A 72,089-nucleotide genomic window follows, 5' to 3' on the forward strand; every position below is an offset into this window, starting at 1 on the left:
ACATGAATAAAACCTTATATGGTTACACACCCAATGAAAATGGTTCGTTGGATCTCGATCGTAGTGATACACATATTCATAATATTGAAACCAAAAGATGCAAAGTTAATAATGATAGTGCAACTTATTTGTGGCACTAACATTTAGGTCATATTGGTGTAAAGCGCATGAAGAAAAACCATGCTGATGGGCTTTTGGAATCACTTGATTATGAATCAGTTGATGCTTGCGAACCATGCCTCATGGGCAAGATGACTAAGACTCCGTTCTCCAGAACAATGGAGCAAGCAACATATTTGTTGGAAATCATACATACTGATGTATGTGGTCCGATGAATATTGAGGCTCGCGGCAGGTATCATTATTTTCTGATCTTCATAGATGATTTGAGAAGATATGAGTATATCTACTTGATGAAACACAAGTCTGAAACATTTGAAAAGTTCAAAGAATTTCAGAGTGAAGTGGAGAATCATCATAACAAAATAAAAGTTTCTACGATATGATCGCAGAAGTAAAATATTTGAGTTACGAGTTTGGCCTTCAGTTAAAACAATGTGAAATAGTTTCACTACTCACGCCACCTGGAACACCACAGTGTAATGGTGTGTCCGAACGTCGTAACCGTGCTTTATTAGATATGGTGTGATCTATGACGTCTCTTACTGATTTACCGCTATTGTTTTAGGGTTATGCATTAGAGACAGCTACATTCACGTTAAATAGGGCACCATCTAAATCCGTTGAGATGACACCGTATGAACTATGGTTTGGCAAGAAACATAAGCTGTCGTTTCTTAAAGTTTGAGGTTGCAATGCTTATGTGAAAAAGTTTCAACCTGATAAGCTCAAACCCAAATCGGAGAAGTGCGTCTTCATAGGATACCTAAAAGAAAATGTTGGGTACACCTTCTATCACAGATCCGAAGGCAAGATATTCATTGCTGAGAATGGATCCTTTCTAGAGAAGGAGTTTTCTCGAAAGAAGTGACTGGGAGGAAAGCAGAACTTGATGAGGTAACTGTACCTGCTCCCTTATTGGAAAGTAGTTCATCACAGAAATCTGTTCCTGTGACTACTACACCAATTAGTGAGGAAGCTAATGATGATGATCATGTAACTTCAGATCAAGTTACTACCGAACCTCGTAGGTAAACCAGAGTGAGATCCGCACTAGAGTGGTACGGTAATCCTGTTCTAGAGGTCATTTTACTTGACCATGACAAACCTACGAACTATGAGGAAGCGATCATGAGCCCAGATTCCGCGAAATGGCTTGAGGCCATGAAATCTGAGACGAGATCCATGTATGAGAGCAAAGTATGGACTTTGATTGACTTGCCCAATGACCGGCGAGCCATTGAGATTAAATGGATCTTCAAGAGGAAGACGGACGCTGATAGTAGTGTTACTATCTACAAAGCTAGAATTGTCGCAAAAAGGTTTTCGACAAGTTCAGGGTGTTGACTATGATGAGAGTTTCTCACTCATATCTATGCCTAAGTCTGTCCAAATCATGTTAGCAATTGCCGCATTTTATGAAATCTGGCAAATGGATAAACAAAACTGCATTCCTTAATGGATTTATTAAAGAAGAGTTGTATATGATGCAACCAAAAGGTTTTGTCAATCCTAAAGGTACTAACAAAATATGCAAGCTCCAGCGATCCATCTATGGACTGGTGCAAGCATCTCAGAGTTGGAATATATGCTTTGATAAGTTGATCAAAGCATATAGTTTTATACAGACTTGCGGTGAAGCATGTATTTACAAGAAAGTGAGTGGGAGCACTACAACATTTCTGATAAGTATATGTGTATGACATATTGTTGATCGGAGATAATGTAGATTTATTCTGCAAAGCATAAAGGAATGTTTGAAAGGAGTTTTTCAAAGAAAGACCTCGGTGAAGCTGCTTACATATTGAGCATCAAGATCTATAGAGATAGATCAAGATGCTTGATAAGTTTTTCAATGAGTACATACCTTGACAAGATTTTGAAGTAGTTCAAAATGGAACAGTCAAAGAAGGAGTTCTTACCTATGTTACAAAGGTGTGAAGTTGAGTAAGACTCAAAACCCGACCACGACAGAAGATAGAGAGAGAATGAAAGTCATTCCCTATGCCTCAGACATAGGTTCTATAAAGTATGCCATGCTGTGTATCAGACCTATTGTATACCCTGCCCTGAGTTTGGCAAGGGAGTGCAATAGTGATCTAGGAGTAGATCACTGGACATTGGTCAAAATTATCCTTAGTGGAATAAGGATATGTTTCTCGATTATGGAGGTGACAAAAGGTTCGTCGTAAAGAGTTACGTCGATGCAAGTTTTGACACTAATCCAGATGACTCTAAGTCTCAATTTAGATACATATTGAAAGTGGGAGCAATTAGCTAGAGCAGCTCCGTGCAGAGCATTGTTGACATAGAAATTTGCAAAATACATACGGATCTGAATGTAGCAGACCCGTTGACTAAACTTCCCTCACAAGCAAAACATGATCACACCTTAGTACTCTTTGGGTATTAATCACATAGCGATGTGAACTAGATTATTGACTCTAGTAAACCCTTTGGGTGTTGGTCACATGACGATGTGAACTATGGGTGTTAATCACATGGTGATGTGAACTATTGATGTTAAATCACATGGCGATGTGAACTAGATTATTGACTCTAGTGCAAGTGGGAGACTGAAGGAAATATGCCCTAGAGGCAATAATAAAGTTATTATTTATTTCTTTATATCATGATAAATGTTTATTATTCATGCTATAATTGTATTAACCGGAAACATAATACATGTGTGAATACATAGACAAACAGTATGTCACTAGTATGCCTCTACTTGACTAGCTCGTTGAATCAAAGATGGTTAAGTTTCCTAGCCATAGACATGAGTTGTCATTTGATTAATGAGATCACATCATTAGAGAATGATGTGATTGACTTGACCCATTCTGTTAGCATAGCACTTGATCGTTTAGTTTGTTGCTATTGCTTTCTTCATGACTTATACATGTTCCTATGACTATGAGATTATGCAACTCCTGTTTACCGGAGGAACACTTTGTGTGCTACCAAACGTCACAATGTAATTGGGTGATTGTAAATGTGCTCTACAGGTGTCTCCGAAGGTACTTGTTGGGTTGGCATATTTCGAGATTAGGATTTGTCACTCTGATTGTCGGAGAGGTATCTCTGGGCCCACTCGTTAATGCACATCACTATAAGCCTTGCAAGCATTGCAACTAATGAGTTAGTTGCGGGATGATGTGTTACGGAACGAGTAAAGAGACTTGCGGTAACGAGATTGAACTAGGTATTGAGATACCGACGATCGAATCTCGGGCAAGTAACATACCGATGACAAAGGGAACAACGTATGTTGTTATGCGGTCTGACCGATAAAAATCTTCGTAGAATATGTAGGAGCCAATATGAGCATCCAGGTTCCGCTATTGGTTATTGACCGGAGACGTGTCTCGGTCATGTCTACATAGTTCTCGAACCCGTAGGGTCCGCACGCTTAACGCTACGATGACAGTTATATTATGAGTTTATATGTTTTGATGTACCGAAGGAGTTCGGAGTCCCGGATGAGATCGGGGACATTACGAGGAGTCGCGAAATGGCCGAAACGTAAAGATCGATATATTGGACGACTATATTCGGACTTCGGAAAGGTTCCAAGTGATTCGGGTATTTTTCGGAGTACCGGAGAGTTACGGGAATTCGTCGGGGAGTATATGGGCCTTATTGGGCCATACGGGAATAGAGGAGATAGGCCAAAAGGAAGGAGGCCTGCGCCCCCCCTCTGGTCCGAATTGGACAAGGGGTGCAACCCCCTTTTCCTTCTCCCTCTCCTCCTCTTTCCTTCTCTCCTACTCCAACAAGGAAAGGAGGAGTCCTTCTCCCGGTGGGAGTAGGACTCCCCCCTTGGTGCGCCCTCCTCCTAGGTCGGCCGCCTCCCCCCTTGCTTCTTTATATACGGGGGCAGGGGGGCACCCCAAAGACACACAAGTTGATCAAGTTGATCGTCTCTTAGCCGTGTGCGGTGCCCCCTCCATCATAGTCCACCTCGATAATATTGTAGCGGTGCTTAGGCAAAGCCCTGCGTCGGTAGATCATCAACATCGTCACCACGCCGTCGTGCTGATGAAACTCTCCCTCAACACTCGGCTGGATCGGAGTTCGAGGGACGTCATCGGGCTGAACGTGTGCTGAACTCGGAGGTGCCGTACGTTCGGTACTTGATCGGTCAGATCGTGAAGACGTACGACTACATCAACCGCGTTGTGCTAACGCTTCCGCTTTCGGTCTACGAGGGTATGTGGACAACACTCTCCCCTCTCGTTGCTATGCATCACCATGATCTTGCGTGTGCGTAGGATTTTTTTTGAAATTACTACGTTCCCCAACAGTGATGCCTATATACATGATCATGCCTATATATTCTCATAATTATTCGTTTTTATATCAATTGCTCAAAAGTAATTTGTTCACCCACCATAATACTTATGCTATCTTGAGAGAAGCCACTAGTGAAACCTATGGCCCCCAGGTCTATTCTCCATCATATTTATCTTCCGTCAACAAGCTATTTCTATTACCTTTTACTTTGCAATCTTTACTTTCAATCTATATCATAAAAATACCAAAAATATTTATCTTATCATTATTATCTCTATCAGATCTCACTCTCGTAAGTGACCGTGAACGGATTGACAACCCCTTTATCGCGTTGGTTGTGAGGTTCTTATTTGTTTGTGTAGGTATGAGGGACTTGTGTGTGGCCTCCTACTAGATTGATACCTTGGTTCTCAAAAACTGAGGGAAATATTTACGCTACTTTGCTGCATCACCCTTTCCTCTTCAAGGGAAAACCAACGCAATGCTCAAGAGGTAGCAACATGTTTCATTCATAATAGGCTGAATCAGGGCTTTTCTCATCTCAACCAGTTCATCATATATCGTCATTATTGCCTTTCACTTGCACGACCGAATGGTGTGGATAATAATAATAGTGCACGTGCATTGGACTAAGCTGGAATCTGCAAGCATTCAATTCAAGGGAGAAGACAAGGCAATATCGGCTCTTTGTTAGATCAACAATAATGCATATGAGAGCCACTCAACATTTTCATTATGGTCTTATCCTCTCGACCCCCAAAGAAAAAGAAAAGAAACAAAACTATTTACACGGGAAAGCTCCCAACAAGCAAAAGAAGAACGAGAAATCTTTTTGGGTTTTCTTTTTAATTACTACTACTACAAGCATGGAAAATAAACTAGCTAAAAGCTAAAACTATTTTTTTGGTTTTTCTTAAGGTTTTTCAAACACACAAGAAGAAAGCTTAAAAAGAAAATAAACTAGCATGGATGATACAATGAAAAAGTATGAGCACCGACAACTGGCATGAGTGTGTGAACATGAATGTAATGTCAGTGAGAAATACATACTCCCCCAAGCTTAGGCTTTTGGCCTAAGTTGGTCTAGGGCCACGGCTCAAAGCTGCCCTCTCCGGTGTACTGAGGAGGGTCCTCGGGTTGCCACTGGTTGGCGATCTCCTCCGGATCCGACTGATAAACAGACTGGCAGTGAGGATCAGATAGTGGCTTCGGCTCTGGAGCTAATGTCAGGCTCTGGTATGCCTAAACGGCCTCTGGCAAAACAAGGTACGTGCCTGAAAATATGTTGAACAAAGAGGGAGCAGGCAAGGTAATAGTCTCAAAGTGATTCTTATTAAATATCAATCTATAGTTAAGCATATTCTTCTAATTCTTAACAATAAAATCATGTGCCATCATGCTCTTATAATCTAGAAAAATATGAGGTAGCAACTTTTCCTCTTTCTCATAATGCCTAATAGGTATGTTAAAGTGTGCAGCAAGGCGCGAGGCGAAGACGCCTCCCAAGACAGGACCCTTTGTATGGTTTAGATTTAACCGTTTAGCAACAGTAGCGCCTAAACTGAAAGTGGTATCACGAAACAAAGCATGGTGCAAAATAACAATATCATGGGCACTAAGATTTTCACAATTCCCGCGACCAATTAAGCATCTACTAGCAAATATTGCAAAGTAACGTAGAACAGGAAAATGTATGCTAGTGATTCTTGCATCAGAAACTTTCCTCGTTTCCTCTACAACAATTGTATCAATAAATCCCTCCACATCATTACGATGTGGTTCCTCTATGCTGCCCTCAAAGGGTATCCTACAAACCCTGCAAAAATCATAAAGCGACATCTCCTTATACTCATCATATAAATAAAATTCCACCGAAGGTGGTGATCTCCTAGCATGGAAATGAAAATTTTGCACAAAAATATTGGTGAGTATGAGATACTGTTCACGCTGGTCGTGGAGGAAGTCGGTGAGGCCTGCATTCTCAGCCAAAATAATAAAAAAGTTCATAAATACCGGCTTCTCTCAAGAACTCATCACAAGGCCATTCACATGGCCGAACCTCCGCAGTACGAGGGAGATTATACTTGGGCTTCTTATTTTCTTCACTTTGCTTATCCTTAGAGCTTCGGCTCGATGATCCCCTCAAGATTCTCTTCATCTTTTTCTGAAAATTTCTGAAAATTTTAGTAACTTCAAAATAAAAGTGAACCAAACTCAACAAAATTGATAACAACTACTCCTACAAGTGTCTAGAGGCTATATCATGTATTAAAACTACTTTTGACCACATAAATTTGACATGAAAGCTCAAGAACAGGGTCACCTAAGCAGCAAAAATTTGCAATAAATAAAGCACTAGAACAAAAACTAATTGGACCATTGGAGGAGCACATATCGAAGAACAATCCCCCAAAGCAGTTTTGTGGATGGAGCTTTGAGCAAGGAGATCGAAAGTGGCAGCAAGATGAGCTAGAACTCGGGTTTGAGCTGGTGGATGATTTTTTCTGGAGGAAGACGAAGTGTGTGGGTGCAAGAATAAGCGGAGGGGACCCACATGGGGTCCACGAGGCAGGGAGCGTGCCTAGGGGGTGGGCGCGCCCTCCACCCTCGTGGGCACACGGTGGGTCCCCCTGATGTGTTCTCGGTGCCAATAATTCTTAAATATTTTGGAAAAAATCATATTTCATTTTCAGGGCATTTGGAGAACTTTTATTTTCGGGGTATTTTTTATTGCAAGGATAATTCATAAAACAGACAGAAAATACTATTTTTTCTTTATTAAAACTAAATAACAGAAAGTAAAAGGAGGGTGCAGAAAGTTGCGCTTTCTAACTTCATCCATCTCATGCTCATCAAAAGGAATCCACTAACAAGGTTGATCAAGTCTTGTTAACAAACTCATTCCGAATCGCAATGAAACCGGAGAAATTTCGAATAACACTAGGTCACCTCAACGGGGATATGCACATCCCCAAAAATAAGAATATCATATTTCTTCTTGATAGTATGAAGAGGAAATTCAAAACCTCCAATAATAATCATTGAAAATTTTCCAATGGAATTGATACTATGGACTTGAGGTTGTTTCCTCGGAAAGTGTACCGTATGCTCATTACCATTAACATGAAAAGTGACATTGCCTTTGTTGCAATCAATAACAGCCCCTGAAGTATTCAAAAAGGGTCTACCAAGGATAATCGACATACTATCATCCTCGAGAATATCAAGAATAACAAAGTCCGTTAAAATAGTAACATTTGCAACCACAATAGGCACATCCTCACAAATACCGACAGGTATAGCTATTGATTTATCAGCCATTTGCAAAGATATTTCAGTAGGTGTCAACTTATTCAAATCAAGTCTATGATATAAAGAGAGAGGCATAGCACTAACACCGGCTCCATGATCACATAAAGCAGTTTTAACATAGTTTCTCTTGATGGAGCATGGTATAGTTGGTACTCCTGGATCTCCAAGTTTCTTTGGTATTCCACCCTTAAAAGTGTAATTAGCAAGCATGGTGGAAATTTCAGCTTCCGGTATCTTTCTTTTATTAGTAACAATATCCTTCATGTACTTAGCATAAGGGTTCATTTTAAGCATATCAGTCAAACGCATACGCAAAAAGATAGGTCTAATCATTTCAGCAAAGCGCTCAAAATCCTCATCATCCTTTCTCTTGGATGGTTTAGGAGGAAAATGCATGGGTTTCTGAACCCATGGTTCTCTTTCTTTACCGTGCTTCCTAGCAATGAAGTCTCTCTTATCATAACATTGATTCTTTGATTGTGGGTTATCAAGATCAACATCAGGTTCAATCTCTACATCATTATCATTGCTAGGTTGAGCATCAATATGAACATCATCATTAACATTATCACTAGGTTCATATTCATTACCAGATTGTGTTTCAGCATCCGAAATAGAAATATCATTGGGATTCTCAGGTGTGTCAACAACAGGTTCACTAGAAGCATGCAAAGTTCTATCATTTTTCTTCTTCTTCCTTTTTGAAGGACTAGGTGCATCAACATTAGTTCTCTAAGAATCTTGCTCAATTCTCTTAGGGTGGCCCTCGAGATACAAAGGTTCTTGAGTCATTTTACCCCCTCTAGTCATAACTCTAACATCATTATCATTTTTCTTCTTGTTTAATTCATTGAGCAAATCATTCTGAGCCTTAAGCACTTTTTCTACTTGAGTGGTAACCATAGAAGCATGTTTACTAATAAGTTTAAGTTCACCTTTAACTCTAGACATATAATCACTCAAGTGTTCAATCATATAAGCATTACGTTTCAATTGTCTACCAACATAAGCATTGAAGTCTTCTTGCTTAACAATAAAATTATCAAACTCATCCAAGCATTGGCTAGCAAACTTAGTAGATGGGATTTCATATTTATCAAATCTATAGAGAGAATTTACCTTTACTACCTGTGTCGGGTTATCAAGACCATGTATTTCTTCAATAGGTGGTAAATTCTTAACATCTTCAGCTTTAATACATTTTTCTTTCATAGGTTTCTTTGCCTCTTGCATATCTTCAGGACCGAGAAATAGAATACCCCTTTTCTTCGGAGTTGGCTTAGGAGTTGGTTCAGGAAGTGTCCAATCATTTTCATTACTCAACATATTATTAAATAGCAATTCAAGTTGATCAACAGTTCTTTCCCTGAAAACACAACCAGCACAACTATCCAGGTGGTCTCTGGAAGCATCAGTTAGTCCATTATAAAAGATATCAAGTATTTCATTTTTCTTGAGAGGATGATCAGGCAAAGCATTAAGTAATCGGAGAAGCCTCCCCCAAGCTTGTGGGAGACTCTCTTCTTCAATTTGCACAAAATTATATATTTCCCTTAAGGCAGCTTGTTTCTTATGAGCGGGGAAATATTTAGCAGAGAAGTAATAAATCATATCCTGGGGACTACGCACACAATGAGGATCAAGAGAATTAAACCATGTTTTAGCATCACCCTTTAATGAGAATGGAAACAACTTAAGGATAAAGTAATAGTGAGTTTTCTCATCATGAGTAAATAGGGTGGCTATATCATTTAATTTAGTAAGATGTGCCACAACAGTTTCAGATTCATAGCCATAAAAAGGATCAGATTCAACCAAAGTAATTAACTCGGGATCGACAGAGAAATCATAATCCTTATCAGTAATAAAGTTACGTGAAGTAGCAAAAGCAGGGTCATATATCATACTAGCATTCAAGGATTTTTCTTTAAGCTTAGCTAATAATTTCTTAAGATCATATCTATCATTGCAAGCTAAGAAGTCTCTAGCAGTTTCTTCATCTATAACATAACCCTCAGGCACAACAGACAATTCATATCTAGGGGGAGAATCTTCATCATCACTTTCATCAATATTATCAGTTTCAATAATTTCATTCTCTCTAACCCTAGCAAGTTGTTCATCAAGAAATTCACCTAGTGGCACAATATTATCAAGCATAGAAGTAGTTTCATCATAAGTATCATGCAAAGTAGAAGTGGCATCATCAATAACATACGACATATCAGAATGAATAGTAGGTGTAGGTGTCGCAAGTTTACTCAAAATAGAAGGTGAATCAAGTGCAGAGCTAGATGGCAGTTCCTTACCTCCCCTCGTAGTTGAGGAAATTTTTTTGGTTCTTTTATCATTCAAGTTCTTCATAGTGATTAGCAGATATAAATCCCAAGTGACTCAAAGAATAGAGCTATGCTCCCCGGCAACGGCGCCAGAAAATAGTCTTGATAACCCACAAGTATAGGGGATCACAACAATTTTCGAGGGTAGAGTATTCAACCGAAATTTATTGATTCGACACAAGGGGAGCTAGAGAATATTCTCAAGTATTAGCAGCTGAGTTGTCAATTCAACCACACCTGGAAAACTTAATATCTACAGCAAAGTATTTAGTAGCAAAGTAGTATGATAGTAGCGGTAACGGTAGCAAAAGTAATAGTTTTGGTTTTATAGAGATTGTAATAGTAGCAACGGAAAAGTAAATAAGCAAAGATCAATATGTGAAAATCTCGTAGGCAATGGATCAGTGATGGATAATGATGTTGGATGCGATTCCTCATGCAATAGTTATAACATAGGGTGACACGGAACTAGCTCCAGTTCATCAATGTAATGTAGGCATGTATTCCGAATATAGTCATACATGCTAATGGAAAAGAACTTGCATGACATCTTTTGTCCTACCCTCCCGTGGCAACGGGGTCCTATTGGAAACTAAGGGATATTAAGGCCTCCTTTTAATAGAGTACATGACCAAAGCATTAACACTTAGTAAATACATGAACTCCTCAAACTACGGTCATCACCGGTAAGTATCCCGATTATTGTCACTTCGGGGTTAACGGATCATAACACATAATAGGTGACTATAGACTTGCAAGATAGGATCAAGAACTCTCATATATTCATGAAAACATAATAGGTTCAGATCTGAAATCATGGCACTCGGGCCCTAGTGACAAGCATTAAGCATAGCAAAGTCATAGCAACATCAATCTCAGAACATAATGGATACTAGGGATCAAACCCTAACAAAACTAACTCGATTACATGATAAAGCTCATCCAACCCATCACCGTCCAGCAAGCCAATGATGGAATTACTCACACACGGCGGTGAGCATCAAGAAATTGGTGATGGAGGAAGGTTGATGATGACGATGCCGACGGATTCCGTCTCCGGAGCCCCGAACGGACTCTAGATCAGCCCTCTCGAGAGAGATTAGGGCTTGGCGGCGGCTCCGTATCGTAAAACGCGATGAATCCTTCTCTTTTATTTTTTCTCCCCGAACACGAATATATAGAGTTGGAGTTGAGGTCGGAGGAGGACCAGGGGGCCCACGAGGCAGGGGCGCGCGCCTAGGGGGTAGGCGCGCCCCCACCCTCGTGGACAGGGTGTGGGCCCCTGGCCTTGATTCTTTTGCCAGTATTTTTATATATTCCAAAAATAATCTCCGTTGATTTTCAGGTCATTCTGAGAACTTTTATTTCTGCACAAAAATAACACCATGGCAATTCTGCTGAAAACAACGTCAGTCTGGGTTAGTTCCATTCAAATCATGCAAGTTAGAGTCCAAAACAAGGGCAAAAGTGTTTGGAAAAGTAGATACGTTGGAGACGTATCAGCGGCTTTAGTGCAGTAGACTGCTATTCAAAGAGAGATGAAGCTATGATCGTCGAAACCAAAAACTTACAACACGAATGTTGTGAGGAACTGCGAGATTAGGCTGCTGGTCAAAGGAAGTTTCAAATGATTGATCGTGCACCACGAATCTGATAAAATTCATCCAGAATAGCTCCAAACAGGAACGCAAGATTAAGAACTTATGACCGACGAAACTACGAACCGATCGCCTGAATGGAACCATAGCATCGAGGTGCATATTTTTCGTGTAGAGCTTACCTCGAACCGAAGCACCGTTGTGTAGATCAGAGGGAGGAGATTAGATAGGAGTGATACGTCTCCAACGTATCTATAATTTTTGATTGCTCCATGCTATATTATCTACTATTTTGGACTATATTGGGCTTTATTTTCCACTTTTATATTATTTTTGGGACTAACCTATTAACCGGAGTCCCAGCCCAAAATTGTTGTTTTTTGCCTATTTCAGTGTTTTGGATAAACAGAATATCAAACGGAGTCCAAACAGAATAAAATCTTCGGGAACGTGATTTTCTCACCGAACGTGATCCAGGAGACTTGGACCCTACTCCAGGGAGTCAAAGAGGAGGTCACGAGGGTGGGGGCGCCCCCCCTAGGGCACGCCCCCTGCCTCGTGGGCCCCTCGGTGCTCCACCGACGTACTCCTTCCTCCTATATATACCTACGTACCCCCAAACGATCAGAACAAGAGCCAAAAACCTAATTCCACCGCCGCAACTCTCTGTATCCATGAGATCCCATCTTGGGGCCTGTTCCAGAGCTCCGCCGGAAGAGGGCCGTCATCATGGAGGGCTTCTACATTATCCTAGCCCCTCCGATGAAGTGTGAGTAGTTTACCTCAGACCTTCGGATCCATAGTTAGTAGCTAGATGGCTTCTTCTCTCTTTTTGGATCTCAATACAAAGTTCTCCCCCTCTCTTGTGGAGATCTATTCGATGTAATCTTCTTTTTGCGGTGTGTTTGTTGAGACCGATGAATTGTGGGTTTATGATCAAGTCTATCTATGAATAATATTTGAATCTTCTCTGAATTCTTTTATGTATGATTGGTTATCTTTGCAAGTCTCTTTGAATTATCCATTTGGTTTGGCCAACTAGATTGGTAGTTCTTGCCATGGGAGAAGTGCTTAGCTTTGGGTTCGATCTTGCGGTGTCCTTTCCCAGTGACAGAAGGGGCAGCAAGGCACGTATTGCATCGTTGCCATCGAGGATAACAAGATGGGGTTTATTTCATATTGCATGAAATTATCTCTCTGCATCATGTCATCTTGCTTAAGGCGTTACTCTGTTTTTAACTTATTACTCTAGATGCATGCTGGATAGCGGTCGATGAGTGGAGTAATAGTAGTAGATGCAGAATCGTTTCGATCTACTTGTCATGGACGTGATGCCTATATACATGATCATGCCTAGATATTCTCATAACTATGCTTAATTCTATCAATTGCTCAACAGTAATTTGTTCACCTACCATAGAATACTTATGCTCTTGAGAGAAGCCACTAGTGAAACCTATGGCCCCCAGGTCTATTCTCATCATATCAATCTCCATCACTTTAATCTTGCTTTGCCTTTTACTTTGCTTTTACTTTTTACTTTGCATCTTTATACCAAAAATACCAAAAATATTATATCTATCAGATCTCACTCTCGTAAGTGACCGTGAAGGGATTGACAACCCCTAATCGTGTTGGTTGCAAGTAGCTATCGCTTTGTGCAGGTGTCAGGACCCCGACTCAATGCCACATCGATCTAGCATGTAACACCTCATATCACTTTGCGGCCTCACGCACGGTATTCCCACGGGTGTCGCCTTACCTTTGCCCGGGACCGTTTGCTCCTTTTGGCACACGTATATGACAGTGTCGCTAGCATCCATATGATAAGGAGCCCGGGGCTGACATGGCTAGTCGTAAACCCAAAGTGGCACAGACTTACAGGGACAGGCATCCATGACCCAGCATCGAACGTGTCGGTCATCAGCGAGTGAATCCAGGCTGTAGCACTGGGCTAGCAGGACTCCGGTGAACCGGGCTGTAGCGGGCTAACAGGACTCCGGTATTCATCGCGTGACATTTCCCCGAAGGGACAGACATAGGAACGAAGAAGGACACATGCCGGCCAGCCTAAGTGTTCCGGAGCAGTAGCAAGCTACCATGGCTCGGTGGAAACACTAGGAGACATTTCCCGATAAGAGAGGCTACTAAAGATAAACAACTAGATAGTCAGATCCCACACATACCAAGCATTTCAATAACATACACACAATATGCTCGATATGTGCAAACACAACATGGCATCACAACATGACTCTACGACTCAAGTAATTTATTCAATAGGCTCCGAGGAGAGAGATATTACAAACAGGGGTCTCATGACCCAACATTCAGAGCATACAAATCAAAGCACAAGCGGAAGCTATCATGTCTGGGTACAGACATCTATAAATGAAAAAGGCTGAGAAGCCTGACTATCTATCAGATCCTGCCGAGGGCACAAGATCGTAGCTGAGGTAACAAGCTAAACGTCGAAGTCCACGTGGAACTACTAGTGAGACTGAAGTCTCTCTGCAAAAACATAAAATAGGCAAACGTGAGTACAAATGTACCCAGCAAGACTTACATCAGAACTAACTACATATGCATCATTTTCAACAAGGGGATGGTGGGGTTTAACTGCAGCAAGCCAGCTTTGACTCGGTGGCTATCCTAAACTACGACTGCAAGTGACTCTTTTGAGGTGGCGCACACGAGTCCACATATTCACCATATCAATACACCACTATGGATCCGCTCCCGTCTCCCTACGAGAACGCCATCCATAGCACTCACGCTTATCTTGCACATTTTAAAGTATCCACGTTCACTTGTCTATGAACTGATATAAGCAATCCAGAAGTCCTTTTCCATGGACACGGCTATTCGAATAGATGATGTTAACCCTGCAGGGGTGTACTTCTTCATACATGTTTCCACCACTTAGCGTCTGCACACGACATGTGCTCGGCAGACTTCAAGCGAAAGCCGACGTGGGTGTAGACCACGACCTACCTAAACACTCAAGTCTCTAGTCCAGGTTTATCGCCTATTCGGGTTCCATCCATGAGGAGATCCGGCTGGAGTTTCGCTCACAGCCCCAAACGATGTGAACAGGGTTCCCGAGATACCAAACGGGCATCCGGTACACCGTGCCACGTACCTACCGCATCACAGCCCACCCCTACGGTCAGCGCTGTCCACGGCCTCCAGTAAGCTACAAACACCAGAAACTACTTGCAACTCCTGGACAGAGGACTAGGGTGAATAAGAAGTCGAGCGGGGTCATATTTCAGGGCCCAATGCATGGTAGTAGCTGAATCATGGATCACAAACACAAAACTCAGTTCCTGAGGACGGCTGCAATGAGACAACCCACCATGTACTCCTACATGGCCTCTCACCGCTACCTTTACCAAATCGTGTTCACACACTTAGCTCACACACAGTAGGACATGTTCACACGCCTCTGATTCATCCCCGATGAATCAGACCTGACTCAACTCTAAGCAATAGCAGGCATGACAACAAGCATGAATGAGTAGGCACATCAGGGCTCAAACAACTCCTACTCATGCTAGTGGGTTTCATCTATTTACTGTGGCAATGACAGGTCATGCAAAGGATAAAGGGGTTCAGCTACCGCAGCAAGTAACAGATGAATCGGTGTTGTCCTAATGCAGTAAAAGAGAGCAGGAGCGAGAGAGTAGGATTGTATCGGAATGAACAAGGGGGTTTTGCTTGCCTGGCACTTCTGAAGATAATATAGCTCTTCATCGGTGTCATCGATCACATCGTCGGTACACGTCTATCGAGAGGGGACAAATACCGGCAACACAGAAGGGAACACAATCAATGCAATGCACAATATGATGCATGATCATGACATGGCAAAATGAATGTGTTTTGGGCTAATGCAACTAGCAACAGATTAAATGAAGTTGGTTTGAATACAAGATTCAAATTCAAACTCCATATGTGATTATTCAAATGCCATTTAATTGATTTGTGCTAAACAGCAGCTATAAGTTGTTCTAACATGCATGAAAATGGTACAGATGGATTCCTTGAATTTTTCTGATAATTTTTCATATATAATTTATTTAATTTGCAGCTACGGTTGAATTTCTATGAATTTTAGAAGTTTATACAATTTTCTGGAATTTTCTGAATTATAATAATTCCAGTAATTCATTACTGCGTCAGCCTGACGTCAGTGTGATGTCAGCAGGTCAACAGGGACTGGTCCGGGTCAAACCTGACCAGTGGGGCCCACTGGTCAGTGACTCAGGTGACTAACAGAGTTAATTAACTCTAACTAATCAAATTAATAGCCACGGGGCCCACTGTCAGTGTCAGCAGGGGGTAATTAGTTTAACTAATTCGATTAGTGCTAATCCTAATTAGCTAACAGGGCTGGGCCCACCTGTCATGGACACAGGGGAGGTCCCGCCGTGGTCAGAGTGGGTCAAACCCACCGGCGACATGACGCCGGCGAGGCCCGAGACGGCGGCGCGAATCGGAAACGCGCTACAGGGCACGGGCGAGGCCGTGCTTGGGCTCGTTGGAGAGCCCTTGCTGGTGCGCATCGAACGGTGGTGGTGGCCGTGCGTGTGGTGGCCGGTACCGACGACGGCGAGCTCGTGAGCGGCGGCCGGAGTTCGGGTGCGGTCGGGTTCGGCGCTGCTGCTCACAGACGAGGGAGCTGAGGCGCTGGAGGGGCTCTACGGGTCGCGGCTAGCGCAACGGGTGCACGCCCGTGACCGAATGGTCACCGGGGTTTCGCCGGCGACGATCCCATGCGGCGGCGGCTGCTGTTAGCAAGGGGGCGGCGGCTACGGCAAACAAACGAAGGCGGGATTAGGGGGAAGAGGACCGGGGGCTCACAGCGGTGCCGACGGAACGCTCGGCGAGGTCGGGGACGGTCCGGAGCCGACGAATTTGACGGTGATGGCCGGCGGGTCCGAGGTAGAAGACGACGGCGATGGCGACGAAGCAAAGCCCTCCGGCTCGTTTCCTTCGGCTTGGGGATGTGGTGCTCGATTGCGGAGCTGCTGGGCACGGCCACGGGACGAGGGGTGGCCGGTGGTCATGGCTACAGCGAGCGGCGCTCTCAGGTGCGTTCGGTGACGAGAGGGAGGGAGAGCAGAGGAGGAGGAGGGGGTCCAGAGAGCGAGGGAGAAGTGAGAGGGGGTCGGGGAGGCGCGTGGCGTCACCGGGGCGTCCAGGCGGAGGAGGAGGCAGGCAGGCAGGGAGGAGGTGGCCGGGGCGCGTGGCCGCGCGCGCCGGGCGCGTGCTCATCCTCCTGGCAGAGGAGGAAGGCGACAGAGAAGGAGGCGGTGGTGGGCTGGGCCGGCTTCTGCAGCAGGCCGCACAGGTGAGTGGACCTCAGGTAAGCGTTAGGTAAGTTCCTTCTCTCCTTTTTAATTTTTTTTCTTCTGTTTTGTATTTTCTGTAGTTTGTTTTGATTTAGTTTTAGACACTAAACCATTTATAAAATCCTGGAAATAGTTATGTGGCTAGGACTAAAATATACCAAACCACATAAAATGTTCCAGTAATTATTGGACATATATTATTTATATATCAAATATATATCCAATGCAAATAGCTATTTATTTAATTCAAAGGCCCAAAATAATTAACTCTGAGATACCAAAAATATTGTTTTGAGTTTTACCTCTTTGCAATATTTTCAGAGACTAAGAGGAACATTTTCTTGGACTTCTTTGAGGAGATTTTAATGTTGATCATTTTTAGAAGGTTTCTGAGGCTTTAAAAATTCCTCAATTCAAATTTCATTTGAATTAAAACATGATACTCACATGAGGTCTAGCCTAGTGCATAACAGGACCAGGGATGTGACAACTCACCCCCACTAAACAAAAATCTCGTCCCGAGATTCAAGCGTAGGGTAGGGTGAAGGGGAAACGCAAACTAGCACAATCTTCACGATCCAGGGTGCACTTTATCAAAGCGTTGATTCGATCACCATCTTTGTCTCGAAGTCTTGCTCTGAGAACTCCAACTAACATGACAACGAGAGGAAAGGAAAGATCCTAAAAGAATGGTTCTTCTCGAAGGTCGAACAACTCAGGATTAACTCACAGAATGAGACATAGCAACATCTCTCGAGCTGAGAGGCGAAGCACACATCCATAGGAATGGAGTGAAGCAGATGACGAAGGTTCACTAGGTAGACCACAATTTCACGCTTAAGAAGGTGGTAATCGATTGTCAACGTAGCGAGGAGTTGAGTTGCCATGATACCATAACGATACACCTTAGGGAAGGTGACTCGTAGAGATATCCCCTTAAGTGGCAAAAAGAATTACTTTTGATTCAGAGATCATTGAAACTCTTTAAACCAGCCTAAGGCAATTCTCGAGCGATCATTTGGAGGGGGTCGGTAGAATGGCATACTCGGACTTGGATGATGTGGATTACCTTGTTGAAGACAACGTAATGGATGAATTTGCTTACCACCGGAAATGGAAGAGACCCGTGGTAGAATGGCACATTGGCGGTGCAAGCTGGGAACAAAATGCAAATGCTGGGAATGAGTCGGGTAACTAGGGAAGAACCCAACAATCGAGAGTGAATTCACTGTTTGAAAAGGTCATAGCATTGCCGAGGAAACTGAGAGGAATCCCAGTTAGTGCCGATGATAACACGTAGCACTTGTGCGTGCTCTCAAGAACTTGAGCATTTCCACAATCATCAAGGTTTTATCAACATCCGTGTCAAGGGTGCTGACAACACAACATACTACCATGATGAATAGCGATGGACGATGCAGATGCAAAGAAGGATAACACTTTCTCAGATTTCACCTTAGCGAAGCCAAGGAACAAAATCTGGATGATCGACCGAGAGACATTTAGCACTCCGCTTCTAATGTTCTCCTTGATGTGCTAGTGTATCCCATTCATTGAAATGGTTTGGTATCTAGACCATCAAGTAAAAGGTCGGACTTCGGGAGCACAAAAATCCATAAGGAACAACTAGGAAGTAGATCCTACGAAATCCTTATGGGGAGGTGGCCAACTTCTTCAATCAAGATACTACAATAATAGGTCTTCCGGCTGGGTGTGATGGCCATGACATCCACTTTACCGGTTATCGAGGGACCAGTATTATAGTTCTTGGGAAATGTTCCAACCATTATATCCGCCTGAGATTCAGATCTGGTTGGTGTCAGGATATTCCAGACTCATCGAGTCTAGGAAGAAAAATGAAAGTTTGCAACACAAATCGACGAAATGACGTTGCGAGATTCTCGGGAAATGGACTACGATAGCAAGCTCCAAAACATGAGCTGGTTCTGCTACACACATGTGAACATGTTGTCCTAGACAAGCATGACCACATGGTAGTCTTATAATAAAACACTACCGAGTTCTGGTTGGGAACCATCATCGAGGAGATCAAAGTTCTTGATTAAGCCCGGGTTAGCTCTTAAAAAGAACTCCTTCTCCTAGAACAAATCAGTCAGTGGCTTGGTGTGCTACAGAATTCATATGGAACGAAGATGATCAGTCTAACAGACCACAGAATACTTTGCACATGCATGACTGACTTGGGATGATTCCAGAGGAGCAAAACAACTTTCTCGAATTCACGACGGCAACTTACATCAAATGCATGTGAATCAAAGGAAGTCACTTCTTCCATCCAAACATATACTTCATAAACGAGGCATGAAGAAAATGCTTATAAAAGTTTCCAACACTAGGTTGATGTTCAACATGAGTCATGGGAGAGACAAAATGCTGCTGATGGGCTCAACAGTAACTCATCGGAATTTCCATATCACTGGACTTCCGCCATCATGTGAACATGGTGATAGTATTGGTCAGACCCGAAAGATATAATGGTGTATGCTCGAGGAACAACCATGAGTAAGACAACATTACGAATATCGTTGGTTCTGACTTGATTTGACGATAGCCCATACTCAAATCAAAGGTTTGGGTAAGATAATAGATCCAACAATTGATCACGAGGATCAACCAATAAACATATCATCTTTCTTCAAAACACACAACCACAAGATATCCCTTTTGGGAAATGAACTAAGTTAGACAAGCTTTTATCTTCCAACTCTCCAAGTTGTTGATCAGCTTAACCATCTAGCTCAGGGGTATCCAACATAGACTCTTGGAGAAAGGGTGGTTTACAGGATAAACCAACTTGATCACGAGCTCAACATAACAGTCAGGTGACAACCTGGTAACACTTCCGAGAAGATATTCGGAAAATCACGATCCACCGATATGTTACTAAGCTCGAGAACAATCTCGCTTTTGAGGGCAAGATGATATGATCAAATGAGTGAGGACTTGACAAGATCCTAACTCATCAATCGAAGGGTGCACCGAAATAAGGACTAGGTAGCACAATCAGTCTTAGAATGATGATTCAAAAACCAACACGCTAAGAATGAAATTATTGCCCTTTAACTACCAAGCAACAAGGTTGCTAGGAGTATTGATTTCACACATCACGATTCACTTGTCGGCATTCCGGTTCAACAACACGGGGACCGAGAAATGACTAACGATGGTGAGAAGTATCACTACCGAGAGTTCATAGGAGGGTGTGCAATTCCTATAACAATCCCGATATAAAAGATGGTAATACTCCAAGGTAGAACAGAGCAAAAGCTGGATTAGCAATTTGTTCTGCGGAGCACAACTTCTTTGACCCAATCCTAGATATGGATGAGGTACTGGAGTTCATTTCTCCTAGTCATCCTGAATAGAATGGCTTAACGGACCACGAGAATAACGAGCATCGGTGAACACGAATGCACGACATCAACTTGACTATCAACTGATAGACAAGGATCAAAATACAACTACAGAGGGACAACTCAAAGGAACATACGATTTTCTGAGTTGTGGATGCATGGTTTAGCATGTCGAGCGAAGTTCAACATATTTCTTCCAGATAACCCATGCAGGAAGGTAGAACTGGCAGAGCCACAATATATAATGGAGAACTCATCAGGAATAATCCTGTTGTGATATTTCAGTTCAACGAGGAACTTCTGCCATAAGTAGTTCATGGTATTTGGAAGAAGAAGATACCACGGACTTCAAGGACTATCGCAAAGGTTACTAATAACCTAAGAGAGCTAGCAATTACTATCAACATGAAGTAAGTAGGGTGAATCTCGGGTTCAAAACCCAGGAATAGAATACCTACTCCTAAGTAGCATCACGGAATGCTTTCGGGAATAAAGGCCAGAATCATCACACTGGGAACACAAATCATGGCTAAATTACTAGATGATCCCCTAAGACACCTAGGGTCATAATACTAGCTCCAACATATATGTCAAGGCAATAAAGTACCTCAACTCACTGATTTGTGTGATTAATCTGACCAAAGGCACCACGGAAACAGGAGGAAGGGATTTGCAAATGCATCCGACTATTTAGAAACCTGGGATGACTCGGACAGCATAACGGCTGTAAATGCTCAGAAAAGATTTGAGACATTCACCAAAATGGTGGCATAACCACTCAGAAGCACAATATCACGGTTTCAAGATCAACAATTAACATACGGAAGCAGTAAAAACTGAACAGAGGCTTAAGTCCAAAAATCTTATAAGTCTACGGATTAGTAACACGTGATCCTGATAGAAAGAAGAGATAGCCTAGTTCTTAATCCCCGTAGAAGAGAAGATGATGACTCAGATCAGAAGGCATAAGGTGTAAGGAGTAAAAAGAGCCTTACGTTCCATCCCACAATCAATTCCCTTATATAACTAAAGAATTTCTAGACTCAACTTCGACCAGTTTGGCTTGGTAATCCTACAGGCAGTCAAGCTCTGATACCAATGCTGTCAGGACCCCGACTCAATGCCACATCGATCTAGCATGTAACACCTCATATCACTTTGCGGCCTCACGCACGGTATTCCCACGGGTGTCGCCTTACCTTTGCCCGGGACCGTTTGCGCCTTTTGGCACACGTATATGACAGTGTCGCTAGCATCCATATGATAAGGAGCCCGGGGCTGACATGGCTAGTCGTAAACCCAAAGTGGCACAGACTTACAGGGACAGGCACACATGACCCAGCATCGAACGTGTCGGTCATCAGCGAGTGAATCCAGGCTGTAGCACTGGGCTAGCAGGACTCCGGTGAACCGGGATGTAGCGGGCTAACAGGACTCCGGTATTCATCGCGTGACATTTCCCCGAAGGGACAGACACAGGAACGAAGAAGGGCACATGCCGGCCAGCCTAAGTGTTCCGGAGCAGTAGCAAGCTACCATGGCTCGGTGGAAACACTAGGAGACATTTCCCGATAAGAGAGGCTACTAAAGATAAACAACTAGATAGTCAGATCCCACACATACCAAGCATTTCAATAACATACACACAATATGCTCGATATGTGCAAACACAACATGGCATCACAACATGACTCTACGACTCAAGTAATTTATTCAATAGGCTTCGAGGAGCGAGATATTACAAACAGGGGTCTCATGACCCAACATTCAGAGCATACAAATCAAAGCACAAGCGGAAGCTATCATGTCTGGGTACAGACATCTATAAATGAAAAAGGCTGAGAAGCCTGACTATCTATCAGATCCTGCCGAGGGCACAAGATCGTAGCTGAGGTAACAAGCTAAACGTCGAAGTCCACGTGGAACTACTAGTGAGACTGAAGTCTCTCTGCAAAAACATAAAATAGGCAAACGTGAGTACAAATGTACCCAGCAAGACTTACATCAGAACTAACTACATATGCATCATTTTCAACAAGGGGATGGTGGGGTTTAACTGCAGCAAGCCAGCTTTGACTCGGTGGCTATCCTAAACTACGACTGCAAGCGACTCTTTTGAGGTGGCGCACACGAGTCCACATATTCACCATATCAATACACCACTATGGATCCGCTCCCGTCTCCCTACGAGAACGCCATCCATAGCACTCACGCTTATCTTGCGCATTTTAAAGTATCCACTTTCACTTGTCTATGAACTGATGTAAGCAATCCAGAAGTCCTTTTCCGTGGACACGGCTATTCGAATAGATGATGTTAACCCTGCAGGGGTGTACTTCTTCATACATGTTTCCACCACTTAGCGTCTGCACACGACATGTGCTCGGCAGACTTCAAGCGAAAGCCGACGTGGGTGTAGACCACGACCTACCTAAACACTCAAGTCTCTAGTCCAGGTTTATCGCCTATTCGGGTTCCATCCATGAGGAGATCCGGCCGGAGTTTCGCTCACAGCCCCATACGATGTGAACAGGGTTCCCGAGATACCAAACGGGCATCCGGTACACCGTGCCACGTACCTACCGCATCACAGCCCACCCCTACGGTCAGCGCTGTCCACGGCCTCCAGTAAGCTACAAACACCAGAAACTACTTGCAACTCCTGGACAGAGGACTAGGGTGAATAAGAAGTCGAGCGGGGTCATATTTCAGGGCCCAATGCATGGTAGTAGCTGAATCATGGATCACAAACACAGAACTCAGTTCCTAAGGACGGCTTCAATGAGACAACCCACCATGTACTCCTACATGGCCTCTCACCGACACCTTTTACCAAATCGTGTTCACACACTTAGCTCACACATAGTAGGACATGTTCACACACCTCTGATTCATCCTTGATGAATCAGACCTGACTCAACTCTAAGCAGTAGCAGGCATAACAAACAAGCATGAATGAGTAGGCACATCAGGGCTCAAACAACTCCTACTCATGCTAGTGGGTTTCATCTATTTACTGTGGCAATGACAGGTCATGCAAAGGATAAAGGGGTTCAGCTACCGCAGCAAGTAACAGATGAATCGATGTTGTCCTAATGCAGTAAAAGAGAGCAGGAGCGAGAGAGTAGGATTGTATCGGAATGAACAAGGGGGTTTTGCTTGCCTGGCACTTCTGAAGATAACATTGAGTCTTCATCAGTGTCAACGATCACATCATCGGTATCACGTCTATCGAGAGGGGACAAATACCGGCAACACAGAAGGGAACACAATCAATGCAATGCACAATATGATGCATGATCATGACATGGAAAAATGAATGTGTTTTGGGCTAATGCAACTAGCAACAGATTAAATGAAGTTGGTTTGAATACAAGATTCAAATTCAAACTCCATATGTGATTATTCAAATGCCATTTAATTGATTTGTGCTAAACAGCAGCTATAAGTTGTTCTAACATGCATGAAAATGGTACAGATGGATTCCTTGAATTTTTCTGATAATTTTTCATATATAATTTATTTAATTTGCAGCTACGGTTGAATTTCTATGAATTTTAGAAGTTTATACAATTTTCTGGAATTTTCTGAATTATAATAATTCCAGTAATTCATTACTGCGTCAGCCTGACGTCAGTGTGACGTCAGCAGGTCAACAGGGACTGGTCCGGGTCAAACCTGACCAGTGGGGCCCACTGGTCAGTGACTCAGGTGACTAACAGAGTTAATTAACTCTAACTAATCAAATTAATAGCCACGGGGCCCACTGTCAGTGTCAGCAGGGGGTAATTAGTTTAACTAATTCGATTAGTGCTAATCCTAATTAGCTAACATGGCTGGGCCCACCTGTCATGGACACAGGGGAGGTCCCGCCGTGGTCAGAGTGGGTCAAACCCACCGGCGACATGACGCCGGCGAGGCCCGAGACGGCGGCGCGAATCGGAAACGCGCTACAGGGCACGGGCGAGGCCGTGCTTGGGCTCGTTGGAGAGCCCTTGCTGGTGCGCATCGAACGGTGGTGGTGGCCGTGCCTGTGGTGGCCGGTACCGACGACGGCGAGCTCGTGAGCGGCGGCCGGAGTTCGGGTGCGGTCGGGTTCGGCGCTGCTGCTCACAGACGAGGGAGCTGAGGCGCTGGAGGGGCTCTACGGGTCGCGGCTAGCGCAACGGGTGCACGCCCGTGACCGAATGGTCACCGGGGTTTCGCCGGCGACGATCCCATGCGGCGGCGGCTGCTGTTAGCAAGGGGGCGGCGGCTACGGCAAACAAATGAAGGCGGGATTAGGGGGAGGAGGACCGGGGGCTCACAGCGGTGCCGACGGAACGCTCGGCGAGGTCGGGGACGGTCCGGAGCCGACGAATTTGACGGTGATGGCCGGCGGGTCCGAGGTAGAAGACGACGGCGATGGCGACGAAGCAAAGCCCTCCGGCTTGTTTCCTTCGGCTTGGGGATGTGGTGCTCGATTGCGGAGCTGCTGGGCACGGCCACGGGACGAGGGGTGGCCGGTTGTCATGGCTACGGCGAGCGGCGCTCTCAGGTGCGTCCGGTGACGAGAGGGAGGGAGAGCAGAGGAGGAGGAGGGGGTCCAGAGAGCGAGGGAGAAGTGAGAGGGGGTCGGGGAGGCGCGTGGCGTCACCGGGGCGTCCAGGCGGAGGAGGAGGCAGGCAGGCAGGGAGGAGGTGGCCGGGGCGCATGGCTGCGCGCGCCGGGCGCGTGCTCATCCTCCTGGCAGAGGAGGAAGGCGACAGAGAAGGAGGCGGTGGTGGGCTGGGTCGGCTTCTGCAGCAGGCCGCACAGGTGAGTGGACCTCAGGTAAGCGTCAGGTAAGTTCCTTCTCTCCTTTTTAATTTTTTTTCTTCTGTTTTGTATTTTCTGTAGTTTGTTTTGATTTAGTTTTAGACACTAAACCATTTTATAAAATCCTGGAAATAGTTATGTGGCTAGGACTAAAATATACCAAACCACATAAAATGTTCCAGTAATTATTGGACATATATTATTTATATATCAAATATATATCCAATGCAAATAGCTATTTATTTAATTCAAAGGCCCAAAATAATTAACTCTGAGATACCAAAAATATTGTTTTGAGTTTTACCTCTTTGCAATATTTTCAGAGACTAAGAGGAACATTTTCTTGGACTTCTTTGAGGAGATTTTAATGTTGATCATTTTTAGAAGGTTTCTGAGGCTTTAAAAATTCCTCAATTCAAATTTCATTTGAATTAAAACATGATACTCACATGAGGTCTAGCCTAGTGCATAACAGGACCAGGGATGTGACAGCAGGTACGAGGGACTTGAGCGTGGCCTCCTACTAGATTGATACCTTGGTTCTCAAAAACTGAGGGAAATACTTACGCTACTCTGCTGCATCATCCCTTCCTCTTCGGGGAAAACCAACGCAAGCTCAAGATGTAGCAAGAAGGATTTCTGGCGCCGTTGTCGGGGAGTCTACGCAAAAAGTCAACATACCAAGTACCCATCACAATCCCTATCTCTCGCATTACATTATTTGCCATTTGCCTCTTGTTTTCCTCTCCCCCACTTCACCCTTGCCGTTTTATTCGCCCTCTCTCTCTCTCTCTATCCTCCCTCTGTATTTGCCTCTTTTTGCCCACTTGCCTTTTTGTTTGCTGGTGTGTTAGATTGCTTGTTTGTCGCGATGGCTCAAGATAATACTAAATTGTGTGACTTCACCAATACCAATAATAATGATTTCCTTAGCACTCCGATTGCTCCTCTTACCGATGCTGAATCTTGTGAAATTAATACTGCTTTGTTGAATCTTGTTATGAAAGATCAATTCACTGGCCTTCCTAGTGAAGATGCCGCTACTCATCTGAATAGCTTCGTTGATTTATGTGATATGCAAAAGAAAAAAGATGTCATTAAATTGAAGCTATTTCCTTTTTCGCTTAGAGATCGTGCTAAAGCTTGGTTTTCGTCTTTGCCTAAGAATAGTATTGATTCATGGAACAAGTGCAAAGATGCTTTTATCTCTAAGTATTTTCCTCCCGCTAAGATCATCTCTCTTAGAAACGATATTATGAACTTTAAGTAAGTTGATCATGAACATGTTGCACAAGCTTGGGAGAGAATGAAATTAATGATATGTAATTGCCCTACTCATGGTTTGAATTTGTGGATGATCATACAAATTTTTTATGCCGGATTGAATTTTGCTTCTAGAAATCTTTTAGATTTGGCCGCGGGAGGCACTTTTCTGGAAATCACTTTAGGAGATGCTACTAAACTCCTAGATAATATTATGGTTAATTATTCTCAATGGCATACTGAAAGATCTTCTAATAAAAAGGTGCATGCGATAGAAGAAATTAATGTGTTGAGTGGAAAGATGGATGAACTTATGAAATTATTTGCTACTAAGAGTGTTTCTTCTGATCCTAATGATATGCCTTTGTCTACTTTGATTGAGAATAACAATGAATCTATGGATGTGAATTTTGTTGGTAGGAATAATTTTGGTAACAACGCTTATAGAGGGAATTTTAATCCTAGGCCATATCCTAGTAATCCTTCTAATAATTATGGGAATTCCTACAACAAATATTATGGAAATTATAATAAGATGCCCTCTGAATTTGAGAATAGTGTTAAAGAATTTATGAATTCACAAAAGAATTTTAATGCTTTGCTTGAGGAGAAATTGCTTAAAGTTGATAATTTGGCTAGGAACGTTGATAGAATTTCTCTTGAGGTTGATTCTTTAAAGCTTAGATCTATTCCTCCTAAGCATGATATCAATGAGTCTCTCAAAGCCATGAGAATTTCCATTGATGAGTGCAAGGAAAGAACCGCTAGGATGCATGCTTCCAAAGATGCCTTTATTAAAGCATGTTCCTCCAATTCCTATGAAAATCAAGATGAAGATCTAAAAGTTATTGTGTGTCTCCTATTAAATCTTTGTTTTGCAATATGAATCTTGATGAAACTGAATATGATCTTCCTTTACCTAGAAGGCGTTCTAAAAATTCGGGGTATTTAGATCTTAATGATGAAATTGATGAAAGTGGGATTGAAAGAAATAAAAATCTAGATGTTGCTAAACCCACTATATTGGATTTCAAGGAATTTAATTATGAAAGTTGCTCTTTAATTGATTGTATTTCCTTGTTGCAATCTGTGCTAAATTCTCCACATGCTTATAGTCAAAATAAAGCCTTCACCGAACATATTGTTGATGCCTTGATGCAATCTTATGAAGAAAAACTTGAGTTGAAAGTTTCTAGAAAACTCTATGATGAGTGGGAACCAACTATTAAAATTAAAATTAAAGATCATGAGTTTTATGCTTTGTGTGATTTGGGTGCTAGTGTCTCTACTATTCCCAAGACTTTGTGTGATTTGCTAGATTTCCGTAATTTTGATGATTGCTCTCTAAACTTGCATCTTGCGGATTCCACTATTAAGAAACCTATGGGAAGGGTTAATGATGTTCTTATTGTTTCAAATAGGAATTATGTGCCCGTAGATTTCGTTGTTCTTGATGTAGATTGCAATCCTTCTTGCCCTATTATTCTTGGTAGACCTTTCCTTAGAACGGTTGGTGCGATTATTGATATGAAGGAAAGCAATGTTAGATTTCAATTTCCATTAAAAAAGGGCATGGAACAATTTCCAAGAAAGAAAATAAAATTGCCATATGAAACTATCATGAGAGCCACTTATGGATTGCCTACCAAAGATGGCAATACCTAGATCTATCCTCGCTTTTATGCCTAGCTAGGGGCGTTAAACGATAGCGCTTGTTGGGAGGCAACCCAATTTTATTTTTATTCCTTGATTTTTGCTTCTGTTTAGTAATAAATAAATTATCTAGCCTCTGTTTTTTGGTTGTGTTTTTTGTGTTTAATTAGTGTTTGTGCCAAGTAGAACCGTTGGGAAGACTTGGGGAAAGTCTTGTTGAACTTGCTGTAAAAAACAGAAACTTTAGCGCTCACGAGAACTGCTGTCATTTTTATTTGAAGAGTGCTATTTAGTTAATTTTTTTAAGATGATTAATAGATAAATTCCTCACGTCCAGCAATTTATTTTAGAATTTTTGGGGTTCCAGATCTTGCGCTAGCTACAGATTACTACAGACTATTCTGTTTTTGATAGATTCTGTTTTTCGTGTGTTGTTTGCTTATTTTGATGAATCTATGACTAGTAAAATAGTTTATAATCCATATAGAAGTTGGAATACGTTAGGTTTAACACCAATATAAATAAAGAATGAGTTCATTACAGTACCTTGAAGTGGTCTTTTGTTTTCTTTCGCTAACTGAGCTCACGAGTTTTCTATTTTGAGTTTTGTGTTGTGAAGTTTTCAAGTTTTGGGTGAATTCTTTTGATGGATCATGGAACAAGTAGTGGCAAGATCCTAAGCTTGGGGATGCCAATAGCACCCCCAAGATAATCCAAGGACACCAAAAATTCAAAGCTTGGGGATGCCCCGGAAGGCATCCCCTCTTTCGTCCACTTCCATCGGTAATTTACTTGGAGCTATATTTTTATTCACCAACATGATATGTGTTTTGCTTGGAGCGTCTTGTATTATTTGTGTCTTTGTGTCTTAGTATGCCACAATCATCCTTGTTGTACACACCTTTTGAGAGAGCCATACATGAATTAAAATTTGATAGAATACTCTATGTGCTTCACTTATATCTTTTGAGCTAAGTAGTTTTGCTCTATGTGCTTCACTTATATCTTTTGAGCTAAGTAGTTTTGCTCTATGTGCTTCACTTATATCTTTTGAGCGTTATAATTTTGCTCTATGTGCTTCACTTAGATCTTTTAGAGTACGGTGGTGGATTTGTTTTAAAGAAACTATTGATCTCTCATGCTTCACTTAAACTATTTTGAGAGTCTCTTAATAGCATGGTAATTTGCTTAATAATAATATGCTTGGTATTCAAGATTTGTGAAACTTTCTTTTGAGTGTGTTGAATACTAAGAAAAGATTAAAGCATGATAATTGTTTTGAGATATGGAGGTGATAATATTAAAGTCATGCTAGTTGAGTAGTTGTGAATTTAAAGAATACTTGTGTTAAAGTTTGTGATTCACGTAGCATGCACGTATGGTGAACCGTTATGTGATGAAGTCGGAGCATGATTTATTTATTGATTGTCTTCCTTATGAGTGGCGGTCGGGGACGAGCGATGGTATTTTCCTACCAATCTATCCCCCTAGGAGCATGCGCGTAATACTTTGCTTTGATAACTTTTAGATTTTTGCAATAAGTATATGAGTTCTTTATGACTAATGTTGAGTCCATGGATTATACGCACTCTCACCTTTCCACCTTTGCTAGCCTCTCTAATACCGCGCACCTTTCGCTGGTATCACACCTACCATATACCTTCCTCAAAACAGCCACCATACCTACCTATTATAGCATTTCCATAGCCATTCCGAGATATATTGCCGTGCAACTTTCCACCATCTAGTTCACCATGACACATTCATCATTGTCATATTGCTTAGCATGATCATGTAGTTGACATAGTATTTGTGGCAAAGCCACCCTTCATAATTTCTTCATACTTGTCACTCTTGATTAATAGCATATCCCGGTACACCGCCGGAGGCATCCATATAGAGTCATACTTTGTTTTAGAATCGGGTTGTAATCATTGAGTTGTAAATAAATAAAAGTGTGATGATCATCATTCAATAGAGCATTGTCCAAAAAAAAAGAGAAAGGCCAAAGAAATAAAAAGAAGGTCCCAAAAAGAAAATGAATAAAAAGGGGCAATGCTACTATCCTTTTTTCCACACTTGTGCTTCAAAGTAGCACCATGATATAGCGAGTCTCATATATTGTGCTTCAAAGTAGCACCATGTTCTTCATATAGAGAGTCTCATATGTTGTCACTTTCATATACTAGTGGGAACTTTACATTATAGAACTTGGCTTGTATATTCCAATGATGGGCTTCCTCAAAATTTCCCTAGGTCTTTGTGAGCAAGCAAGTTGGATGCACACCCACTTAGTTTCTTTTGTTGAGCTTTCATACATTTATAGCTCTAGTGCATCCGTTGCATGGCAATCCCTACTCACTCACATTGATATTTATTGATGGGCATCTCCATAGCCCGTTGATACACCTAGTTGATGTGAGACTATCTTCCCCTCCTTTTTGTCTTCTCCACAACCACCATTCTATTCCACCTATAGTGCTATATCCATGGCTTACGCTCATGTATTACGTGAAGATTGAAAAAGTTTTGAGAAAGTTAGAGTATGAAACAATTGCTTGGCTTGTCATCGGGGTTGTGCATGATTTAAATACTTTGTGTGGTGAAGATGGAGCATAGCCAGACTATATGATTTTGTAGGGATAACTTTCTTTGGCCATGTTATTTTGAGAAGACATAATTGCTTTGGTAGTATGCTTGAAGTATTATTTTTTTTATGTCAATATAAACTTTTGTCTTGAATCTTTCTAATCTGAATATTCATACCCCAATTAAGAAGATTTGCATTGAAATTATGCCAAGTAGCACTCCGCATCAAAAATTCTCTTTTTATCATTTACCTACTCGAGGACGAGCAGGAATTAAGCTTGGGGATGCCTGATACGTCTCCAACGTATCTATAATTTTTGATTGCTCCATGCTATATTATCTACTGTTTTGGACTATATTGGGCTTTATTTTCCACTTTTATATTATTTTTGGGACTAACCTATTAACCGTTGGCCCAGCCCAGAATTGTTGTTTTTTTTGCCTATTTCAGTGTTTCGGATAAACATAATATCAAACGAAGTCCAAACAGAATAAAATCTTCGGGAACGTGATTTTCTCACCGAACGTGATCCAGGAGACTTGGACCCTACTCCAGTGAGTCAAAGAGGAGGTCACGAGGGTGGGGGGCACGCCCCCCTAGGGCGCGCCCCCTGCCTCATGGGCCCCTCGGTGCTCCACCAACGTACTCCTTCCTCCTATATATACCTACGTACTCCCAAACGATTAGAACATGAGCCAAAAACCTAATTCCACCACCGCAACTTTCTGTATCCACGAGATCCCATCTTGGGGCCTGTTCCGGAGCTCCGCTAGAAGAGGGCCGTCATCACGGAGGGCTTCTACATCATCCTAGCCCCTCCGATGATGTGTGAGTAGTTTACCTCAGATCTTCGGGTCCATAGTTAGTAGCTAGATGGCTTCTTCTCTCTTTTTGGATCTCAATACAAAGTCCCCCCCTCTCTTGTGGAGATCTATTCGATGTAATCTTCTTTTTGTGGTGTGTTTGTTGAGACCGATGAATTGTGGGTTTATGATCAAGTCTATCTATGAATAATATTTGAATCTTCTCTGAATTCTTTTATGTATGATTGGTTATCTTTGCAAGTCTCTTCGAATTATCTGTTTGGTTTGGCCAACTAGATTGGTAGTTCTTGCCATGGGAGAAGTGCTTAGCTTTGGGTTCGATCTTGCGGTGTCCTTTCCTAGTGACAGAAGGGGCAGCAAGGCACGTATTGCATCGTTGCCATCGAGGATAACAAGATGGAGTTTATTTCATATTGCATGAATTTATCTCTCTACATCATGTCATCTTGCTTAAGGCGTTACTCTGTTTTTAACTTAATACTCTAGATGCATGCTGGATGGCGGTCGATGAGTGGAGTAATAGTAGTAGCTGCAGAATCGTTTCGATCTACTTGTCACGGACGTGATGCCTATATACATGATCATGCCTAGATATTCTCATAACCATGCTCAGTTCTGTCAATTGCTCAACAGTAATTTGTTCACCCATCGTAGAATACTTATGCTCTTGAGAGAAGCCACTAGTGAAACCTATGGCCCCCGGGTCTATTCTCATCATATCAATCTCCATCACTTTAATCTTGCTTTGCTTTTACTTTTTACTTTGCATCTTTATACCAAAAATATTATATCTATCAGATCTCACTCTCGTAAGTGACCGTGAAGGGATTGACAACCCCTAATCGCGTTGGTTGCGAGTAGCTATCGCTTTGTGCAGGTACGAGGGACTTGAGTGTGGCCTCCTACTGGATTGATACCTTGGTTCTCAAAAACTGAGGGAAATACTTACGCTACTCTGCTGCATCATCCCTTCCTCTTCAGGGAAAACCAACGCAAGCTCAAGACGTAGCAAGCAGCTTACTGGAGGTTGAAGAAGACCTCACGTAATCACCTCGCATCCCTCCCGTCTCCACTTGTGCAAGAGCCCACTCCCTTGCGCTCGGCTCGGCCTGGCTCGCGAGAAACTGCCGATCTCAGCGTTTCCAGCGAGCCAGGCCCAGAGGTGCTTTAAGTTTTGTGCTATGCAGGCCCAATAGTAAAATCAGGCAACCAAACAGCCCATTCCCTTTTAGCGCGGGCCTGGTTGGGCCTCTTGCAGGCAACCAACCACGCCCTAAGCATAGCAAGCAAGCATGGATGAGTAATCACAGCAAGGCTCAAGAAATTCCTACTCATGCTAGTAGTTTTGACTATTTACTGTGACAAAGGCATGTCATGCAACGAAATGGGTTCAACTACCGCAACATATAATAGTTGAATCATTGTTGTCCTTGAAGGAAATATGCCCTAGAGGCAATAATAAAGTTGTTACTTATATTTCCTTATATCATCATAAATGTTTATTCTTCATGCTAGAATTGTATTAATCGGAAACTTCTACATGTGTGAATACATAGACAAACAGAGTGTCCCTAGTATGCCTCTACTTGACTAGCTCCTTAATCAAAGATGGTTAAGTTTCCTGACCATACACATGTGTTGTCATTTGATGAACGGGATCACATCATTAGAGAATGATGTGATGGACAAGACCCATCCATTAGCTTAGCATAATGATCATTTAGTTTTATTGCTATTGCTTTCTTCATGACTTATACATGTTCCTCTGACTAGGAGATTATGCAACTCCCAAATATCAGAGGAACACCTTCTGTGCTATCAAACGTCACAACATAACTGTGTGATTATAAAGATGCTCTACAGGTGTCTCTGATGGTGTTTGTTGAGTTGCCATAGATCGAGATTAGGATTTGTCACTCCGTGTATCGGAGAGGTATCTCTGGGCCCTCTCGGTAATGCACATCACTATAAGCCTTGCAAGCAATGTGTCTAATGAGTTAGTCATGGGCTGGTGCATTACAGAACGAGTAAAGAGACTTGCCGGTAACGAGATTGAACTAGGTATGATGATACCAATGATCGAATCTCGGGCAAGTAACATACCGATGACAAAGGGAACAACGTATGTTGTTATGCGGTTTGACCGATAAATATCTTCGTAGAATATGTAGGAGCCAATATGAGCATCCAGGTTCTGCTATTGGTTATTGACCGGAGATGTGTCTCGGTCATGTCTACATAGTTCTCGAACCCATAGGGTCCGCACGCTTAACGTTCGATGACGATTTGTATTATGAGTTATGTGATTTGATGACCGAATTTTGTTTGGAGTCTCGGATGATATCACGGACATGACGAGGAGTCTCAAAATGTTCGAGACATAAAGATTGATATATTGGATGATGTTATTCGGACACCGGATGAGTTCCGAGAGGTACCGGATAATTATCGGAGTGCCGGAGGGTTATCGAAACCCCCTGGGGGAACTAATGGGCCTTCATGGGCCTTAGTGGGGAGAGAGAAGGGCCACTAGGGTCTGCCCCCCTCCTTGGGTCCGGATTGGACTAGGGGAAGGGGGCGGCAGCCCCCTTTCCTTCCCTTACCCCTCCCCCTTTCTTCTCCCCCTTCCTCCAGGTTGAATCCTACTAGGACTTGGAGTCCTAGTAGGACCCCCTTCTCCTGGCGCGCCCTACAGGGGCCAGCCGGCCTCCCCCTCCCCTCCTTTATATACGGGGGCAAGGGGGCACCCTAACACACACAAGTTTTCTCTTAACCGTGTGCGGTGCCCCCTCCACAGTTACACACCTCGGGCATATCATCATAGTGCTTAGGCGAAGCCCTGCGCTGATAACTTCATCATCACCATCACCACGCCGTCGTGCTGACGGAACTCTCCCCCATCCTCAACTGGATCAAGAGATCAAGGGATGTCATCGAGCTGAACGTGTGCTGAATGTGAAGGTGCCGTATGTTCGGTGCTTGGATCGGTTGGATCGCGAAGACGTTCGACTACATCAACCGCGTTACTAAATGCTTCCGCTTTTGGTCTACAAGGGTACGTGGACACACTCTCCCCTCTCGTTGCTTTGCATCTCCTAGATAGATCTTGCGCGATCGTAGGAAATTTTTGAAATACTGCGTTCCCCAACAGTGGCATCCGAGCCAGGTCTATGCGTAGATGTTATATGCACGAGTAGAACACAAAGAGTTGTGGGCGATAATAGTCATATTGCTTACCAACAACGTCATACTTTGATTCGGCGGTATTGTTGGATGAAGCGGCTCAGACCGACATTACATGACCGCGTTCATGAGACTGGTTCTATCGACATGCTTCGCACACATGTGGCTAGTGGGTGTCTGTTTCTCCAACTTTAGTTGAATCGAGTTTGACTACGCCCGGTCCTTGTTGAAGGTTAAAATAACACACTTGACGAAAAATCATTGTGGTTTTGATGCGTAGGTAAGAACATTTCTTGCTATAAGCCCGTAGCAGCCATGTAAAACTTGCAACAACAAAGTAGGGGACGTCTAACTTGTTTTTGCAGGGCATGTTGTGATGTGATATGGTCAAGACATGATGAGATATAAATTGTTGTATGAGATGATCATGTTTTGTAACCGTTATCGGCAACTGGCAGGAGCCTTATAGTTGTCGCTTTATTGTATGAAGTACAATCACCATGTAATTGCTTTACTTTATCACTAGGCGCTAGCGATAGTCGTAGAAGCAATAGTTGGTGAGACGGCAACGATGCTACGATTGAGATCAAGGTGTCAAGCAAGTGACGATGGTGATCATGACGGTGCTTTGGAGATGGAGATCAAAGGCACAAGATGATGATGGCCATATCATATCACTTATTTTGATTGCATGTGATGTTTATCCTTTATGCATCTTATTTTGCTTAGTACGGCGGTAGCATTATAAGATGATCTCTCACTAAATTTCAGGGTATAAGTGTTCTCCCTGAGTATGCACCGTTTCTACAGTTCGTCGTGCCGAGACACCACGTGTGCCATGCTTTACGGCTTAGAATCGGGACTTCAACGACGTTTTGAACGTCATGGAGCATATGGGATGTTCCAGGAGTTGAAGTTAATATTTCAAGCAAATGCCCAGATTGAGAGATATGAAGTCTCCAATAAGTTCTACAGCTGCAAGATGGAGGAGAATAGTTCTGTTAGTGAACATATACTCAGAATGTCTGGGTACCACAACCACTTGACTCAACTGGGAGTTACTTCATGATGATAGTGTCATTGACAGACTTCTTTAATCACTGCCACCAAGCTACAAAAGCTTCGTGATGAACTATAATATGCAAGGGATGGATAAGACAATTCCCGAGCTCTTCGCGATGCTAAAGGCTGCAGAGGTAGAAATCAAGAAGGAGCATCAAGTGTTGATGGTTAACAAGACCACTACTCTTAAGAAGAACGGAAAGCAAGTTGCTGCTCAAGTGAAGAAGCCCAAGTCTGGACCTAAGCCTGAGACTGAGTGCTTCTACTGCAAAGGGACTGGTCACTGGAAGCGGAACTGCCCCAAGTATTTGGCGGATAAGAAGGATGGCAAAGTGAAAGGTATATTTGATATACATGTTATTGATGTGTACCTTACTATTGCTCATAGTAGCGCCTAGGTATTTGATAATGGTTATGTTGCTCATATTTGCAACTCGAAATAGGGGCTACAGATTAAATGAAGATTGGCTAAGGACGAGATGACGATGCGCGTAGGAAATGGTTCCAAATTCGGTGTGATCGCCGCCGGCGTGCTACCTCTACATCTACCTTCAGGATTAGTTTTAGACCTAAATAATTGTTATTTGGTGCCAGCGTTAAGCATGAACACTATATCTAGATCTTGTTTGATGCGAGACGACTATTCATTTAAATTAGAGAATAATGGTTGTTCTATTTATATGAGTAATATCTTTTATGGTCATGCACCCTTGATGAGTTGACTATTTTTGTTGAATCTCGATAGTAGTGATACACATATTCATAGTATTGAAGCCAAAAGATACAAGTTTAATGATGATAGTGCAACTTATTTGTGGCACTGCCGTTTAGGTCATATTGGTGTAAAGCGCATGAAGAAACTCCATGCTGATGGACTTTTGGAATCACTTGATTATGAATCACTTGGTACTTGCGAACCATGCCTCATGGGCAAGATGACTAAGACTCCGTTCTCTGGAACAATGGAGCGAGCAACAGACTTGTTGGAAATAATACATACTGATGTATGCGGTCCAATGAGTGTTGAGGCTCGCGGCGGGTATCATTATTTTCTGACCTTCACAGATGATTTGAGCAGATATGGGTATATCTAATTGATGAAACATAAGTCTGAAACATTTGAAAAGTTCAAAGAATTTCAGAGTGAAGTGGAAAATCATGGTAACAAGAAAATAAATTTTCTATGATCTGATCGTGGAGGTGAATATTTGAGTTATGAGTTTGGTCTTCATTTGAAATAATGCGGAATAGTTTCGCAACTCACGCCACCAGGAACACCACAATGTAATGGTGTGTCCTAACGTCGTAACCACACTTTATTAGATATGGTGCGATCTATGATGTCTCTTACTGATTTACCGCCATCGTTTTGGGGTTATGCTTTAGAGATGTCTGCATTCACATTAAATAGGGCACCATCTAAATCTGTTGAGACGACACCATATGAACTGTGGTTTGGCAAGAAACCCAAGTTGTCATTTCTTAAAGTTTGGGGCTGTGATGCTTATGTGAAAAAGCCTCAACGTGATAAGCTCGAACCCAAATCGGAGAAATGTGTCTTCATAGGATACCCAAAGGAGACTGTTGGGTACACCTTCTATCACAGATCCGAAGGCAAGATATTTGTTGCTAAGAATAGATCCTTTCTAGAGAAGGAATTTCTCTCGAAAGAAATGAATGGGAGGGAAGTAGAACTTGATGAGGTAATTATACCTTCTCCAGAATTGGAAAGTAGTTCATCACAGAAATCAGTTCTAGTGATTCCTACACCAATTAGTGAGGAAGCTAATGATGATGATCATGCAACTTCTGATCAAGTTACTACCGAACCTCATAGGTAAACTAGAGTAAGATCCGCACCAGAGTGGTACGGTAATCCTGTTCTGGAGGTCATGTTACTTGACCGTGATGAACCTACGAACTATGAGGAGGCGATGATGAGCCTAGATTCCGCAAAATGGCTTAAGGCCATGAAATCTGAGATGTGATCCATGTATGAAATCAAAGTGTGTACTTTGGTTGACTTGCCCGATGATCGACAAGCAATAGAAAATAAATGGATCTTCAAGAAGAAGACTGACGTTGACGGTAATGTTACTTTCTACAAAGCTCGACTTGTTGCGAAAGGTTTTCGACAAGTTCAAGGAGTTGACTACGACGAGACCTTCTTACCCGCAGCGATGCTTAAGTCTGTCTGAATCATGTTAGCAATTGCCGCACTTTATGATTATGAAATTTGGCAAATGGATGTAAAAACTGCATTCCTTAATGGATATCTTAAAGAAGAGTTGTATATGATGCAACCAGAAGGTTTTGTCGATCCAAAAGGTGCTAACAAAGTGTGCAAGTTCCAGCGATCCATTTATGGACTGGTGCAAGCCTCTCGGAGTTGGAATATACGGTTTGATAGTGTGATCAAAGCATATGGTTTTATACAGACTTTTGGAGAAGCCTGTATTTACAAGAAAGTGAGTGGGAGCTCTGTAGAATTTCTGATATTATATGTGGATGACATATTGTTGATCGCAAATGATACTGAATTTCTGAATAGCATAAAAAGGATACTTGAATAGGAATTTTTCAATGAAATACCTCGGTGAAGCTGCTTATATATTGGGCATCAAAATCTATAGAGATAGATCAAGACGCTTAATTGGACTTTCACAAAGCACATACCTTGATAAAGTTTTGAAAAAGTTCAAAATGGATCAGTCAAAGAAAGGGTTCTTGCCTGTGTTACAAGGTGTGAAGTTGAGTCAGACTCAATGCCCGACCACTGCAGAAGATAGAGAGAAAATGAAAGTCATTCCCTATGCCTCAGCCATAGGTTCTATCATGTATGCAATGTTGTGTACCAGACCTGATGTGTGCCTTGCTATTAGTTTAGCAGGGAGGTACCAAGGTAATCCGGGAGTGGATCACTGGACAGCAGTCAAGAACATCTTGAAATACCTAAAAAGTACTAAGGATGTGTTTCTCATTTATGGAGGTGACAAAGAGCTCGTCGTAAATGGTTATGTCGATGCAAGCTTTGACACTGATCCGGATAACTCTAAGTCACAAACCGGATATGTATTTATATAGAATGGTGTAGTTGTCAATTGGTGCGGTTCCAAGCAGAGCATCATGGCAGGATCTACGTGTGAAGCGGAGTACATGGCTGCTCTAGAAGCAACAAATGAAGGATTCTGGATGAAGGAGTTCATATCCGATCTAGGAGTAATACCTAGTGCATTGGGTCCAATGAAAATCTTTTGTGACAATACTATAGCAATTTCCTTGGAGAAGGAATCTAGATTTCACAAGAGAACCAAACACATCAAGAGACGCTTCAATTCCATCCGCGATCAAGTCAAGGAGGGAGACATAGAGATTTGCAAGATACATACGGATCTGAATGTTGTAGACCCGTTGACTAAGCCTCTCTCACGAGCAAAACATGATCAGCACCAAGACTCCATGGGTGTTAGAATCATTACTATGTAATCTAGATTATTGACTCTAGTGCAACTGGGAGACTGAAGGAAATATGCCCTAGAGGCAATAATAAGGTTGTTATTTATATTTCCTTATACCATGATAAATGTTTATTATTCATGCTAGAATTGTATTAACTGGAAACTTAGTACATGTGTGAATACATAGACAAACAGAGTGTCCCTAGTATGCCTCTACTTGACTAGCTCGTTAATCAAAGATGGTTAAGTTTTCTGACCATAGACATGTGTTGTCATTTGATGAACGGGATCACACCATTAGAGAATGATGTGATGGACAAGACCCATTCGTTAGCTTAGTATTATGATCATTTAGTTTTATTGCCATTGCTTTCTTCATGACTTATACATGTTCCTCTGACTATGAGATTATGCAACTCTCGGATACCGAAGGAACACATTGTGTGCTATAAAACGTCACAACGTAGCTGGGTGATTATAAAGATTCTCTACAGGTGTCTCCGATGGTGTTTGTTGAGTTGGCATAGATCGAGATTAGGATTTGTCACTCCGTGTATCGGAGAGGTATCTCTGGGCCCTCTCGGTAATGCACATCACTATGAGCCTTTCTAGCAATGTGTCTAATGAGTTAGTCACGGGATGATGCATTACGGAACAAGTAAAGAGACTTGCCGGTAACGAGATTGAATTAGGTATGATGATACCGATGATCGAATCTTGGGCAAGTAACATACTGATGACAAAGGGAACAACGTATGTTGTTATGCGGTTTGACCGATAAAGATCTTCGTAGAATATGTAGGAGCCAATATGAGCATCCAGGTTCCGCTATTGGTTATTGACCGGAGATGTGTCTCAGTCATGTCTACATAGTTCTCGAACCCGTAGGGTCCGCACGCTTAACGTTCGATGACGATTTGTATTATGAGTTATTTGATTTGATAACCGAAGTTTGTTCGGAGTCCCGGATGAGATCACGGATATGATGAGGAGTCTCAAAATGGTCGAGACATAAACATTGATATATTGGACGATGTTATTCGGACACTGGATGAGTTCCGAGAGGTACCAGATAATTATCGGAGTGTCAGAGGGTTATCAGAACCCCCCGGGGGAACTAATGGGCCTTCATGGGCCTTAGTGGGGAGAGAGAAGGGCCCCAAGGGGCTGGCTGTGCGCCCCCCTCCTTGGGTCCGAATTGGACTAGGGGAAGGGGGCAGCGCCCCCTTTCCTTCCCTTCCCCCTCTCCCTTTCTTCTTCCCCCTTCCTCCAGGTGGAATCCTACTAGGACTTGGAGTCCTAATAGGACTCCCTTCTCCTGGCGCGCCCTAGATGGGCCGGCCGACCTCCCCCTCCCCTCCTTTATATACGGGGGCAAGGGGGCACCCTAGCACACACAAAAGTTTTCTCTTAACCATGTGCGGTGCCCCCCTCCACAGTTACACACCTCGGTCATATCGTCGTAGTGCTTAGGTGAAGCCCTGCACTGATAACTTCATCATCACCGTCGCCACGTCATCGTGCTCATGGAACTCTCCCTCGTACTCAACTGGATCAAGAGATCGAGGGACGTCATCGAGCTGAACATGTGCTAAACTCGGAGGTGTCGTACGTTCGGTGCTTGGATCTATTGGATCGCGAAGACGTTCGACTACATCAATCGTGTTACTAAACGCTTCCGCTTTCGGTCTACGAGGGTACGTGGACACACTCCCCCCTCTCATTGCTATGCATCTCCTAGATAGATCTTGTGTGATCATAGAAAATTTTTGAAATACTGCGTTTCCCAACAGTCCTAATGCAGTAAAAGAGAGTAAGAGCGAGAGAGTTGGATTGTATCGGAATGATCAAGGGGGTTTACTTGCCTGACACTTCTGAAGATAGTAAAGCTCTTCACGGTGTCAATGATAACAACGTCGGAATCGTCTTCTACTGAGAAGGAACAACATCAACAAACAAGAAAAGAACATATTCAATCCAATGCACATCCAAATGAATGACATGTCGTATTAAGGTACTAATTTCATCTAATGCAATAGTTAGCCATTTAAGTTGAAGTGGAATTCAAACATATACTAAATCCCAACTCCAAACTATTTATTAAAATTGCTCTAATCATGATTTTCCCTAAATAGTGGAGTTAACTTGTTCAAACATGCATGATCATGTCATAAACAGATTCTTCATATTTTTCTGGCAATTTTTCATATATAATTTATTTTCATTGGAGTTATTATAGATTATTTTCTATGATTTTTAGAAGTTTAGAACATATTCTGGAATTCCAATTCGTTTCGAATTAAAATAAATCTAGAAAAGTATTTACTGCATCAACATGTCGTTAGTGTGACATCAACGGTCAACAGACCGTTCCAGGTCAAACCTGGCCAGTGGGGCCCACTAGTCAGTGACCCATTTCTTTAACGAGGGTGATTAGTGTTAAGTTAGGCCCTAATGGAAGAGTGTCAGTGGGTGGGGCCACATGTTAGTGACTCAGGGGTAGTCACTAGCGGTCAAACCAGTCGATTTTGACCGGCGGTAAGTCGCCGGCGAGGACAGACGCGACATAGCATGTTGGAAATCCTGCACAGGCAACCAAATCGATGGTGGTTTGGCTCTACATGGAGCTAGTTCTCACACGCGTCGACTAGTGCTAACGACACGTGTTAGGGTGGCCGGAAACAGCTATGGCGATGGCAGAAGTGACTGCCCAAGTTCGGGCGTGCGCGGAGGCAATGTTGTAGGGCACAGTTGGGCGAATCCGTCGGTGCTACGGTTCCTAGAGATGCTCTAAACACGATGACGCGCTCAGACACAAGCTTCAGTGGCTAAAACGATGGCGGTGACACGACCGACGACGGTGAGCTTTCGGCTCTGGTGTCTGGCATGGTTAGAGGACGAATTCGACGTGGGTAAGAGAGTGGAATGGTGTAGGAGCTCATGGTGGTTCAGCACGACGGCTCAGCGGCTCGGGGGAGGCGTCGGAGGTGACGAACGAGCGTTGGCCATCTCGGTCGTCATAGGTTGAAGAAGAGTTCGAGGGCACCGCTGCAGTGCGTCCCGAGTCGCTTGGTCGATGGAGGCGACATAGGATGACGAGGTGAAGCTCCCAGACACAGAGAGGAAGCATGGGGATGACAGTGGTTGTGGTTTCGACAGCAGCATGGTCATGGCCCCTTTGGTCGTGGTGAGGATGGAGCGAGCGAGGCTAGGGAAAGAGTGGAGAGGGGGTCAGTGAGATGCGGATGGTGATGACCCACAACTGTAGGGGATCTATCGTAGCCTTTTCGATAAGTAAGAGTGTCAAACCCAACGAGGAGCAGAAGGAAATGATAAGCAGTTTTCAGTAAGGTATTCTCTGCAAGCACGAAAATTGTCGGTAACAGATAGTTTTGTGATAAGGTAATTTATAACGAGTGGCAAGTAATAAAAGTAAATAAGGTGCAGCAAGATGGCCCAATCCTTTTTGTAGCAAAGGACAAGCCTGGACAAACTCTTATATGAAGGAAAGCGCTCCCGAGGACACGTGGGAATTATCGTCAAGCTAGTTTTCATCACGTTCATATGATTCGCGTTCGGTACTTTGATAATTTGATATGTGGGTGGACTGGTGCTTGGGTACTATCCTTACTTGGACAAGCATCCCACTTATGATTAACATCTATTGCAAGCATCTGCAACTACAACAAAAGTATTAAGGTAAACCTAACCATAGCATGAAACATATGGATCCAAATCAGCCCCTTACGAAGCAATGCATAAACTAGGGTTTAAGCTTCTGTCACTCTAGCAACCCATCATCTACTTATTACTTCCCAATGCCCTCCTCTAGGCCCAAGTAATGGTGAAGTGTTATGTAGTCGACGTTCACATAACACCACTAGAGGCTAGACAACATACATCTCATCAAAATATCGAATGAATACCAAATTCACATGACTACTAATAGCAAGACTTCTCCCTTGTCCTCAGGAACAAACGTAACTACTCACAAAGCATATTCGTATTCATAATCAGAGGGGTAATAATATGCATAAAGGATCTGAACATATGATCTTCCACCAATTAAACCAACTAGCATCAACTACAAGGAGTAATTAACACTACTAGCACCAATCCTGGACTTGGAGACAAGAATTGGATACAAGAGATGAACTAGGGTTTTGAGATGAGATGGTGCTGATGAAGATGTTGATGGAGATTGCCCTCTCCCGATGAGAGGCACGTTGGTGATGACGATGGCGATGATTTCCCCCTCCGGGAGGGAAGTTTCCCGGGCAGAACAGCTCTGCTGGAGCTCTAGATTGAATCCGCCAAGGTTCCGCCTCGTGGTGGCGGAGTTTCGTCCCGAAAGGTTGCTTCTTATTTTTTTCTCGACGAAAGACTTCATATAGGAGAAGATGGTCATCGGAGAGCCACCAAGGGGCCCACGAGGTAGGGGGCGCGCCCTAGGGGGGCGCGCCCCCACCCTCGTGAAAAGGGTGTGGGCACCTGGTCTTCATCTTTGGCGAGGATTTTTCATTATTTATTATAAGGTGTTCTGTGGAGTTTCGGGACTTTTGGAGTTGTGCAGAATAGGTCTCTAATATTTTCTCCTTTTCCAGCCCAGAATTCCAGCTGCCGGCATTCTCCCTCCTTATGTAAACCTTGTAAAATAAGAGAGAATAGCCACAAGTATTGTGACATAATGTGAAATAACACCCCATAATGCAATAAATATCGATATAAAAGCATGATGCAAAATGGACATATCACACCACTAGAGGGATGACAACATACATCTCATCAAAATATCGAATGCATACCAAATTCACATGACTACTTATAGCCAGACTTCTCCCATGTCCTCAGGAACAAACGTAACTACTCACAAAGCATATTCATGTTCATAATCAGAGGGGTATTAATATGCATAATGGATCTGAACATATGATCTTCCACCATGTAAACCAACTAGCATCAACTACAAGGAGTAATCAACACTACTAGCAACCCACAGGTACTAATCTGAGGTTTGGATACAAAGATTGGATACAAGAGATGAACTAGGGTTTGAGATGAGATGGTGTTGGTGAAGATGTTGATGGATATTGACCCCCTCCCGATGAGAGGATCGTTGGTGATGACGATGGTGATGATTTCCCCCTCCCGGAGGGAAGTTTCCTCGATAGAAGAGCTTTGTCGGAGCCCTAGATTGGTTCCGCCAAGGTTCCGCCTCGTGGCGGCGGAGTTTCTTCCCGAAAGCTTGCTTATGATTTTTTCCTCGACGAAAGACTCCATATACCCAAAGATGGGCATCAGAGGGCCACCAGGGGGCCCACGAGGTAGGGGGCGCGCCCAGGGGGGTAGGGCGCGCCCCCACCCTCGTGGATGGTGGGTGGCCCCCTCTGGTACTTTCTTTGCTCGGTATTTTTTATATATTCTAAAAATAACTCCCGTGGAGTTTCAGGACTTTTGGAGATGTGCAGAGTAGGTCTCTAATATTTGCTCCTTTTCCGGCCCAAAATTCCAGCTGCCGGCATTCCCCCTCTTCATGTAAACCTTGTAAAATAAGAGAGAAAAGGCATAAGTATTGTGACATAATGTGTAATAATAGCCCATAATGCAATAAATATCGATATAAAAGCATGAAGCAAAACGGACGTATCAAATGACAACACAGTGCTTATCCGTGGCGGCGGTGAGGCAGGCACGCTGCTGATGGCGTGGCGCGTGTGCGTGTGATACGTCTCCAACGTATCTATAATTTTTGCTTGTTCCATGTTGTTATATTATCATTCTTGGGTGTTTTACAATCATTTTACAGCTTTATATCATTTTTTGGGACTAACCTATTGACATAGTACCTAGTTGTTGTTTTTTGCTTGTTTTTTACTTTGCAGAATATCAGTACCAAACGGAGTCCAAATGCAGTGAAACTTTTTGGAGATTTTTTTGGACCAGAAGACACAAGATGGGCCAACGAATTACCAGAGGCGAGGCCCGAGGTGGGCACAACCCACCAGGGCACGCCCAGGAGCCCAGATGCGCCCAGGGGGGTTTGTGCCACCCTCGGTGACCTCCCGCACCGCCTCTTCGCCCTATAAATACCCAAATATTCTAGAAACCCTAGGGGACTCGATGAAACACAATTCAAGCCACCGCAAGTTCCAGAACCACGAGATCCAATCTAGACACCATCACGGAGGGGTTCATTGATACGTCTTCAATGTATCTATTTTTTAATGTATTCATGCCATGTTTATAATATTTTTACATGATTTTGGTATGATTTGGTTATAACTAACCCGGACTGACGCTATTTTCAGCAGAACTACCGTGGTGTTGTTTTGTGCAGAAATAAAAGTTCTCGGAATGCGCTGAAAATCAACGGAGAGTTTTTTTGGAAAATGTAAAAAATACTGGAACGAAGAGTTGCCGGAGGGGAGTCCCATGGGCCCCAAGCGGGTGGAGGGCATACCCACCCCCTAGGGCGTGCCCCTGTGCTTCGTGGACTTCCCGTGGGGCCCCCTGACTTGTTCGCGAAGCTAACCTCTCCTATAAATCGCCAAACCTCTAGAAAATAACCTAGATCGGGAGTTCCGCCACCGCAAGCCTCTATAGCCACCAAAAACCAATCGGGACCCTGTTCTGGCACCCTGCCGGAGGGGGGATCCATCACCGGTGGCCATCTTCATCATCCCGGTGCTCTCCATGACGAGGAGGGAGTAGTTCACGCTCAGGGCTGAGGGTATGTACCAGTAGCTATGTGCTTGATCTCTCTCTCTCTCTCTCTCTCTCTCTCTCTCTCTCTCTCGTGTTCTTGATATGGCACAATCTTGATGTACTGCGAGCTTTGCTATTATAGTTGGATCTTATGATGTTTCTCCCCCTCTATCTCCTTGTGATGAATTGAGTTTTCCCTTTGAAGTTATCTTATCGGATTGAGTCTTTAAGGATTTGAGAACACTTGATGTATGTCTTGCATGTGCTTATGTGTAGTGACAATGGGATATTCACGTGATCCACTTGATGTATGTTTTGGTGATCAACTTGCGAGTTCTGTGACCTTGTGAACTTATGCATAGGGGTTGGCACACGTTTTCGTCTTGACTCTCCGGTAGAAACTTTGGGGCACTCTTTGAAGTTCTTTGTGTTGGTTGAATAGATGAATCTGAGATTGTGTGATGCATATCGTATAATCATACCCGCGGATACTTGAGGTGACATTGGAGTATCTAGGTGACATGAGGGTTTTGATTGATTTATGTCTTAAGGTGTTATTTTACTACGAACTCTAGGGCTGTTTGTGACACTTATAGGAATAGCCCAATGGATTGATCGGAAAGAATAACTTTGAGGTGGTTTAGTACCCTACAATAATCTCTTTATTTGTTCTCCGCTATTAGTGACTTTGGAGTGACTCTTTGTTGCATGTTGAGGGATTGTTATATGATCTAATCATGTTATTATTGTTGAGAGAACTTGCACTAGTGAAAGTATGAACCCTAGGCCTTATTTTAACACATTGCAATCCCGTTTGTGCTCACTTTTATCATTAGTTACCTTGCTGTTTTTATATTTTCAGATTACAAAAACCTATGTCTACCATCCATATTGCACTTGTATCACCATCTCTTCGCCGAACTACTGCACCTATACAATTTACCATTGTATTGGGTGTGTTGGGGACATAAGAGACTCTTTGTTATTTGGTTGCAGGGTTGTTTGAGAGAGACCATCTTCATCCTACGCCTCACACGGATTGATAAACCTTAGGTCATCTACTTGAGGGAAATTTGCTACTGTCCTAGAAACCTCTGCACTTGGAGGCCCAACAACGTCTACAAGAAGAAAGTTGTGTAGTAGACATCAAGCCCTTTTATGGCGCCGTTGCCGGGGAGGCCAGTGCTTGAAGGTATATCTTTAGATCTTGCAATTGAATCTTTTTGTTTCTTGTTTTATCACTAGTTTAGTCTATAAAATAAAACTACAAAAAATGGAATTGTGGTTGCCTCATATGCTTCATCTTTTTAATATCTTTTGTGAAAATAAGGATTCCGATAATTGTGCCAAAGTGTTAGAAGAAGAATGCATTAAAATGTTTGGCACTAAATCTTTGGATGATGAGCATGATTGCAATGTTGTTAGTATGAATTCTTTGACTATCCATGATGCTAATGATATGCAAAGCCACAAGCTTGGGGATGCTATGTTTGATGAAGATGATATTTTTTGTCCCCCAAGTTTTGATGAGCAAATTTATTAAGATGAAAGCATCCCTCCTATCTATGATGATTATTGTAATGACACGTATGCTATAAAGAATAATGATATCCATGAAACTTCTCATCATGATTTTAACTTTCAATTGGATTATGCCTCACATGATAGTTATTTTGTTGAGTTTGCTTCCACTACTATTCATGAGAAGAAATTTGCTTTTGTGGAGAGTAAGAAAAATTCTATGCTTTTAGATCATGAAAAGAATGCTTTATGTTATGGTTATATTGTTGAATTCATTCATGATGCTACTGAAAATTATTATGAGGGAGGAATATATGCTCGTAGGAATTGCAATAATATCAAGTTTCCTCTCTATGTGCTTAAAATCTTGAAGTTATGTTTGTTTTGCTTTCCTATGCTAGTTGATTCTTGTTCCCATAAATTGTTTGCTCACAAAATCCCTATGCATAGGAAGTGGGTTAGACTTAAATGTGCCAGTCATATTCTTCAGGATGCTCTCTTTATGTTTCAATTCTTATCTTTTATGTGAGCAACATTGAAATCGTCATGCCTAGCTAAAAAGGCATTAAAGAAAAGTGCTTGTTGGGTGACAACCCAATATTTACGCCTACTGTTTTTGTGTGTTCACATGATTAAGCTACTGTAGTAATCATGTTTATAGCTTTTGTTTTAATAAAGTGCCAAGTAAGACCTTTGGGAGGGCTTACGGTGATAGTTGATTTGATCTTGCTGAAAAACAGAAATGTTTGCGCTCAGGTAAACAATTCTCATTTTTTACAGAAGCATGATAAAATACTGATTCTTTTTGCAGAAAATTAATAAACAAATTGCCTAGGACTTCCTAATTTCTCAGGATTTTTGGATTACAGAAGTATTCGTGAGTTGCAGATTACTACAGACTATTTTGTTTTTGACAGATTCTGTTTTCGATGCATAGTTTACTTGTTTTCTAGTTTCTATGGCTTATATTGCTTAATATAAATTGTAGAAATGGTATGGTACAGTAGGCATCATGTGAGAAAAATTATGAATCTTGTCTTGACAGTACCTAAGTGGTGATTTGCTTTCTTATACTAACGGAGCTTACGAGTTTTCTGTTAAGTTTTGTGTTGTGAAGTTTTCAAGTTTTGGGTAAAGATTTGATGGACTATGGAATAAGGAGTGGCAAGAGCCTAAGCTTGTGGATGCCCAAGGCACCCCAAGGTAATATTCAAGGACAACCAAGAGCCTAAGCTTGGGGATACCCCAGAAGGCATCCCCTCTTTCGTCTTCGTTCATCGGTAACCTTACTTGGAGCTATATTTTTATTCACCACATGATATGTGTTTTGCTTGGAGCATCATTTTCTTTCATTAGGATTTGCTTGCTGTTATTTAGAGTTATATTTTGCATCTTTTACTTCAACAAAAAGGTCAAGTATTACCTTTACCATGCTTATTTTGTAAGTTCATATGTTGCTGTTTTAAAAACAGAAAGTTTGCTGTTATGTTTTGAATATTTGTGAATAGTCAGAACATGATAAAATCTTGAAATTTTTACACAATGAGAAAAAACAAATTATCTACAGTGTGGTAATTTTTCATAATTTTTGGAGTTAAAGAAGTATAATTTGTCTTGCATTCTTTACAGACTATCCTGTTTAGACAGATTGCTGTTATAATTGCATTGTTTGCATATGTTTGCTTGTTTAATGATTCTATTTGATGATAGGAGTATTAAATATGCAGAGGCATTTAGTATGCAATGTAAAATTATAATTTTAGTGATTTTCTACAGTAGAGAATGATAAGGTTTAGCATGGATTTATACTAACTTTTCTCACGAGTTCTTGTTGAGTTTGGTGTGGATGAAGTTTTTAAGATTTAGGGAAACCGCGATGTGAATGGAATTAAGGACACACAAAAGCTCAAGCTTGGGGATGCCCAAGGCATCCCTAGTCAATATTTCAAGAAGTCTCAAGCATCTAAGCTTGGGGATGCCCCGGTTGGCATCCCACCTTTCTTCTTCAACAACTATCGGTCAGTTTTGGTTGAGCCTAAGTTTTTGCTTCTTCACATGATATGTGCTATAGTTGCAATGCCATTTTATTTTGTGCTTGTTGTTTGAATAAAGTACTTAAGATCTGAAATTTTATTTATGAGAAGAAGTCTTCACATAGTTACATAATTATTCAACTACTCATTGTGCTTCGCTTACATCTTTTGGAGTAGTTTGTCGTTTGCTCTAGTGCTTCACTTATATCTTTTATTTGAATTAGAAAAAAAATGCATTTATCAAAATTGCATTTTTAGGCCAAGAAAATGTTCACTTTGTTCTAAATATTCTATTTAGACGATGAAAATTTGTTTTGGTATTTTTAGATTTTTATTTTATTTTCTAGCATTTTTCCGGCGAAATCTATTTTTTTATAAAAAAGTCAAACCGACCTAACGGGTCGTAACCGACCCGGACTCCCGCCGGGGGCAGGCTTTATAAGCCGGCCACCCCGAGGCCTCAGCCCACCAAGCCGCCGCCCCGCCCGAACCCTAACCCTAGCCGCCCGCCCGCGCCGCCACCAGCCGCTGTCGCCGGAGTTTCGCTGGAGTTGCCACCCTAGATCTAGATTTAGATCCAGTTTTTTTAGTTTCCCCGGTTTATTTTTGTTAGATCGGTTTTTCATCGGTTTATTCATTTAGTGGACGTTCGTCCGTACGTTCGTTTTAACGAACGTTGTTCATCGGTTAGGTTCAGACAGCGAACATTCGTTCGTCAGTCTTTTCTTTTTTATTTTATTTTCGGCTGGGGACCTATCCGCGATTATTTTTATCGCAGATTAGCCCCTGATCTTCAAACGCTCGCCGTTTCTTAACCGTTTGTCCAAATCCAGTGAAACCAACGCCAAAATCTTCATCTAGAAACCCTCTTTCTGCTTAGTCAACTTGAACAAAGTTTTGACAATTTTAAAATTTCGTTTCAAGCAGATTTGTTTTCGAAGTTTTTTTGACCGTAGTTTCAGTTCCATAGCTCCGATTCGATTGATTCTTTTTCCAGATCGAATCTCTTCAGTTGAGTTTTCAGATTCGATCTTCTTATTCGATATTTACCCATGCATATTTGCTTGAGTGCTTATGTATGCTATTTTTTGTTTGTAATACAATTCCCGGAGTGCGCAGCGTGCTACTACGAGTCACTAGGTTTTGCAGATCATCAGTAAGGCAAGTAACACTTTGATCATATCCCTTTTACCCAGTTTTTATGCATTAGTTTCAACCCCTCAAACATTGCATGAGTAGGATCTCTTAGCTTGTGGGTTTGGGAAGTAGATGATGAGGTAGAACCTATTACCCTTTTTATTATCAAAGCCTAGGAGTTACTTCTGTGTTATGCTACTTATTGACATGCTATGCTCGTAGACGTGGATTGGGTTTGAGAGTATCCATGAAAGATGTGAGATTATTAATTAATGGTTTACCTAAGGTGGCTACTTAAACACACATCTGGGTGGATTGGTTGCGGGCACCTGGGGATATACCAGTGCTGTCCTTTTTGGTTTGCCACCCAGGCTCAAAGGGATCATAAGATTATTCATGCTGGAAACTTCTGTGTGCAGCCACAAGCTATTATGGGCTCTAGCATAGTTGAGTAAGTTATGGGAAACCTTTCCATAATGGGCTAGCAGATGTAGGGGATTGTAGGTGTACCGGCCTATCTATCGGTTAAGGGGACCTCTTCAGAAAGACTGTGTCTTGGTCATCCATTTCTCAAACACCATGCAGTGCGAGAAATACAACCGAGGAGATCGAGTCTTGTGGGGAAAAGTGCACAAACCTCTGCAGAGTGTACAAACTAATGATGGTTAGCCGTGTCCTCGGTTATGGACATCTTGAGTATCTGGTTCTTGGATTATCATGTGGATCTCATCACTCTAAATTAATTTGCTAGGATGTTAATTACTTTTAATTGGGATTGAGATGGAGTTACCATTCTCAATGTTTTCCAACCAACTTTGTAGTTAAATAAAAATATATTCCTTTGATGTAGGGAAAAATTGGCTTTTCGCAAAAACATTATAACCATAGAGCCTCCACCAGCCATATATGCATGTAATGATATCATTTACTTGTTCATTGCTCTACTGTGTTATCTTGCCAGCATATTCCATGTGCTGACCCATTTCGAGCTGCAACATATCATGTTGCAGACTTTTCAGACAAAGAGTAAGGTGCGCTAGGTCGTTTGTCGTGCACTCAGCTATGTTGTTGGAGTTGATGGACTCACTTTATCTTCCAAGCCTTCCGCTGTTATCTTACTAAGATGGCCTTAAGTCATATTTATTATAATAAGTTCTCTTTTGAGACATTCGATGTAATAAGTGTGTGATTGCTACTCTGTTATAAATCCTTCAAGTACTATGTGTGTCAGCATTACTGATCCAGGGATGACACTTATGCACAGAAACTTGATCCATTCGGGTCGGGTCGCTACAAGATGGTATCAGAGCACACGCTGAATGTAGGACACGACCACTAAGATGAGCCATAGGTCACTCTTCTCAACTCATTTCTGACTTCTCTCCATTTTCTACTCTTTAGGATGGCAGACACGAGGAATAAGTTTACACAGCCGGATGAAGACACACCTTTTGGATGACACTTGAAGGAAGTCACTAGGTACCTGAACATTGGAATACCAAGCTTCACCGAGACCTACACTGTCACACTAACAGAAGAGGAGCGTTGGATGATTCAAGTTCAAGTTCCAGGAAGGACATTCACACCAGTAACTGAGCCCATAGAGTTTTCCTTTGATGCACCAACATGGAGTCTAGGAAAGAGCACGGTAGCCCACATCGCCATGGGACACATCGGCGAAGTTTATCACAAGGAGCTTAATGACACTATCTACCAGATATGTTGGCGCCGAGATGAGCAATGGGGGATGATCAGCACCATGAAGGACAGGTCCATTGCAGCCTTCATCCAGGAGTTAAATCATCACATTTGTCGCCAGGAGAACTAGATGTTCGCAAGCATGATAGATCTGAAGAAGTTAATGACTAGGAAGATGGAGCTGGAAGAGGAACTCAAGTTTACACGTGACGTATACGAGGAGGAAATCACCGTACTAGTGGAGATGAATGATGACCTGACAAGGAAGCTAGGAGTATTCATGGGAGACCCTGCACCAGGAGGAGATGATGACCACCCCAAGGATTACATCATCATCGACGACATCGACTCCGACCCCAGTGATGATGAGTATGAAGACGAAGCTGGAAACACCAAGATGTATTTGGATTTGAAGGAGCGTTTCTGGTGGACGAGTATGAAGAAGGACATTGCCGAGTATGTAGCCGTGTGTGATGTATGTCAGAGAGTGAAGGCAGAACATCAGAAGCAAGCAGGATTACTGCAGCCTATGCCGATACCCAAATGGAAGTGGGATAAGCTTGGCATGGATTTCATGACCGGATTACCCAGGACCCGATCGGGATACGATTCTATTTGGGTAGTAGTGGATCGCTTAACCAAAGTGGCTCACTTTATCCCAGTGAAAACCACCTATACCAGTGCGAAATTGGCCAAGATATACATGACCAGGACCGTATGTCTGCATGGAGTTCCGAGGACTATTATATCAGATAGAGGAACCCAGTTTACTTCAAAGTTTTGGCACCAGCTGCACCAGACTCTGGGCACCAGGCTAGAGTTCAGTACAGCTTTTCATCCGCAGACAGATGGACAGACTGAGAGAGTTAATCAGATTCTGGAAGATAAGTTGAGAGCTTGTGCGCTTGATTATGGTTCTAGTTGGAATGATAATTTCCCCTACGCAGAGTTCTCTTACAACAACAATTATCAATCTAGCCTAAAGATGGCACCCTTCGAAGCTTTGTATGGAAGAAGGTGCAGGACGTCGTCGATGTGGGATGAAGTTGGAGACCGTCAATTGTTTGGACCAGATTTGATCAGGGATTCAGAAGAGAATGTTAAGTTGATTCGAGAAAGACTGAAGGTAGCTCAGTCTAGGCAGAAAAGTTATGCAGACTCAAAATGCAAGGAGGTAGTCTATGAAATCGGAGACAGAGCATATCTTCGTGTGTCACCCCCGCGAGGAGTTAAACGTTTTGGAGTTAAGGGAAAGCTAGCCCCAAGATTCGTAGGACCATACCAAGTTTTGGAACGTATGGGAGAAGTTGCCTCCAAGTTGGAGTTACCCGAAGGACTGCCAGGAGTTCATGATGTGTTTCACATTTCCCAGTTGAAGAAGTGTCATGCAGAGATGGCCGATATTCCTCTGAGAGATACAGTGCCCCTGGAAGCAATTCAGTTGGATAGTGATCTGACCTATGAGGAGAAACCTGTCAAGATTCTTGAGTTTGCCAGCCGAGTTACACGCAGTAAGGTTATCAAGTTTTGCAAAGTTCAGTGGAGCCACCATACCGAGGATAAAGCCACCTGGGAACGAGAGGATGATCTACGGAAAGACCACCTACACCTATTCTCTAGCCAAGCCGAATCTCGTGGGCGAGATTCATCTTAAGGGGGCTAGGTTTGTAACATCCCAAATTTTTAATTTGGAATGTTATACATAGGACATCATAATTGCATATCATATTTTATTGCATTTTGTTTTTGCGATCCTAAAAATCCTAAGCAACTCAAGGACCCACGGAGAGAGTTGGGGATTTCACGATTTTCATATTTGAATTTTCTCAAATATTGAAACGGGGATCATTTTGGTTTTAATTATTTTTCTCTCCGAAAATATTTCATATTAAAATATATGAGAGGATATAATAGGACTTCTCCAAAATAAATGAAATATTGGAGGAAAATTGTTAAAATCAAATAAATTATTTTATTTGGATTTTATCGCTATTTTATTTGAACTAGAAAAATGTATTTTTCAAAATTGCATTTTTAGGCCAAGAAAATGTTCACTTTATTCTAAATATTCTATTTAGACGGCGAAAAGTTGTTTTGGTATTTTTAGATTTTTATTTTATTTTCTAGGATTTTTCCGGCGAAATCTGTTAAAAAAAGTCAAACCGACCTAACGGGCCGTAACCGACCTGGACTCCCGTCGGGGGCAGGCTTTATAAGCGGGCCACCCCGAGGCCTCAGCCCACCAAGCCGCCACCCCGCCCGAACCCTAACCCTAGCCGCCCGCCCGCGCCACCGACCGCCGCCGTCGTCGCCAGAGTTGTCGTGGGTTTTTGGGTTTTTTAGGTAAACCCTGGATCTAGATTTAGATCTGGTTTTTTTAGTTTCCCCGGTTTATTTTTATTAGACCAGTTTTTCGTCGGTTTATTTATTTAGCGGAAGTTCGTCCGTACGTTCGTTTTAACGAATGTTGTTGTCGGTTAGGTTCAGACAGCGAACGTTCATTCGTTAGTCTTTTCTTTTTTATTTTATTTTCGGCCAAGGACCTATCCGCGATTATTTTTTTCACAGATTAGCCCCTGATCTTCAAACGCTCGCCGTTTCTTAATCGTTTGTCCAAATCCAGTGAAACCAATGCCAAAATCTTCGTCTCAAAACCCTCTTTCTGTTTAATCAACTTGAACAAGGTTTTGACAATTTTAAAATTTGGTTTCAAGCAGATTTCTTTTCGAAGTTCTTTTGACCGTAGTTTCAGTTCCGTAGCTCCGATTCGATTGATTCTTTTTCCAGATCGAATCTCTTTAGTTGAGTTTTCAGATTCGATCTTATTATTCGATATTTACCCGTGTATCTTTTCTTGAGTGCTTATGTATGCTATTGTTTGTTCGCGATAGAATCCCGGAGTGCGCAGCGTGCTACTATGAGTCACTAGGTTTTGCGGATCATCAGCAAGGCAAGTAACACTTTGATCATATCCCTTTTACCCAGTTTTTATGCATTAGTTTTAACCCCTCAAACATTGCATGAGTATGATCTCTTAACTTGTGGGTTTGGGAAGTAGATGATTAGGTAGAACCTATTACCCTTTTTATTATCAAACCCTGGGAGTTACTTCTGCGTTATGCCACTTATTGCCATTCTATGCTCGTAGACGTGGATTGGGTTTGAGAGTATCCATGATAGATGTGAGATTATTAATTAATGGTTTACCTAAGGTGGATACTTAAACACACATCTGGGTGGATTGGTTGCGGGCACCTGGGGATATACCAGTGATGTCCTTTTTGGTTCGCCACCCAGGCTCAAAGGGATCATAAGATTATTCATGCTGGAAACTTCCATGTGCAGCCACAAGCTATTATGGGCTCTATCATAGTTGAGTAAGTTGTGGGAAACCTTTCCATAATGGGCTAGCAGATGTGGGGGATTTTAGGTGAACTGGCCTATCTATCGGTTAAGGGGACCTCTTCGGAAAGACTTTGTCTCGGTCATCCGTTTCTCAAACACCATGCAGTGGGAGAAATACAACGGAGGAGATCGAGTCTTGTGGGGAAAAGTGCACAAACCTCTACAGAGTGTACAAATTAATCATGGTTAGTCGTGTCCTCGGTTATGGACATCTTGAGTATCTGGTTCTTGCATTATCAAGTGGATCTCATCACTCTAAATTAATTTGTTGGGATGTTAATTACTTTTAATTGGGATTGAGATGCGGTTACCATTCTCAATGTTTTTCAACCAACTTTGTAGTTAAATAAAATATATTCCTTTGATGTAGGGAAAAATTGGCTTTTCGCAAAAACATTATAACCGTAGAGCCTCCACCAGCCATATATGCATGTAGTGATAGCATTTACTTGTTCATTGCTCTACTGTGTTATTTTGCCAGCATATTCCATGTGTGACCCGTTTCGGGCTGCAACATATCATGTTGCAGACTTTTCAGATGAAGAGTAAGGTGCGCTAGGTCGTTTGTTGTGCACTCAGCTATGCCGTTGGAGTTGATGGACTCAATTTATCTTCCAAGTCATTCGCTGTTATCTTACTAAGATGGCCTTAAGCCATATTTATTGTAATAAGTTCTCTTTTGAGACATTTGATGTAATAAGTGTGTGATTGCTACTCTGTTATAAATCCTTCAAGTACTGTGTGTGTTAGCATTACCGATCCAGGGATGACACTTATGCACAGAGACTTGATCCATTCGGGTTGGGTCGCTACGGTTGTGAATTTGAGAGATACTCGTGTTAAATTTTGTGATTCCCATAGCATGCCCGTATGGTGAACCATTATGTGATGAAGTTAGAGCATGATTTATTTTTTGATTGTCTTCCTTATGAGTGGCGGTCGGGGATGAGCGATGGTCTTTTCCTACCAATCTACCCCCCTAGGAGCATGCACGTAGTACTTCGTTTTGATGACTAATAGATTTTTGCAATAAGTATATGAGTTCTTTATGACTAATGTTGAGTCCATGGATTATACGCACTTTCACCCTTCCACCATTGCTAGCCTATCTTGTGGCGCGCAACTTTCGCCGGTACCATACACCCACCATATACCTTCCACAAGACAGCCACCATACCTACCTATTATGGCATTTCCACAGCCATTCCGAGATATATTGCCATGCAACTTTCCACCGTTCCGTTTATTATGACACGCTCCACCATTGTCATATTGCTTTGCATGATCATGTAGTTGACATCATATTTGTGGCAAAGCCAACATTCATAATTCTTTCATACATGTCACTCTTGATTCATTGCACATCCCGGTACTATAGCGACCAGACCTCAAATAGTCTGATCTCTGTGCTCCGGTGTCATCCCTGGATCAGTAATGCTGACACCACACAGTACTCGGAGGATTTATAGCAGAATAGCAATCACACACTTATTACAACGAGTGTCTCATAGAGAACTTATTACAATAAATATGGGTTAAGGCCATCTAAATACGATAATAGCGGAAGGCTTGGAAGATAAGTGAGTCCATCAACTCCAACGGCATCACTGAGTATAGAACCACGACCTAAAAACTCCTTAATCATCGTCTCAAAAGTCTGCAACTTTAACGTTGCAGCCCGAAATGGGTCAACACATGGAATATGCTAGCAAGGTAACACATAGAGAATAATGGAATGAAACAGCTATACTATATGCATATTTGGCTGGTGGAAAGCTTTATGGTTACAGTTTTGCGTAAAGCCAATTTTTCCCTACTTCAAAGGAATAAAATTTAATTACTATCATGGTAGTTGTTAAACATTGAGAATGGTTGACAGCATTCTCAATCCCGATTAAGCATCATCATTAAACAAAACCCAACAAAATTAATTTAGAGTAACATGTTGAGATTCACATGAAAATCCAGGTACTAGATACTCAAGATGTCCATAACCGGGGACACAGCTAATCATGATTAGTTTATTACACTCTGCAGAGGTTTGCGCACTTTTCCCCACAAGACTCGATCGCCTCCGTTTGGTTTCTTGCACTACATGGTGTTTGAGAAGACGGATGACCGAGACATAGTCTTTCAGAAGCGCTAGCACCTTATGATCGGGTAGACCGTACCACCTACACCCCCTACATCTGCTAGTCTACCACTGTAAGAGTTCGCATGACTTAGTCAACTATGCTAGAGCCCATAATAGCTTGTGGCTGCACACGGAAGTTTCTAGTATGAATAGTCTCATGATCCATTTGAGCCTGGGTGGCGGTCCAAAAGAAAACAGGCAAGTCCTGGAATACCCAGGTGCCTCAATCCACCCAGGTGTGTGTTTAAGTTGCCACCTTAGATAAACCATTAATTAACCAAACTCACATATGTCATGGATATCACTCACCCAATCCACGTCTACTAGCATAGCATGGCATAATAAGCAAACGTAGAAGTAACTCCCAAAGGTTTGATAATAAACAGGTAATAGGTACTACCTCAACTACTTCCCATCCTAATCATGCAATGTATGAGGATTGATCTAATGCAATAAAACTGGGTAGTAGGAAAGGTATGATCAAAGTGTTACTTGCCTTGCTGGTGATCCGGGAAACCTAGAGATTCGAAGTAACAAGCGGCGCACTCCAGGTATTCTATCGCAGACAAACAAATAAGCATACAATAAGTACTCATCTAATGCACGGGTAAAACTCAAGTAAGAGATCTAACCAGAAGGTTCAACTTAAGAACTCCGGTTGGCAAAAAGAATCAAATCGAACGAAGCAACGAAAGTCAAACGGCGAAAGAAAACAACTTCGTTCTACTAATCTGGATCTAGGGCAAATTTTATAGTAGCAAAATCTTGTTTAAGTTTGTTAAACGGATATAGGGTTTTGAGACGAAACTCCAGGCGCTTGAATCGCCCGATTCTGATAAATGAGCGAAAAGTTACACTAAAACGAAAATCGGATCAGGAATCACGATCAGAAAAATCACGGATTTAATCCGAGAAAAAGAAAAACGACGAACATTCGCTAGAACGAACGAACAGACAAACGCTCGCTATTTAAATAAATCGGAAAACCGATCTATTTAAAAAAACCGAAACTAAAAAAACCGACAAAAACCTGACGGAAAACCGATCGGTTTTCTAAAAAAACCGGGCACGTATTTCGAGGCGGCGGCAAACCTCGGCGAGCGTGAGGGCGGGGCGACGGCTCCGGCGGGGCGGCGCGTGGGCGGCGATGGGCGGCGTCGGCGGCGAGCGGCGCGGCAGGCGGCGGCGACGGGGTCGGGCGGCTGGGGCGGCTCGGGGCTAGGGTTTCCCCGGGGCTGGGCCGGCTTATAAAGCCACCTCGGGCCGGAGTCCTAGCCGGACACGGCCCGTAGGTCGGTTCATTTTTTTCGCGCAGAAGAAAAAAATAAAAATAAATACTAAATGACTCCAAAAATTCCGAAATAAATTTCACGGGCTTCTAAAATCAAGCCGCACAAGGTGAACATTTATTTGGGACCTAAATGCAATTTTTAAAAATGCACATTTTTCCTAAATTCAAATAAAACACTGAAAAACTCCGAAATAAAATCTTATTTGATTTTTATTTGATCCTCAATATTTCTCTATTTTGGGAAAGTCATTTTATTCCCTCTCTCATGTTTTTGTAATAGAAATAATTGATGATAAAATAAATAAAATCAAATGATCCTATTCTCAAAATTTGAGAAAACTCAAATAGGAAAATAACGAAACCCCCAACTCTCTCCGTGGGTCCTTGAGTTGCTTAGGATTTCTAGGATCAACCAAAATGCAGAATAAAATATGATATGCATAGATGATCTAATGTATAACATTCCAAATTGAAAATTTGGGATGTTACAAACCTACCCCCCTTAAGATGAATCTCGCCCTCGAGATTCGGGTTGGCTAGAAAATAGGCGAGGGTGGTCCTTGAGCAAATCTTCCTCTCGTTCCCAGGTGGCTTCATCCTCCGTGTGGTGGCTCCACTGAACCTTGCAAAACTTGATAACCTTGCTGCGAGTAACTCGGCCGGCAAACTCGAGAATCTTAACTGGATTCTCCTCATAGGTCAAATTGTTATCCAACTGAATAGTTTCCAATGCTACTGTGTCTCTGAAAGGTATGTCAGCCATCTCCGCGTGGCACTTCTTTAACTGGGAAACGTGGAACACATCATGAACTCCTGACAATCCTTCAGGCAAATCCAACCTGTAGGCCACTTCTCCCATATGCTCCAAAACTCGATATGGTCCTACAAACCGTGGCGCTAATTTTCCCTTAACTCCAAAACGCTTTGTTCCCCAAAGTGGAGATACTCGAAGATAAGCTCTATCTCCAACTTCGTAAACTGTCTCCTTGCGTTTAGAATCTGCATAACTTTTCTGTCTGGATTGAACTACCTTGAGCCTATCGCGAATCAATTTCACCTTCTGTTCAGACTCCTTAATCAAGTCAGGTCCAAACAACTGGCGGTCTCCAACTTCATCCCATGACAACAGTGTCCTGCACCTCCTTCCGTACAAAGCTTCGAAAGGGGCCATCTTCAAACTGGCTTGGTAACTATTGTTGTAAGAGAACTCTGCATATGGCAAATTATCATCCCAACTAGATCCATAATCTAGCGCACAAGCTCTCAGCATATCCTCCAAAATCTAATTGACTCTCTCGGTCTGTCCATCTGTCTGTGGATGAAAAGTTGTACTGAATTCTAGCCTGGTTCCCAACTTCTCATGCAACTGCTTCTAGAACTTTGAGGTAAACTGGGTTCCTCTATTTGATACGATACTCCTCGGAACTCCATGCAAACATACGATCCTGGTCATGTATATCTTTGCCAACTTAGCACTGTTGTAAGTGGTCTTTACCGGGATGAAATGAGCTACTTTCGTCAACCGATCGACTACAACCCAAATTGAGTCATAGCCTGAACGAGTCCTGGGTAATCCCGTGATAAAATCCATGCCTAGCTTATCCCACTTCTATTCATGTATCGGCAATGGTTGTAACAATCCTGCTGGCTTCTGATGCTCTGCCTTTACTCTCTGGCATACATCACAAACTGCTACGTACTCCGCAATATCCTTCTTCATTCTGGTCCACCAGAAAATATCCTTCAAATCCAAATACATTTTGGTATTTCCTGGGTTAATTGAATATGGTGAATCGTGTGCCTCTTGCAAAATCAACTTCCTGATCTCCGGGTCATTGGGCATGTAAACACGGTCTTCAAACCATAGGGTATCGTGCTCATGCTCACGAAATCCTTTAGCCTTTCCTTTGCTAAGTTTCTCCTTAATAAAGTTGACTGAATCTCCAATGCTGCTACATAGCCTCTCGGAACTATTTCCAAACATAGTTCACGAAGATTTTCTGCTAACTCCTTGGGTATTTCTCCCGTCATTAACGTACTGACATGGCTCTTACGGCTTAATGCGTCAGCTACTACATTAGCCTTACCGGGGTGATAATGCAATCTCATATCATAATCCTTGATGAGCTCCAACCATCTCCTTTGTCTGAGATTCAACTCCTTCTGTGTGAAAATGTACTTCAAACTCTTATAATCCGTGTACACCTCACAATGATTTCCAATGAGGAAATGCCTCCATGTTTTCAAAGCATGCACTACGGCTGCTAACTCCAAATCATGCGTGGCATAATTCAACTCATGAGGCTTCAGTTGTCTTGAGGCATATGAAACAACTCTCCCTTCCTACATAAGCACTGCTCCAAGTCCTCGACGTGAAGCGTCGCAATACACCTCATAATCTTTGGTCTGCGTCGGGGATATAACCCGTGGCGTAAACCGGCCGGACTGGATGACTCACTGGTAACCCGCTCGGAGCTTGGCGGTTCACGGGCTACCCGCCCGGTCTTGGCGGTTAATTAGTAACCCAGTGGGCGGGTCAGATGGATGACGAGGCCCATGGCCCAGAAGGCCGGTTCACGTTTAATGGTGGGCCGGTTTATGAGAAAAGCACAAGGAATATTCCCTTACAAAGGAGGCAAGACTAGGACTCCACTTGTAATAGAGTAATCCTAGTCCTAATAGGACTAGTCATGTAAACCGCCCCTTCAACATATATAAGGAGGGGCAGGGCTCCCCAAAAGGGGACAAGATTCACAAGTTCCACAAGTTGGACAAGTTAGGTTTAGACAGTAGCTCTCGAGATAGAGCACTCTTGTAACCGTGATCATCATCATCAATATCAATGAAGCAGGATGTAGGCTTTTACCTCCACCGTGAGGGGCCGAACTTGGGTAAAACATCGCGTCTCTCGTTCCCGCTCAACCCCTCTCAAGCTACCACATAGATGCGTTGGCCTCGCGACTAAGTCCTGACACTAAGGACATCTGCCGTGACAATTCCACGACAGTTGGCGCCCACCATGGGGCCTGCGCACGGTGGTGTTTGAGTTCTTGGAGGGATTTTTTTCCAAGGTTTCGAGAAGCTCGCAATTGGCCAGATGAAGAAGTATGAGTTTTGATTTCAAAACAAATTAGGGTTTGGAGTTTCTGCTGTGCGCCTCCGACGCAACATGATTCGTCGGATCTGAAGTTAAAGTCAACTTTGCTGCACGGACTGATGACGCTGAATAAACCGGCATGGGACAGCGCGGACGTCTTGAACCGTCGTGCGCGTCGCTGCAGATCGAGAAGGATCGCGTGTATCATCGCACATGTTGCTAGGTGATCCGTCGAATTCAACTTCACTGTTTTGCCTCCACACGTGACCGGGTAATCCGTCCGGATTAGTTATCAATCATGATGTCAGATGCAAAAACCGAGTCAGCAAGGGGACAAGACTAGTCCGGTCAAGTTACTGTGCAGAATCGGTCCACCACTCAGACTCGTCCCTGCCATAACCTGTTGCTCCTCCGCAAGCCGTCCGACGGGTCATCCCCACCTTTTGCTGAGTTGTGTGCCCAGACGCCCGTCGCTTTGACCGGCTCAGCACGCCTGAAACCTCACCTTCGTGGCATCATCGAACCTCCAAGCAGCTGAAGACTGCCGCCGCTTCACCTCGTTGCCAGGAGCTTACCTCTGCTGCAAAAGCCGCCCCTGCCGTGTCCTTAGCCGCATGTTGAGCCGGCATGTCCTGCTGAATCGTCGTGGCCTTCCGCTGTCTTGTGGCCGAGCGCCTCGCTTTTTTTACTCGAAGCGCATGACTTTCCATCCGAATGTTGTTGTCCCTATGCAAAGGAATCAAGTGGTAGTGCCAAGGAGTATTATTCCAAGCAATGAAGATACGCAAGCTTAAATTAGCTACTGTACCTACGAGCAGATTGGGGGAAAACTATGCAACAGTGTACATGCATATAGTACGTCCGGTCTAACCTTCACCAAAGATGCATCAGATACAGTGTTCTGGCGTAACATCTCAGGACTCATACCGGCAGCAGTGGTGGCAGATCAAAGACAGTTCCTAGCTTGCAGTCACTCCTGCTCTACTTCGTCGGGGCTCTCTCACTGCAGCCCAAGTCGCCACTAGCCGGTCAAAGTTGCCGCAAGTAAAAACGACCAGGTGGTATCCATCTAAAGTTTATTTTATTAAACATATTGTTTTTATCAAAGAACAATTACTTGGTCTTGTAATATTTTTTGCAGGACCGTTACGAAAAGGTGTCGCCTAAGGGGGCGCATCAACATCACTTTTTGCATTGGTGTTTGTTCGTGCTAGGATGCTCGACGGATATACGTGCAAGTCGCCGCCCCGATGTTCGGATTACATCCGTCCGCACCTGCCGCCGTTTCGTGCATCTACACCGGTTAAACAACATCATGTTTGAATCGCCACCCGCGCCGCTTTACAAACGCCATGAACAACTCGTCCATCTGCCCTCACGGCGGTTCATGCGTCCGCGTCGGCTTACAATGCCACGGCCGACTCATATGTTGTTCGGGCGAATCAGGTGATATCCCTCTAAGTATAATTTAGCACATATTTTTTTTGTCAGAGAGCAATTACTTTGGTCTTTGCATTTTATATGCAGGACAATTGGTCATTGCAAAACCGATGGCCGGATCATGAATATATAAATTGCATAATTACTGTCATGTGCTAGCATATGACCGTGCCACAATGATCAAAGAATATATGTGCAAGACGCCGCCCTTGTGGCCCAGACTACTTCGACTCACCGGGACCGCACCCGCGATTAACTCGTCCATCCGTGCCGGTTTACAACACCGGTGAAGATTTTCCCCGTTCGCACTGGCTTACAACGCCGCGGCCGACTCATCTATCGGAGCCGCCACTGATGCTGTGGTCGTCTTTGTTGTCCGTCTCTCACGGCCTGGTCTACATCAACATACCAGGCCACACCTATCTGCATGAGCTGTTTATTGGGTATGAGCAAGTCACAGCCTGGGTAGCCCGGTTTTCTTTCAAATTGGAGACAAATTATCATCAACCGCCGTTTGCACTGGATGGTTCAATGGGCAGGCGCACAAGTCGCCGCCACTATAGTTTTGATTAAACTTCAAATCGCCAGTTGGAAGGAAATATTGGCCGAGTTGCTGACACGGCTCATATGGGATCATTTACAACCCACCGCAGTTACCTCGACCTTCTATGGATTCACATCATGCTATCAATGCCAATGATATACAAGTTATGCCGGTTTACATCACGGTCAAATATGGAGAGTCTCAAGCCAACTCCTCGAGTCACCTTTGAGACTCGGGGGCTACGATGACATGACTCGGCGAATCTTGCCAGTTTCAGCAAATTTAAGAACCCCAGGACGATGAAGGGAAGGATAACCCAGTCCCGAAGGCTACTGTTATATTGATGAAAGTTTAAAGGCCGTCAAAAATTTCCGGCTTAGAAAGTATATGACAGTTATAAAATCCCGGCTCGATGAAGAAGTTCCAGATCATCAAAAATGACTCCGGTTTACAATCCGGTTCAAGAAAAATCTATTCTCCTACAAAGCTCTGAAGCGCTCAAATCCGGTTTAACAATGTCCGGTTCAAAAGGGAATTAACTTCTCGCAAGTTCGAGTTTAAAGGCCGTCAGAAAATTTCCGGCTAAAATAAAGATTCCGGTTTGAAATCCGGTTCAAGGGAAAGATATCTCCCACAAAGCTTTGAAGCTCTCAATATCCGGTTCAAGATCCCGGTTCAAGAAGAATTTATCTCTTGCAAAAAGTTAAAAATTGCCAAAGAGGACCTGCTGCCATGATGCGCGGTTCAAACATGGGTATCCCGCCTTACTGGCCTGACATATTATTGATCACATGGGGGCTTCTGCTTCATAAAGCGAGGTCTCTGCTCTTTTACATCATGCGTGGTTACACGGAGCTGTTCTGTCTTAAAGTGGCCTCCGGTTTACCCCTTGAAAATTTTATAAACATCACTTGGGGGCTTGGTCGTGTCCGAACCAATGCAATACCTCTTGATAGGCGAGAGCCACCAGATCACTTGGGGACTTGGTCACGTCTGAACCAGTCATGCCTCTTGATCGGCCTAAGGCCACAGAATCACTTGGGGGCTTGGTCGAACCCGAACCATTGCCATGCCACTTGATCGGCATAAATGCCACGGTTTCATTTGGGGACCTGGCTGACTTGAACCATAGCTACACCTATCGAGAGCTTGGTCGTGTCCGACCATGGTAACGCCATCTGATCAGCTCAAATAAGCCTCTTTTTGCAAACGGTTTTGTCATTGCCTTTGCTTCACATTTTTCTTTGAAAGATATTTCTTTCTTTTTATTGCGTTTTTTTTAAACCGACAAATTCTTAAACCGGTTCAAACTGTCAATTACAAATTGACGGAACACGGTCAAATCTTAATCCGGAGACTATCTGCCCGGTTTGATTTTCTGTTACCATCCTATTATGGAGTAAACCGGTGTTTATCAACCTGGCTCGGCTTTCAACTACAAGTTGTCAGTACACGATCAATTTATAATCCAGAGACTATCAGCCCGGTCTGGTTTGACTACGAGTCGCCAGTATTATATATGGTTAAACCGGTGTTTATCACAACCTGGTACGGTTTTATCATAAACCGGCACAATATGAAAGGAGTTATCATTACTCAAGATTGGGTTTATCACTCTTACTACAAAAGTTGGTAAACCCAACAATGTGATTCAATGTCACAGGTATGATGTATTTCATATTTGATTATTCTTAAGTGCAGCCTCGGTTATAAACCCAGGTTATATGTCAGGCATTATGACCCGTCCGGCGGTAAACCGCCAGGACACTTTAAACTTATTGTATGCAGAAACAGGTTGAATAAAGTATGACGATAAATTATCCGGTGTTTATTAAACCGGCCTGGCTTTCGACTATAAGTCGCCAGTATATATTTGGATTGCGCCATTGGAATCATGCGCTTATAAATCATTGGGTTATATTATTCAAATAGCCAAACCTGGCTGAATTTCCATTATGATGTTGAATGAATAAGGTTTTCATACCGGGTTATGTTATCTTGAATAGCCAACATGGCTGGATTTTATTATGGTTATTAATAATAGGTATTATTGAGGTTTTCAAAGTCGCTTTAGCGCAATGGCTATTATATTTTCAATGGATATGGTTTATTTTACAATTGAAGTAATAGTCCCGAGTCACTGCAGGCTCACGACCCGGAACTTGGGGGCTACATTATTCAACTGAAGATTATATCAAATATGCAAGTCTCATGTCGCTGCAAATATGCAAGTCTCATGTCGCTGCAAGCATGCACCATGACACTTGGGGGCTAATGCAAAGTCATTTTTTGCTCACCTTATTGAAGACCCGACTCATCACATTGTAATGAGCCAGCCCTTGGGGGCTACCAATTGCCTCTGTCAACAATTTAAGGTACAAAGCTTTTTTAGGGTCCACTGCTCAATTGGTAAAGCACAAGGCTCTTAACCTTGTGGACGTGAATTCAAGCCCCATGATGGGGGTTACATCATATGATGTTATTTTCATTGAAGAATATATCAAAATCCCAGCTCAATATTATCTTACTGAGCCGGCCCTTGGGGGCTACACGTTGCTGTTCAAAGTTTACAAGATTATATTTACAAAGTCCCTGCTCATTATTGCATAATGACCCGACCCTTGGGGGCTACACTGGTTGAAGTTTTTATGAGCATCAAGCAATTACAAGTCCCAGGTTGCTGCAAGCATGACAACCCGGCACTTGGGGGCTACATATGTGGAATACTCAATTCTGACTAGCGACTGGGATGAAAAACATGGATTTCTTCAAAATTGGTAACATTTATATTGAAGCAAGTCTTAAGCCATCACTTTGTTCTGCTCAAGATTTGGGGGCTACAGGTATTATATTATTATTGAAGAAATATTTTCAAATTCTCTGTTTGAGCAAACCAGATTGACCCGACGTCACCAATCATTATGACCCTGTGGCTGCAACCCGGCATCATCAATAATCATGAACCGGCGTTGTGAACCGGCGTTGGCAACAATCATAACCCGGCGTCTATCAACGATAAGTATTTCAAGACCCATATTTCTTAAACCGGCGCTTTGGGAGCTGAGCCAAAGGAGTTATTCTTCACAATATTTCTCGGTGACAAACCAATGTCGGCAAATTGATTATGAAGCTAGTCTGTTGACCCGGATTTCCCAGAAGGAGGAAATAACAAGGACTTAAGGATGATCAGGTACCGGTTTACAAAATTTTTTAACCCAGAACATAACCCATCAAATTTGCTCTTGAGTTTATGTTGCAGATCAGTTTAACATGGATAAATCCAAATTAAACTGGGGGCTAATGTCGGGGATATACCCCGTGGCGTAAACCGGCCGGAAGTATAAACCGGCCGGACTAGATGACTCACTGGTAACCCGCCCGGAGCTTGGCGGTTCATGGGCTACCCGCCCGGTCTTGGCGGTTCATTAGTAACCCGATGGGCGGGTCAGATGGATGACGAGGCCCATGGCCCAGAAGGCCGGTTCACGTTTAATGGTGGGCCGGTTTATGAGAAAAGCACAAGGAATATTCCCTTACAAAGGAGGCAAGACTAGGACTCCACTTGTAATAGAGTAATCCTAGTCCTAATAGGACTAGTCATGTAAACCGCCCCTTCAACATATATAAGGAGGGGCAGGGCTCCCCAAAAGGGGACAAGATTCACAAGTTCCACAAGTTGGACAAGTTAGGTTTAGACAATAGCTCTCGAGATAGAGCACTCTTGTAACCGTGATCATCATCATCAATATCCATGAAGCAGGATGTAGGCTTTTACCTCCACTGTGAGGGGCCAAACCTGGGTAAAACATCGCGTCTCTCGTTCCCGCTCAACCCCTCTCAAGCTACCACATAGATGCGTTGGCCTCGCGACTAAGTCCTGACACTAAGGACATCTGCCGTGACAATTCCACGACAGTCTGGTCTGGCAAAATTAACACTGGTGAGGTAACCAAATGTTTCTTCAACTCTTGGAAACTAGCCTCACATTCCTCCGTCCATATGAACTTGGTATCTTTCTTTAACAACTCAGTCATAGGCTTCGCAATCTTTGAGAAATTCTCAATAAATCTCCGGTAGTATCCTGCGAGTCCAAGAAAACTCCGGATCTCTCCAACTGTTGTTGGGGCTTCCCACTTGGTCACGGTATCAACTTTAGTGGGATCAACTGCTATACCTTCTCCAGATATAACGTGTCCGAGGAATCCTACTTCCTTCAACCAAAACTCACATTTGCTGAACTTGGCATATAATTGATGTTCTCTGAGGTTTCCAAGTACCAAACGCAAATGCTCCTTATGTTCCTCTTCATTCTTCGAATAAACCAGGATATCATCAATGAACACCACGACGAACTTATCCAAAAATTCCATAAACACTTTGTTCATCATGTTCATAAAATAGGCAGGTGCGTTAGTCAGACCAAATGACATAACGGTATACTCGTACAGCCCATACCTGGTGGTAAAAGCTGTCTTTGGAATATCCTGTTCTTGAATCTTCAACTGGTGGTATCCTGATCGCAGATCGATCTTGGAAAATACCTTAGCTCCTTGCAATCGATTGAACAGATCATTGATCATCGATAGTGGGTACTTGTTCTTGATCGTTACTTCATTCAATCCTCGATAATCAACAACCATCCTTAACGATCCATCCTTCTTCTCCACTAGAAGTACTGGCGATCCCCAAGGTGAAGAACTTGGGCGTATATATCCCTTATCCAGTAACTCCTTAATCTGCTTCTTAATTTCCACCAAATCCTTTGCTGGCATCCTATATGGTCTCTTTGATATTGTCCCTGTGCCTGGCAATAGCTCAATCAAAAACTCAATATCTCTATCCGGTGGCATGCCTGGCAACTCCTCTGGAAATACTTCAGGGAAATCCCTTACCACTGGTACTTCCTCCTGCACAACTCCTGTTAGGCAATTTACTTGAGTCCTCTTTGGCACATGTCGGGATACATACTTGATCCTTCTCCCTTCTGGGGTGGTAAGCAAAATTGACTTACTAGCACATTCAATATTCCCTTCATACTTTGATAACCAATCCATGTCTAATATCGCATCCAATCCTTGGGATTCCAATACTATTAGGTCTGAGGGAAAAACATAGTTACCAATCCTTAATGGTAAACGATCACACCATAGACTAGCCATATATTCTACTCCAGGCGAGGTTACTAACATGGGTGACCTAAGGGCTTGGGTTGATAGGTTATACTTATCCACAAATCCCTTTGAGATGTATGAATGCGATGCACCAGTGTCAAAAAGAACGAGTGCGGTAAATGACTTAACCAAAAACTTACCTATTACTGCATCAGGCTGAGCTTCAACCTCCTCCACGCTAACGTGGTTCACCTGTCCCCTGTTGAAAGGGTTCGGCTTCTTCCCAGAACTTCCATTGCCATTTTGGCCTTCAGGACATTCATTGGCATAGTGCCCGGTCTTCTGACACTTAAAGCAAGTGACTTGGCTCAGGTCCTTCTTGGTTGGGGTTGATGGGTTCGTGCGATTTTGTTCGTTGCTTCCTCCATTGCCATTACCATTCTTGGTGCCATTGTGATTGTGCGAGCTACCTCCTCCATGGGTACGCTGAAAATGTCCTCCCGGTCTAGGGGTAAAACGTGGCTTCTGCTGAGCTCCTGAATTGTACTTTCCTTGTCCATACTTCCTCTTGCGATTCTCAATTTGCTGTTGCTTCCCTTCAATCATAAGAGCACGATCTACCAACTCCTGGTAGTTGTTGAAGGTTGCTACCATCAACTGCATGCTCAACTCATCATTCAGTCCTTCCAGAAACTTCTCCTGCTTAGCTGCATCTGTAGTGATGTCATCTGGGGCATAACGTGCTAACTTACTAAAGTCCTCCACATATTGGCCAACTGTCCGTCCTCCTTGGCGCAAGTTGCGAAACTCACGCTTCTTCATGGCCATAGCTCCTGCTGAAACATAGGTAGTACGAAAAGCCTGCTGAAACTGGTCCCATGTGACAGTGTCGACTGGGAAAGTGGCTATGAAATTCTCCCACCATGATGCTGCGGGTCCTTGAAGCTGATGTGCGGCAAACTTCACCTTCTCCGCATCTGTGCATCCTGCTGTGGTTAACTCCCTAGCTGTCTTGCGGAGCCAATCATCTGCTACTATCGGCTCGGTGCTACTGGAAAACACCGGCGGATTCAGCCTAAGAAAACGGGCTAAGTGGTCAACAGGTGGTGGTGGTGGTGGTGGGTTGTTGTTGTTGTTCCCCTGATTCTGATTCTGGACTAGCAACTGCATCAATGTGTTCTGCTGCTGGATCAACTGGGTGAGCTCCGGTGGAAAGGCAAATCCGGGGTCACGTCTCGGAGGCATCTGAGGGGTTTAGAAAAGATGAGATGTAAGAATAGAGGGGGTCTAAAGAGAAAACACTACCCATATGCACATGAGGCAAAAACAAACAATTCACTTCATTCAATCAAACAAGGGCATACAATCGACCTATCTATCGCAAAAGTGCTCGGACTACTAATATTTACATGGTGGACTACTACTACTGATGAGGTGGTCTACTAGAAATATTCTTCGGTGGCAGACTCCATGATATCTGCTCCAGCTTCATCAACATAGTCATCATCGCTACTATCTGGATCCGAGTCGGTGTCGTCGATGATGATGTAGTCTTCCGGGCTAATCTCCTTGGGTTCTTCGTCTTCATCCACTAGTGTAGGGCCTCCCATAAATATCCCAATCTTCTTGATCAGGTCGTCATTCTTCTCCACCAATACTTCAATTTCCTCTTCATAATCTTCACGTGTAGCCTTGAGTTCTTCCTCCAGTTCCTTGATTCTAGTCTTAGCCTTCTTCAGATCTATCATGTCGGCACACATCTGGTTCTCCTGTCGTCGAATGTGCTGGTTTAACTCCTGGATAAAAGCTGCGATTGATCTATCCTTACTGGTGCTGATCATCTCCCAGTGCTCATCTCGGTGCCCACAAATCTGGTAGATAGTATCCTTGAGATCCTTGTGGTAGACTTCTCCAATGCGTCCCATGGCGATGTGAGCTGCCATGCTCTTTCCTAGACTCCAAGTTGGTGCATCAAAAGAAACTCTATGGGCTCAGTGACTGGCATGAACGTCCTTCCTGGAACTTGAACTTGAATCATCCAGCGCTCTTCTTCAGGTAAAGTGGCGTTGTAGGTTCCGGTGAAGCTTGGTACTCCTATATTCAGGTATCTAGTGACTTCCTTCAAGTGACGTCCAAAGGGTGTATCTTCATCCGGTTGCGTGAACTTGTTCCTTGCATCCGCCATCCTAAAGAGTAGAAAAGATGAGAAGTCAGAAGAGAAGAGAGTGAAAAGTGATCTAGGTCTTTTAGCTTAGTGGTCGTGTCCTATAGTCAGCGTGTGCTCTGATACAATCTCTGTAGCGACCAGACCTCAAATAGTCTGATCTCTGTGCTCCAGTGTCATCCCTGGATCAGTAATGCTGACACCACACAGTACTCGGAGGATTTATAGTAGAGTAGCAATCACACACTTATTACAACGAGTGTCTCATAGAGAACTTATTACAATAAATATGGCTTAAGGCCATCTAAATACGATAACAGCGGAAGGCTTGGAAGATAAGTGAGTCCATCAACTCCAATGGCATCACTGAGTATCGAACCACAACCTAAAAACAACTTAATCATCGTCTAAAAAGTCTGCAACTTTAACGTTGCAGCCCGAAACGGGTCAGCACATGGAATATGCTGGCAAGGTAACACATAGAGAATAATGGAATGAAACAACTATACTATATGCATATTTGGCTGGTGGAAAGCTCTATGGTTACACTTTTGCATAAAGCCAATTTTTCCCTACTTCAAAG

This window comes from Triticum dicoccoides, chromosome 7A (assembly GCF_002162155.2).
Source record: "Triticum dicoccoides isolate Atlit2015 ecotype Zavitan chromosome 7A, WEW_v2.0, whole genome shotgun sequence".
Lineage (NCBI taxonomy): Eukaryota > Viridiplantae > Streptophyta > Magnoliopsida > Poales > Poaceae > Triticum > Triticum dicoccoides.